The 72,089-nt window shown below is 42.8% G+C and overlaps 1 protein-coding gene across 1 annotated transcript; it reads right to left on the bottom strand.

Annotated features, from left to right (window-relative positions):
* Positions 1-26,938: 26,938 nt before the first annotated feature.
* ALDH8A1 (aldehyde dehydrogenase 8 family member A1) lies at positions 26,939-60,244 on the bottom strand. The gene is made up of 7 exons (XM_032274722.1): positions 59,838-60,244; positions 53,368-53,515; positions 51,673-51,828; positions 48,733-48,882; positions 42,425-42,681; positions 38,112-38,273; positions 26,939-27,617 (listed from the first exon to the last, which is right to left on the bottom strand). Exons 1-7 carry the CDS (start codon positions 59,973-59,975, stop codon positions 27,165-27,167), a joined length of 1,464 nt encoding a protein of 487 aa, XP_032130613.1. The 5' UTR covers positions 59,976-60,244; the 3' UTR covers positions 26,939-27,164.
* Between the last annotated feature and the right edge of the window lie 11,845 nt (positions 60,245-72,089).

Genomic DNA, 72,089 nt, shown 5'->3' with positions numbered 1-72,089 from the left:
GCTCAATGAATATTTATTTTTAAAATAAAGAAATAAAGTCCAGGTTATTAATGAATTAGATAGTATTATAACATGAATGTTCTATTCTCATTAGAAAGATTATCCTGGAAATATATTTTTTGTGCTACTAACATTTCAGCAGATTGGTTTTCTTCTTGTGTGTATCCATTATTGAAATCATACATGCAATGCATACTTAAGAGTCAACACGCTTATTTAGCTATACAATGAAATATGACTCGGCAAGATAAAGGAACAAACTACAGATGTGCACCGTGATGTGGATGAATCCCAAAAGCTTTATACTCAGTGAAAGATGCCAGGCAGAAGAGGCTACATGTGCTGTGATTCTATTTATATGAAGCACCCACAAAAGGCAAGCTATAAAGATAGAAAGCAGATTCGTGGTTGCTAGGGACAGGGGATAATGGAAATTAGCAGTAAATATGCACGAGGGATGGAATTGGCATGATGAAAATGTGCTAAAACAGATTTATGGTGATGGTTGCACAACTTGGTAAATTTACTAAAAAAAAAATCACTTGAACAGGGTGAATTACATGATGTACAAAATATGCTTTGATAACAGTTTTAAAATCAGTTTAGGTCTCTGGAAGTTTTTCGGCATTCTTAAGAAAGTCCAGCACCTATCTGCATAAAGTTCCGAGTAGAAGTTAGCATCCCTCACAGGAGGGAAGTTTTCAAATGAGAGAGCACAGAGGCATTTGAGGACCATATTACCCCCTAGATAAATTTTTTTTGAGCTAGGGTCTCATTATATTTCCCAGGCTGGCCTCAAACTCCTGGCCTCAAGTGATCCTGTCACTTGAGCCTTAGTCCCAGGTAGCTGGGACGACAGGTATGGACCACCATGCCCATTTCCCCCCAGATAAGTCTTTGATGGACCCTCCAATATACCGAGATTAAAGTTTCCAACACTAGCACTTGCAAAACTATAAAAGCATCTTCTCCGCAAGACCCATATGAGATGCTCCCTGGGTTTATGTGCCCTTCCCCACTACAGACCTTCACATCAGCACTGCAACTGAATCCAAGTGTCAGATGTCCTAGTTAATGTTGTGGCTCCCAAGGGAATGAGATACGTAATTCTGACTAATTTTGATTGAAGACAAATGCAATGTCTACACAAGCAAAAGTAAAAAGAAATCTTTTACTGTATCAAACATGACCACTTCTTAGCATAACTCTTACTTGATGTTTATAAGTATGTGTTAAAGGCTCTCTCCTTTTTCCATTTCCCACTCGGAGTTCCATTAGAACGACTCCCTTCTGATTACTCTTTGTACACACACTGCCTCACAGAGGAGGTAGAAAGGCTTCAGGAAGGGAAAACTGAGGAGAAAAAGCAAAAGCATCATGCCACCAAAAAACCAAACTCAGAGTATTCATACCTGTTGTTGCCTTTCTCTTTTTTCACATTATACCATCAGCACCTTTCCTTATATTAAAATTCATGGGGGTTTTTTTGTTCATTTGTTTGTTTGCTTTTTGAGACAGAGTCTCACTCTATTGCCAGGCTGGAGGCTCACTGCAACATGCGCCTCCCCGGTTCAAGAGATTCTCCTGCCTCAGCCTCCCGAGTAGCTGGGACTACAGGCGCACACCACCACGCACAGCTAATTTTGTATTTTTAGTAGAGACGGGGTTTCTCCATGTAGGTCAGGCTGGTCTCGAACTCCCAACCTTAGATCATCCGCCCACCTCAACCTCACAAAATGCTGGGATTATAGGCATGAGCCACCGCGCCAGGCCTCACACTTTGCTTTTTAATTGGCAATTAGTGTTATTGGGGTTGAAATTTCTGCACATCTGTATGCAGGTTGAAAAAGTACACTCTAAAATTTTTGTTCCAATTAATCTCTGACAGCAGTGCGTGAGTGTTTGATTCCTTAATAATGGAGTAATCTCCTCTTTTTAAAATTCCTGCCAAGCTGATAGGTAAAAAATTGCATTCATTATGTAAATTTACAATTCTTTGGATACTAATAAGGTTGGTAATTTTTTTATTTTTATTCACTTTTTTTTTTTGAGCTGGAGTTTCCCTCTTGTTGCTCAGGCTGGATTGCAATGGCACAATCTCAGCTCACCACAACCTCCACCTCCCAGTTTCAAGCAATTCTCCTGCCTCAGCCTCCCAAGTAGCTAGGATCACAGGCATGCGCCACCACGCCTGTCTAATTTTGTATTTTTAGTAGAGATAGGGTTTTTCCATGTAGGTCAGGCTGGTCTCGAACTCCCAACCTTAGATCATCTGCCCACCTCAACCTCACAAAATGCTGGGATTATAGGCATGAGCCACCGCGCCAGGCCTCACACTTTGCTTTTTTTAATTGGCAATTAGGTTGCATTCCCTGGAAGGAAAACATTGGCTCATCTTCAGCTATCCTTGAGCCCAGACTCAAGTTTATGTCTCAAGTACTAGCCTGCAAGACAGGCTCCAAAGTTGCATTTCAGGTCGGAATCCGTGCAGTTCTAGGTCACTTTCCACCACTTTCAAGTGCATGACCATTTCTTGAAGCATAAATTTCTTGACTATAGATGCCTTTGGGCACCTAATTTAATTTAAAAGCCTCAAAGAGTTCTTTGTGTCATCTTTGAGGAGAAAGACAAGCTTAGAGGTCTTGGAGGCAGCAATCAGATGAGCACATTGCCAGAGAATCTTTGCTGAAAAATAAATTACGTAGCAGTTAATGCTCTTCTGCAAAGTTAAAGAGGAGTCTTGAGAATGTGACAGTCCAGCTGGGCACTGCGGCTTACGCTTGTAACCCCAGCACCTTGGCAGGCAGATCACTTGAGGTCAGGAGTTCGGGACCAGCCTGGCCAACATGGTGAAAGCCTGCCTCTTCTAAAAATTATCTGGGTGTCATGGTGTGCACCTGTAATCACAACTGCTTGGTAGGCTGAGGCAGGAGAATCACTTGAACCCAGAGGCAGAGGTTGCAGTGAGCAGAGATCGTCCCATTGTACTCCAGCCTAGGCAACAGAGCAAGTCTCTATCTCAGGAAAAAAAGAGAGAGCGAGAGAGAGAGAATGTGACAACCCAGCTCACCTTTGAGAAGTCCTTGGGATTCGCACTGCCATTACTTAGTCTCACATGCCTGTTTGCTTTCCTTCCTTCTTTCTTTCTGGCTTTCCTTTCTTTTCTTTCTGATTTTAGCGCCTCCTATTTGACAACACCTATACAAGATATTGTAGAATTTCAACAACAAAAAAAAGTAGTGTAATAAACTCTGTCCCAAAGGTATGCATAGGACATTCAGAAACTAATTTAAAAATTACTCCTTTCCTTTTGAAAAATGACATATTGATGCTTTGGCTTTCTACAACCTATTAAAAGGGAGATTCCCAAAGGTGAATTATTGATGTTTAATTTTTTTTTTTTCTGAGATGGAGTTTCACTCTTGTTTCCCAGGCTGGAATGCAGTGGCATGATCTCAGCTCACTGCAAGCTCCATCTTCCAGGTTCAAATGATTCTCCTGCCTCAGCCTCCTGAGTAGCTGAGATTACAGGCATGTGCCACCACACCCGGCTAATTATGCATTTTTAGTAGAGTCGGGGTTTCTCCATGTTAGTCAGGCTGGTCTCAAACTCCCGACCTCAGGTAATCCACCTGCCTCGACCTCCCAAAGTGCTGGGATTATAGACGTGAGCCACCACGACCAGCCTATATTTTTTGATGTACAAAAATAGCAAAAGTTCATTTAAAAAATGTAAGTATATGAAACTGTAAAGCCCAGAGTGAAAGTGCCCCATATATGCACACTAACATGGAAAAGAAGTCACAGATGTTATAATCCCTAGAATGAAAGCACGCGTAGTACTTTGCATGTCTGCAAAGTACTACTTTCCCATGTTCACACATGTATGGAACATATATGTAACAAAATACTGCTTGAGTTTTCTCCTTTTGTCTTGAAATCTTGCCTAAATCTTCAAAGCTGAAGCCAGCCATTCAACAAAGCCACATATTCTAAACACAGTGCCAAAGAGTTGCCCAAATCGCCTTCAGACTTATAAAGAGTTGGCCAAGCTGGCCCTTCTACCCTTGCCCCTCCAACCCATCTGGCTTCTAGAAGCAGAAGGTCAGGCACATGAAGGAAGAAGGGAGTCATCCAGATAGTGAGGTGGATGCCCAGGAAAAAAATGCTTTGGCAGAACCAGGAATGTCCCCCTCCAATCCCCCAGCCCAATCCAACCAAAAAGGGCACCAAGAGTGTCAATCATAGAGAAGGAGGGTGTCAGCACCAAAGGGAGACTGGCATCTATCTGTGTGCAGCTGCATGATTACTCAGCTGTGGGACTCTGAATGGGCCTGCAATGTGTCCCTTCACTTGTGAACACATAGAAACTGGCATCTGCTTTTCGCCTGAAGATTCTGAAGGCACTAATTGTCCCCATCCCCCCTGAAGTCACTAAGGCTGACTGGAGCTGCACAGAAAAGAGAACAGCAGCAGGATAAGGCACCATACTCACCATTCAGCATGGCAATGGTGTGTGGTCTGAGCCCCTGGTAATTAGGGAAACACAAATGAAAATATTGAAACACCATTATCTGACAGGTTGGCAAAAATGTAAAGGATTGATAAAATCTTGTGTTGCAAAAAGTGTGTGGAAAAAGGAACTCATATATTATATATAAGACTATGTCTTGGTCTTTTTTCTGTTGCTATAACCGAATACCACAGACCAATGTGTAAAGAATAGAGGTTTATTTAACTCACAGTTCTAGAGGCTGAGAAGTTCAAAAGCATGGCACCAGCATCTGGTGTGCTGCTTCATAACATAGTGTAAAGTACCACAGGGTAAAAGAGGAAGCAAGAGGAAAGCAAGAAAGCCAAAGTCACTTTTTATAACTGTGATGGTAACTAATCCAGTCCCAAAAGAGCAAGAACTCACTCACTTTCTCCAGCCAGCATTAGTCCCTTCATGAGGGTGGGTCCCTCACGATCCAAGGGCCTCTTAAAAGTGCAACCACCTGTCAACACCTTTACATTGAGAACTAGCCTCAACATGAGTTTTGATGGGGACAAACCATATACAAGCCATAGCCAACTGCAAATTTAAACACCTTCTTTGGATGACAATTGTCAGTGTCTCTCAAAATGTTAAAGACATGTCTTTTCAGCCAACAATTCCACTTCTATTTAAAAATAATAATAATAATCTCCCAAGGTTCTTGAGAGATGAGCTGTACCTCATCGGCATGGAGGTAGGAAGAGCAGAACTGGTGGTAGGCTTTGAACAAATCCAGATAAGGAACAAGGAGAAGGACTGTGAGGATGAAGAAGAGGAGAATGATTAGAGATAGTTAAAAGGTTGAATTAACAGGACTTAGAGTCTCTCACGGATTGAATCGTGTCCCTCAAAATGATATACTGAATTCCTAATCCCCAGTATCTATTAATGTGACCTTATTTGGAAATGGGGTTGTTGCTGATGTAATCAAGTTAAGAAACTGTGGAATGTGAAATGGTGGATAAGAGGTCATATTCATACATGAGGGGGGCCCTAGTCCAATATGACTGGTGTCTTTATAAAAAGGGAAGAGATGCAGACATACAGGGAGAATGTCACATAATGATGGAGTTAGAGAAAGGAGCAATGCTTCTCCAAGCCAAGGAATGTCAAGGATTGCCAGGATTACCAGAAATAGAACAGGTCCTCCCCTGCAACCTTCAGAAAGAGCACGACCTTGCTGACAACTTGATTTTGGACTTCTAGACTCCAGAAATACCAGGGCACACATTTCTGTTGTTTCAGCCATCCCGTTTGTGACATAGTACTCCTCTTCTCCACCATTTCACGTTCCACAGTTTCAGTTATGTGTGGTCAATTGCAGTTTGAAAATATTAACTGGAAAACTCCAGAAGTAAACAATTCATAGTTTTCAATTGTGCACCGTTCTGAGTAGTGTGATGTGATCTCACACTGTCCCACTCCATCCCGCCAGGACATGAATCATCCTTTTGTCCAGCAGATTGATGCTGTAGACACTGCCCACCTGCAAATCACTTAGGAGCTGGCTTGGTTATCAGATCAGAGAAAAAGCCCACAGTATATATAGGGTTTGGTACTATCAGTGATGTCAGGCATCCATTTGGGGTCTCAGAACATATCCCCCGCAGATAAGGGGGGACAACTGTATTGTTACAGCAGCCCTGGGAAATGAATACAGAGGCCAACCTGTGAAAGTAGCCAGGAAGAGGAAAAATCAAAGATGACTTCAAAGGAGTCTGGCTGGGGCCACTGCATTCATGCTAGTACCGTGAACTGTGCTGATAGATGTAGAAAACATAGAAGGGGGAGCAGCTGGGTTGGGGCAGGACATGAGTAAGGGATACGCTGTCTGATGTGGTCAGTCACGGCCCAGGGTCCACCTGGGTGGACATGTCAAGTCAGCTAAGCTGAGCAGAGAGGTCAAAATAGCCTGGCCTATGGGTGAATAGGTCTAAAGAGATGTCAAATTCAGTTTGAAAAGTGTTAGCATTCAGATTGGAAAATCTTCACCTTCATTCTATCTAAGGTGAGAGAAACCCTACTCCATGGCAGAGAAATGCACCTCTCAGCAGAAACACACCCAGAACAAGCATGGTGAGTTCTGGGATCTAGGTCCCTTTCCCACTGAACAAGGATCTCCATCCTCACAGACTCTCTAGAGCTGGTGTGGGTCAGCTCTGGCCTCTGGGCTTCCCTGTGAGCTGGTCAGCACTGCTCCCCAGAGCGCTGTGGAAACACCCTGCAGGAAGAGCCACGAGACAGGGTCTGGTGGAGCCTATCACTAACTTGGGATGCGATCTGGCCTGGGCATTTAACGACTCAGAGCCTCTCACTGGGAACCACTCACTGGGAAGCAACAGTGGGGCGATACATAAAGGAGAGTGAGAACCAAAGTAACCTCATAATTAGTTCAAGCATTTCATTTTACAGAGGCGCAAAATCAGACATGCAGAAGTTAAGTGGTGTATTCAAGGTCACAGACAAATGGGTTTTGAAGCTGGAATTGAAAAGTGCTCCTTTCATTAAAGCATTTCTAAGGTCTCTTTCAGTCTTTAAATCCTGTGGTTATAAAAGCAATTTATAAATAGAATGGAGTGCTAGAAGTTTCTAAATACTACCAGACACCAAAAACTGCTGTTTAAAAAGAGGAACTAATTGGAATTCATCACAATTCAGAGGCCACACATTAATTCTGTGCACTGGGGCAAGACCTGTGTGACAGATCATTTGAATGCAGGAGGTCAGTCAGATAGGTTGCTTCTTTAGGTCTTCTAGAACATTCCAGAACACTGTCAAAACCCTTCTGTTACAAATATTTGCATGTTGGATTTTCAATAATGTTTCCTGCTGTACAGAAATGGGGCTGGTTGAAAACTCGCCCCTGCATGCCCCCACCCCAGCTCAAAAGGAAACAAATGTGGTTGCAGCAACTTTGCCCTAAAGTCGATATCCAGACAGAAATTGTGAAAAATAGCAACCTTCGCTTTCCCCCGTGATCAGTTCATTGAAAATGAGCTTTCCTCAGGCCACATGGAGGCAGGCTCCAGGGTCTGAGCTAGACTTTGAATGTGTCTGACAAATGAAGAGAGAGGACTAGAAAGGTGTTCCTTGGCCACCACCCATATCCAGATGTAATCACAGACCACGGTTGGCTGCTGCTGGAAGCTGGCCCCTCCCAGGCGGAGAAGCAAACAGCATTTCCCCTACACCCCACCCACACACCTGCTCCTAATTCCTCTTCCTCTTTTCTCTGGCTTGATCCATCCCGATTTCCGCTGAGATTCCTTCCTCTTTTTTTTGTCTTCATTCTTACTCTCCCCTCTCTGCTCCTCTTTCTATCTCTTTTATGTCTTCCTGTTGACCATGTCTCTTCTCCCTAATACCCAACCCCAGCTCTGGTCCATCTGTTCCTAGACAGACAGAAGTGAAGTCACTTTCAACCAATATAAATCAATAATTCTGATATAATAAAAAGGCTAGTCTTGCGGTAATGAGTGGGGCCAGTCCTCTCCTCCTAATAGGCTGCAGAGAATCCAAATGGCCATTGGCAGGCCACCACAGAATCACCAGCCCCAGAAGGACACACCGAGCTCCATAAAGGCAGTGCCATCTTGGTTCTCAGGTTCTCTGAACGGCTAAACATCAAAATCACCAGAATGGAAAATTGAGCATGTATAGGAAGCTCTCCTTCTATTCCCAACATAAAGAATGGGTAGAAGTGTGTGTGTGTGTGTGTGTGTGTGTGTGTGTGTGTGTGTACTAAATGTCACTAAACTGTACACTTAAAAATGGTTAAAATGATAAATGTCATGTATATTTTACCACAAAAAAAATAATGAGGACAGCCAGAGTTAAATAGCGTGAAGATAGGGCAAATGGGAGGTCACGGTCACTGGAAGGAGAGGCCACTTGAGAATATGTGTGTGGACAAGAGATAGAGATAGATAAAAGTTGTGAAATATAGTCAAATTCAAAAGAAAGAAACAAAATTTTGATAATAGAACCTTTAAGGACACAAGAGTGAGAAGGTGTTAAAGCCAGGTAGCCCTCAGTGAGTTAAGAGGAAATACGCAATTCAGAACTAGGGTTGAATCCCCAGGCACCTGCTCAGCAGGTGTTGGAACTGTGCTGTTTGCATAGTGAAAAGCCAATGCCATCACTGAAGGATGACCAGAAAACTCTACCCGAAGGTTATAAATGTACTAGCATTTCTTCCAGTAATCCTAGAGGCTGCTCAAACCATAGCTCTAACAATGGTCCCTCTCTGAAGACTTTAGGCAGAAGTCAGGACCAGAAGAATCTTTGCAATGAAATCTGTCCCAACCCTGTACCTTGGGTCTCATGCAAGCAAATAAGCAGTCAGCTTAGAAATAGACCTTTGGTTTCCAAAGCTGAAACTTTGGAATTTTGCCTGGAACCAATCATTATTTTATTTGCCCAAATCCTGTACCAGACATAGGTCAGATACATCCAACAGGCACCCCTTATTGGTTTTTTATGGATGTTCATTAACAGCTCCATTGTTGGCCAGACCATTTAGAGACACTCAGCTGGAAACACCAGCTGTTTCGCCAAAGTTATGGATACGGCTGAGCCTTCCACCGAGGGCTGTAAAGCCTTAATGCAGCAGCAGCACGGTAGGGCAATTCAGGCCAATTTAGATTTTGTAACATGTGGATCAATGACTGTTTCCTGCCCTGCTCTGATTTTTTGTTCGAACCCTTTCCATCCACCTGGGATAGTCACCTCCAGAATACTAACCGAAGGAAGGTGGTCTCCACTTATCATCCAGGCTACTGACATATGGATTTACAAAGGATTTTTCCATTCCTTCAGACGGTAATGCCTTCCATTTGTACACAGTGTTTAACATTTACCAGATACTTTCACAGTACAACCCAGTTCCTATGAAGTAGGTAATAGGGCCAGTGTTAACTATCCTTGAGAGAAAGAGATTCAGGGAGGTTTGGGGGCTTGGCCAAAGATACACAGAAGAGCTGGAGCTTGCAGGGTCCAGTCCACTCTACCAGGTGTCCAGGGGGCCTTTCCTTCCAATGACCACGAACTTCCATTCTCCCTGTCTTAACACTGATTAACTCTGGCTCTTTATTTTTATTGCAGTAAAATATATATAACATAAAATTTATAATTTTTAAGTGTACGTTCAGTGGCATTAAATATATTTGCATTGTTATACAACCATTAGCATCCGTCATCTCCAGAACCCTTTCCTCATCCCAAACTGAAACTCTGTTCCTTTTCAACAGTAACTTCCCCCCTCCTCTTTCCGTAGCTCTGGGAACCACAATTCTACTTTCTGTTCCTATGAATTTGACTCCTCTGGGAACCTCATATAAGTGGAATCATACCATTGGTTCTGTTTCTGGCTTTTTTCACTTGGCGTAATGTTTTCAAGGATCATCCATACTGTAGCGTGTGTCAGAATTTCAATCCTTTTTAAGGCTGAATAATATTCTATTGCATCTCTATCTGTATACAGCCTTTTGTGCATCCCCTCATTTGTCGAGGGTGCCCTACGCTCTTACCTTCTTTTTTAAGAAATAGTACTTCACTTTAAAAAAAAAAAAAAAAAAAAAAAAAAAAAAAAAAGAAATTATCTTCCCCATGGGGTAAAGTCTGGTGGAAGTATTAACATTATCTGGGCAGGAAACAACCCAAACACCTGTTTTCTTTTAGAACTTGAAACCCAAGCAACCTGACAAATAGAACAAAAATGAAATAGGCTTTTAAACAAATATATACACAACTTACCCATGCAAGGCTGAGTCGTAGTTTTGGCCGCACAGCGACGCTCCCATTCTAATTCATTTCCAAGCCTGGTTTTCCACCCTTCCCTTCAATTATGCAATTCACACCATGGTCAATGTTAGATTCTGCTGCTGGAAACCAAAGAATTCTCACATTCATCAAAACTAAATAAGGGGTACCCACCTCTACAACCTCCATTCTAAGTATGGGCATGACTTATTTCCCCCTTAAAGAATGCGTCCTGGCTGGGCACCATGGCTCACACCTGTAATCCCAGCACTTTGGGAGGCCAAGGTGGGAGGATCACCTGAGGTAAGGAGATTGAAACCAACCTAGCCAACACAGTGAAACCCCGTCTCTACTAAAAATACAAAAATTAGCTGGGCACTGTGGCAGTGCCTGTAATCCCAGCTACTTGGGAGGCTGAAGCAGGAGAATCACTTGAACCCGAGAGGCAGAAGTTGCAGTGAGCCGAGATCACACCACTGCACTCCAGCCTGGGTCACAGAGCAAGACTCCGTCTCAAAACAAACAAACAAAAAAGAATGCATCCAGTGTTTATTTTTGTATCAACCTACATAGGTTTGTGGAGACAGGATGCAGAATGTAGGGGGGAGGGGGAGGGGAAAACAGAATAGGACTGTGGTGTCATCTACTTGTCCTATAGATGAATTTCCTTTAAAAACCTACTTAGATTTACTTTTGCTCATTTTTATGTCAAATCTGGGCAAAAGATATAAGGACATAGCTATCAACACAGCTATCAGTATTTCTAGGCTTTATAACTCCTTCCGGTCTGGTCTCCTTAGATATCTTGTGGGTCTTTGAAATATGTTTCTAAGATGGTCTGTTTTCATAAGTGTTCAACAAGACCAAATACCGACAGTAATCCTCCTGCTTTCTCCTACAAAAAAAGAATTCTATTTCTCTGAAAATATTCATTCAGTCAGTCAACAAATATTAACTGAACACTTAAAATATACCAAGCATTGGGCTAAGCCTGTGGACACTGCAACAAACGGAACAGACATCCCCTTTATCCTCAGGAAATGTGCCTTTCAGTGGGAGAGGCCAACAGTAATTAAACAACAAGGCAAAAATATGTAAAATTCCAACTCAGCTAACTGAGAACTTTGAAGCAGGTTGCCACCTGGTCGGGGATGCAGAAAACGCTTCCCCACAAAAGGGTGACTGAAATGAGTTTTTAACGCTTGGTATGGCTGGGTGCGGTGGCTCACACCTATAATCCCAGCGCTTTGGGAGGCGATGGCCGGTGAATTGCTTGATCCCAGAAGTTCAAGACCAGCCTGGGCAACATGGCAAGACCCCATCTCTAAATAGTAATAATAGTAAAAGCTCAGTAGACTAAGTAGGAGTTATGGAGGCCTAGAGCAGGGAGAAAGGGCTTTTGCAGAAAAACAGACAGCCTAGGCAAAAGTTCCATGCTTGAAGATGCGCTGGCATCTCGTTCTTATAAAATGTCTGTGGAAAAACCTCATGGCTTATTTGACCTGAGTTTTCACAGGGATTTCCTTTCTGAAATTGCTTTAATATACCATACCTAATGTTGAACTCACAACAGCCCTGTTGGACCAAGAATTACCAGTTTTAGGCAAGGTCCCAACATCTGTAGCTCATTTTTGCCCTGCCTCCTCCTTCTTCTCTGCACACATGTCATTCAACTTGATCCTTATGTCTAGGTTCAGACCAGCTGAGCCTCCCTAGGCTGAGAAAGGACGGATTCAAGGACTCCAGGTTCAAGTCAATGTGGTGGCTAGTTATCCCTGACACAGTGCCTCAGTTCTGATAATAGTTTACTAAAATAAGACTTTCTGAGTTCCCTGAAGACGTAGTGAAAACTCCCTGTCTGGATAACCCTGCCAGTGTTCCCATCACTGTCTAGCACTGGGATTCTGCCTGGCTTTTTCCTATCTCCCTGCTGGGAATCGGAGCCCCACCAATGAATTCCAGCAGGGCCCTGCTGTCTACAACAAATTTCCTGATGCCACACTCTGTTTGCCAGAATTTGGGAGCCTCTCCTGCTTCCCACTGCAGTGCCCTGGCCCCCCGTGAGGACAGGAGGTGCCCTTCTGCTTCCCCCTGCTTACATCAAGCACCCCTTCATGGTCATTGCCATAGTCATGCTCTCAATTCCTATCAGAGCTCTGCTGGGTGTCCTGCCCTTCAGCACTTGCCTCAGTCCTTTGGGAACATCAAATGCAGGGTCCTGCCTCTTGTTAGTTTCCTACAACTAGCCAGGCCATAGCCCAGTCATACCACCAGGCCCCAGCCTGAAACACAGCAGTGAAACACAGCAGAGCCACCTCTCCTAAACCCCTGGTCTAAGGCTCGTTCACACTCCATCCAAGGAAATACAACTAGCTCTGCAAACTGGGATTGGTGAGCTCAGATTCAGATGTCAAAAATAATTCATGATTAGAGAAGGATTTTATTTTCATTGTACTGAAAATAATGGAGTATCATTGTACTCAGTATGATATTTCCTTGGCTGATCAAAATAGCATTCTGCAATGAAGCCGTCTTCAGCCTGATGAAACTCATACTATCTATAGAGTGACAGAGATCATGAGTCATAGACCGAGGGGCCAAGGGCCATGATGATTAGATCAGGATATACAGGGATCTGACCAGATCTCACCTACTTCCCCTCCCTGAAGTGAGCCAGGATTTCTGCGGGGACAGCTGCAGAGAGCCACCAGTTTTCTCTGCTCAACTCTCAGCAGCGGCATGCTCCCAGACCAGGGCTTTCCCACTCCAGGGCACTCAAGGCAGTAGAAAAGTGAAAAACAACAATTCCCAGTATTGAGCAGCCCCATGTAAGGAAACACTTAGCTAAAAAGGAGCCTATATTTGCCCAGCCATCTTAGCAATCATTGTACCAAGGAGGGCATTTCAGCATGAGTTAGCTCACATGCCAGGTCAATGGTAACAACCACCCAGGCTGGACCTTTCATTTTTCTGTTTCTGATCTTCAGCACAATTTGAAAAGAAGATAAGATGGGTGTCTCCTAACATTCCCTGCCACTCAACCAGAACAAAACCACTCAGCCATTTCCTTGAAAACTGCACAGGTTGCAGAAAGGCCAAGCTAGGAAAATGTACCAGGGAACGTTAGTCATCAAGCCACCTCACATGATGTCTCGGGATCTGTAACCTAATACAGATCACCGTAATCTTAACACTTCATCTTGCTTAGCACTACTCAGTGACACAAATGCATGTACAGATTGCGGAGGAGCCCATGATCCAAGCTCCGGGTACAGGCTGTTCTGATGGTATCGAAGAAGTACTTAAGAGTGGGAGAGAGGGAGGAGGGTGAAAAATGTTGATGATGCAGATATTTTTTAAAATCCAGAAATCTGTACACAAATAAAGTTACTATGTGAAACATTCCAAAAAATAAAAAATAAAGATAAGGAGAAGGAGGAGAAAAAAAATGGAAAAGGAGGAGAGAAAGTAATGTAAAATGAAGGAAGGTAAGGAGGCTTCTCAAATCCCCACACCCAGATTGAGTGTCCACACAAGCACACACCACAACAGACAGTTATTCCTGAAGGCCTTCCACCTACTTACATAGAGAGGGTTTAATGTTCTTTAAATGACCAGTCCCTGCCTCTTCCACTTTGGTAAGCAAATTTACCACCCCTAGATGCCTAAACTCCTCCTCTTACCACTTCCCTAAGATTTATTATGTTTTGTTAAGATGGTATAAAGCCACACAAGTTTAACCATTTCTTTGGATCTTTTCTATGAAGACTTTTGTGCATGTAAATATTAAATAAAATTGGTATGCCTTTTTTTTTTTTTGAGACAGAGTCTCGTTCTGTTGCCCAGGCTGGAGTGCAATGGCACCATCTCAGCTTATTGCAACCTCCACCTCCCAGGCTCAAGCAATTCTCATGCCTCAGCCTCCCAAGTAGCTGGGATTACAGGCGTGCACTACCACACCTAGCTAACTTTTGTAGTTTTAGTACAGATGGAGTTTCACTATGTTGGTCAGGCTGGTCTCAAACCCCTGGCCTCAAGTGATTCACCCACCTCAGCCTCCCAAAGTACTGGGATTATGGGTGTGAGCCACTGCGCCTGGCCTGTATATCTTTTTTTTCTGTGAATCTATCTTTTGTCAGTCTAATTTGCAGGTCCCAGACACAAAACCTAAGGGGGTAGAGGAAAGTTTTTTCCCCTCCCTTCCAAGGTATATGTCTATTCTATCCATTAAAGGAAACAGAAAGAAAAGGCTATTCAGAAGCCATGATAAGAAGAACAAACTGAAATGTGATATGACTTGGATAAACAGAAAAGGTAAAAGTAAAAGGAATCTAGTTTTTCACCTTTTTAGGTGGATATTTTTGGCAACATAAAATCATCTTTCCATCTTTATGGACCTTACATAGTGTTTAATTCTCAATTAATAATTATATTATCTTCTTTTCGAGACAGGGTCTTAATTTGTCACCCAGTCCGGAGTGCAGTGGCCCCATCACAGCTCACTGAGGCTTCCACGTCCTGGAATCTAGCAATCCTCCCACCTCAGCCCCCCAAGGAGCTGGGACTATACGTGCGTGCCACCCCACTTGGCTAATTTTGTTTCTTTTTTGTACAGATGAGGTCTCGCCATGTTGCCCAGAATGGTCTTGAACTGACCTCAAGCAATCCTCTCACTTCGGCGTCCCAAAGTGCTAGGAGTTCAATCATAAGCCACTGCAGCCAGTCTGTATATTATCTTAATATTACGAACATTTCTTATCAGTTTTTAGCCTTTTTTATTTAAAGTCAAGCTGTAGACAAAGTACAGAAAGCTAACTTAAAATTATAGAACAGTGTGCAGAAGTGACTAGCCTAGATAGTGAAATTAATCAGCAGGTGAATTGAGAGGGGAAAAGGCAGAAGCTGGGGATGGTGGCAACCATCTACTTTCCTCATCTTACAGAATAGGGAGAAGGTAGATGATGTCAAAACTCAGTAAATCAGCATATTAAAATTTATACATATTCGTTAAAGTTGTGCATTGAACCATTAATATCTTTAAACATATATATATATTTTGAGATGGAGTCCCACTTTGTGGTCCAGGCTGGAATGCTGTGGCACTCACTGCAACCTCCACCTCCTATGCAAGCAATTATTCTGTCTCAGCCTCCCAAGTAGCTGGGACTAAAGGCATGCACCACTATACTCAGCTAATTTTTGTATTTTTAGTAGAGGCCATGTTTCACCATGTTGGCCAGGCTGGTCTCAAACTCCTGACCTCAGGTGATCCACCAGTCTCGGCCTCCCGAAGTGCTGGGATTATAGGTGTGGGCCACCAGTCCTGGGCGAATATCTTAAAATATCAATGTAACTAATAAAAATTGGAAGGGGAGTTACAGATGGGATGAGGTGGTCTATGTGTGCTGAATTTCACACCTTTCATTGTAGCAAACTGAAATACTATATGTTATTTGAAGTTGATGTGGCCAGAAATGTGGGCCTACATATGGGTTAGTTCTGTTGTAGAGAAGACCTAAAACCAGAACTATTTCTAAATGGCTACTTTTGGGAAGAACAATGGAAAGGGGGTTGTTTATCTTAACACTGAGATTATCTGGTGTCGTGGGACACCTAGGGACATTGGAGAGAACACCTTCCCCAGAGATAACTTGGAAAGCCTGCTCCAGGTGAGGTCAAAGGAGGAAAATGTCCTCTCATGCCCCATGTGCTGCCAGGCTGGCTCAGCAGAAAGACCCGGAGAGGCAGACCCATGGGAACCAGCTTCCCACTGCGCTACTCTTTCCCATCTGCCTGGTACAGGGAGTGCCAGTGGCTCGTCTAGGATGATCCACCTGCCTTCAGGTCATCCATATTAGATATTCCCTTAAGCCACTGAGCTCAGACTTTTGAAAGACAATTTTGGCTGGGCATGATGGCTCACGCCTGTAATCTCAGCACTTTGAGAGGCTGAGGTGGGTGGATCACCTGAGGTCAGAAGTTTGACACCTGCCTGGCCAATGTGATGAAACCCTGTATCTACTAAAAATACAAAAATTAGACAGGAATGGTGGCGCATGTCTGTAATCCCAGCTACTCGAGAGGCTGAGGCAGGAGAATTGCTTGAACCTGGGAGGTGGAGGTTTCAGTGAAGCAAAATTGCACATTTGCACTCCAGCCTGAATGACAAGAGTGAAACTCCATCAAAAAGAGGGGAAAAATGAAGGAAGGAAGGAAGGAAGGAAGGAAGGAAGGAAGGAAGGAAGGAAGGAAGGAAGGAAGAAAGGAAATGTCAAAGCCCTTGGTCCCTCTTTGCTTTGGATCGCTTATCTCCTGGGAATTTCCAGTGTCCTTTGCTTGGGGGTGCCTGCAGCTGACTATGACTCCATTAATATAGGGTGGATTCACCCCTGAGCTTTCCCAGGGCCAAGCTTCTCACTTCAGGCTCTGTTCATAAAGGTTTCAGGTTGTAGTTTGGGGAAGATATTTTGTTCACAGCAAGCCTTCTGAAATGCATGTAACAGTCCTGAACAGTCACTGTCAGTCTCTGCTGCCAAGCTTGTCAGTGTTGACTCACCCAAAGGCCGATGCAAATCATCGTCATCACGACTCTGAGGCTGCTGCCAAACAAATCATAGGCCGCTCTTTGGGGGAAAATCGTATTTCTGCTTCCAGTTGGCCATTCATCAGGTGCTGGAAATCTGCCTAATCTTGTCCGTTGTTCTAGGATATGCCATCTCCTCGAATCCGATGATGACTTTCCCATCCCACACCTCATCACAGTCCTCCTCCACATTCTTCAGTCCAGTCTTACCCTGGGAGTGATTAGAACATTCCAACCTCATCTCATAATGGCAATTCATTCCAGTGTGACTCGACAATTTCCAGCAAAGCCTTGAAAAATACTCCTGGAATATTAAGGATTCATGGACTCACTGAATCATAACAAGGTTGCTTGCCAGGGATCTTGAAATCACCTTGTATAGTTCTCTCCCCACAGCCAGATGGACAACTGAGGCATAGAGAAGCTTACTGGCTGACCCAGGATCTTACACCAAACAACTCCTAAATGGAACCAGAATACAGAATATACAGAACATATAGAAATATACAAGCATCAGAGAAGAAGAGGTATTCGGAGGACAATGACAGCTAATTGTAAATTCTGATTAAGTATTTTGGAGTTCCTGCCCACATATAATAAGCAGCTGGCCTCTATGTGTTCTTAATTACAGCTGTTGGAATTGAGTTATATGTGAAAAAAGTACTTTATTTTAATATTTCAAGCTCAGACATAGTGAATGGCAGGAGAGGGTGGAAACCCCTTTCCTGGGGGACTGAAGGGAGAATGGAGCTCTCTGGGGTAATTGGGCTGCTGTGCGGGGAGCAGTCTCTGATTCTGTGCAACTTATGTGACAGCCCCAGAGCCTTGGGCCCTGTGACTATAGGTGCCAATCGCCTGCAGGAGCAGGTTCCTGCACAGAGCATAAAATGCTCTCCTGAAGCGTCTTTTGAAAGTGCCCACATAGCAGGTCCCAAGGACTGCCGCTGGGAAGCAAGCAGCAGGCACTCATGAATTTCTAATAGAGGAAATCTGATTTTCATGCCACATCCTTGAGAAATGAAAGCATGTGAGAATCATCAAGATAGGTAAAAATTTGAATATCAGCATATTTATCTCATCAGGGGGATTTTTGAACAATTTCTCTGATGCTTCAAGTTCAGCAAAATACATACTTCTGAATTCCTCTTTGCATTGATTTTAGGTGTCTTAGGGGAAATGCACTCTCCCACTAATAATTCACCAGGAAGCAGTTCTGAGGGTCTCTATAGCAACTTCAGGGTTCTGCAGCTTGGGCCTTGGGCTCAGTTAGTGGTCTGCATTCAGGCTGAGTTCGTTCATTGGGATGGAAGTGTTACAGTCCCCCATGGAAGTGATACCAAAGTGCTTACCGAGCACTTGCTTCAAGCTGAGATGACTGAACTCTCCTCCCCTCTCCTGGCCCTTCCTCTGATATCCTAAATAAAGGGAGAGAGTTCACATCTCCTGGACAGAATTCGCAGAACACATACTGCACCCTTTCCTCAGGATGTATTTAGTGCATCCTAATCTCAAGAAAGACTGACTCCCTGAACTCTAAGGTTAGAAATAATTAGACAAGAAAATCCCTTCTCTGGATTTCTTGTAACTGTCAGAAATGATGAGTAGTGGAAAAATGGCTTCAGGTCAGACTTCTCACTCTCCCTGAACCTTTGCACTGTATTGTGTATAAAAAGAATGTAATGTCCCTGTGGCATGATAGGGTGAATGTTGCTATTTCTGCCTTTCGACTGTTCATTATCATTTGCTATCATAAGCCAAGGGCCTGATAGATAGCTGCAGAAACCTAAATAAATGCAATAATTACTCCGGACTGTTCAACCCACTCACCCTCTCATTCACCTCTCCTGTGCTACAGAAAATAGCTCCTTTTGTCTTGGCAAACACAATTTGGAAAAATGATTTAAGCCTTGGCAGCAATAGATAGCTATTTATATTCTATTTTGATTGCCTTAGGGGTTAGCCATAGAGAAAGCACCGTTTCATTTCCGTGTTCTGAAGAATCTTAAGGCATCCCAGTCACATTTTTTCTTTATTTTTATGATTTATATAGTTTTAAATATACAAAAGCATTATCTCTGTGCTTCACATGCAGTGCTCTGAAAATGCATTCCAACACTCTTGCGTTCTCCATAGAGTGCAAACTCCTTGAAGGTAGAGATTATTTTTCATACTAGTTTATGTCTGGACTTATTTTATCCTTATAGATTCGAGATCAATGCCTTGGACAGCATGGACACTCCACAAAAATCTGCTGCACTGAATGTAATAAAAATAAAAATCACTACAGGAATTGTCCTGTATCCTGGAGAAATGACACGCTTCTTTACAATGAGGCAAAAGCCAAACTATAATTGTTATTTTAGTTTTTATTGATTTCTGAGTAGCATCCGCACATCCCATAAGTGAGAATATGGCAGCCAAGTGCCCTGGCTCATCAGACAGTGTAAAATCTGCTAACAGATTCCTATTTCTTGACAAGGATTGAGGCTCAAGCAGTGGGGAATGGAGCTAGAGCCCTCTGACCACCACCAACGCAGGTATGGCCTGGCCCAACCCATTGTTCAAGTGAATTGTATTTAGAGTTCATTACATGTAACTCCTTGAATAGCCCTCTCCAGGGGTCTACTATCCATCACATGATTGAGAGACTGTGGTTATAACTCATAGGATGAATCACAGCATTTCTACAATATTCTCCAAAGTATGCACTTGGGCTTTGAAAGAGAAAAAAATACCTTGTAGTTGAAAACGTAGAAGGGAGAGTAGGTACTTATAAATCAGTCTAAGAAGAAAAAAGTCAACTTGGGAGTATGGAGTAATATTTTGTAGGAATTTTACAGCAGGAATTTACGGACTCAAGTGTTTTGGATTAAACTTATTAAAGCAATGAATTCTTCTCTTATAAAATGAAGCCTTCTAGTAGGATGATCTGATTATTTAATGGGAAGATAACATCCTGGACAGAAAAGTTCCTGGGGCCAGTACTTAATCATGTCATTCACAACCTCTAATTTCAGCTCCTAAAAACTCTGAAGCCATCTTATTCTCCTTTTTAAAAAAATTACTCCTGTGCTAGTTCTAGAATCATGGCAAATGTAAAGTTTTGAACTTGATCCATGCCTGACAAACAAAAAGTAGACGAACATGTTTTTTCATCATATTTCTGTGGGACAGGAAAATATTTCCTCTACCCTTTTCAATTGGGCCTTGCAAATTAAACTGGCAAAAGTCAGATTGACAGGGGGAAAAGGCATATAAATTTCATTTTAAATTTTATGTGCATGGGGGCTCCACAGAAAAGAAGTAAAATCCCAAATAAGTGGCTAGACTTGGGACCTTAAGTACCATTTTAACAAAGGGTGATAAATTGTTGAGAAATGGCTAACAAAGAAGAGGGGGTTTGCATTTTTAGGGGCAGTAAACTGAAGGAAGGTAAATATCTGGGGGGAAAAAATGAAGATCAATGTTATTTAATAAGGTTTGTTTATGCCTACCTCTCAGCACCATCTCCAACTCCAGAAATAAAGGCTATTCTTTTTGTCCCGGTACAAGAGAGAACACTATCATAACAGAGTGTTATGCCCTCCTTATAGGCAAATAGGGGGAAAATAACTTCTCCTGTGCCAGCTTTTTCTTAATTACCTTCAGCTCAAAACAATCAATGTGCCAAAGTAGCATATTTTGGGGTGGCATATTCTGGTCTTCTTTAGCTTTTTTTACATATCTAAGATCTTCCAGACTATCAAACCATATTTTTAAATCCATGTTCTTTTTAAAGATGTTCTTCAATCACCATGTCTGTCTTTTCTGTCCTAACTTGAGCCAATAGCTTACTAGGCCTCTTTTTTAATATCTAACAACTTAAAATTTATTTTCATTTCATTCTTCAGGCAGTTCTTCTGTTTTGTTGAATTCCTATTTCCTTTTGCTGTGCTACATCCACAAGTAATACGAGAAAGAATAAATAGGGAGAAATTTTCAGGTCATTAAATATATTATTGTGCCTTCATTCGTGAATAAGAGTTTGGCTGCCTATAAATTTAGGTTCAAAATAATTTTCCTTGAGAACTTTGAAGGTCTGCTCCTCTTTTAGCATCAATGTTACTAATGAAAAGAGGATGACAATCTTAGGTGCTTTTTGGGGGTTAGTATCCTGTTGATTCTCTCTGTAAGCTTTATACTAAGAATTTTTTTTTTATTTTAATACTTTGAGACAGGGTCTCACTACATTGGCCAGGCTGGTCTCAAACTTCTTGCCTCAGGACATCCTCAGCCTCCCAAAGTGCTGGGATTACAGGTGTGAGCCACTGCAGCCAGCCTACACTAGGAATTTAAAATTTTCAGCGAAGTATTTCTTGACACATGGTGAATATTTTCCATCTAAAAAGAGCTTCTCTAGTTCAGAGAAAATTTCTTTTTCTATTTATTTGATTATTTCCCCCCTTTTTGTCTTCTTTTTTTTTTCCAATACTTTTTGGGGAACAGGTGGTGTTTGGTTACATGGATAAGTTCTTTAGCGGCGATTTCTGAGATTTTGGTGCACCCATCACCTGAGCAGTATACACTGCACCCAATGTCTTTCATGCCTCACCCCCATCCCACCCTGCTCCCGGGGAATCCAGAGTCCATTTTATCATTCTTATGCCTTTGTGTCCTTATAGCATAGCTTAGCTCCCACTTATAAGTGAGAACATACGATATTTGGTTTTCCATTCCTGAGTTACTTCCCTTAGAATAATGGTCTCTAACCCCATCCAGGTTGTTGTGAATGCTGTTATTTCATCCCTTTTTATGACTGAGTAGTATTCCACAGTGTATGTATATATATTCATACACATACATCCCTACCACATTTTCTTTATCCATTTGTTGGTTGATGGGCTTTTAGGCTGGTTCCATATTTTTGCCTTTGTTTTTACATTTTGAATTACATATTAATAGCTCTCTAGATTTAATCCTGCATCTCACCAACTCTCTTAGATTTTTCCTTTTCTGTCATTCTCTACATCCTGAGCTATTTTCTCAACTCTTTCTTCCAGACTACTAATTTGTTTTCAGCTATATTATGATTCAATTCTATAAATATTTAAAATTTATTTGGAGAATCAATGGTTAATTTCTCATGGCCTCTTTTGTGTTGTTTGCTTGCTCCTTTTTCATAGTAGCTTGTTCTTATTTATAAATGTGCTATCCCCTCACATCTTTCTGAGGGGATTCATTCGACTTTTTAGTTTCTGCACTCCTTCTTGTATCTGTTTCTACCTCAATCAGTTGCTGTTTCGCACATCTCAATATTTTTCTTTTACCAAAAATTTGATAATCCTTGGTTGCTTGGTAATTTTTTTTTTCTTTGAGATAGAGTTTCACTCTCCCAACCAGGCTGGAGTGCAGTGTCATGATCTTCACTCACTGTAACCTCTGCCTCCCAGGCTTAAGCAATTCTCCTGCCTCAGCCTCCCAAGTAGCTGGGATTACAAGTGTGTGCCACCACACTTAGCTAATTTTTGTATTTTCAGTAGAGATGGGGTTTCACCATTTGCACAGGCTGGTCTCAAACTCCTGACTGCAGGTGATCCACCCACCTCAGCCTCCCAAAGTGCTGGGATTACAGGCATAAGCCACTGTGCCTGGCCAGTAATTTTTTTTTTCTTTTTTTTGAGATGGAGTTTCGCTCTGTCTTCAGGCTGGAATGTAGTGGTGCATTCTCGGTTCACTGCAACCTCCTACTCCCTGGTTCAAGCAATTCTGCCTCAGTGCCCCCGGGTAGCTGGGACTACAAGCACACGCCACCACCCCTGGCTAGTTTTGTATTTTTAGTAGAGGCAGGGTTTCACTATGTTGGCCACGATGGTCTCGATCTCCTGACCTCATGATCTGCTTTGGATTACAGGCCTGAGCTACCACGCCCAGCCCTGGCCAGTAATTTTTTTAATAACAACGATATTGTTGTTGGCTGGGTGTGGTAATACTGGGATGAATGCCTGTAATCCCAACACTTTGGGAGGCCAAGGTAGGTGGATCATTTAAGGTCAGGAGTTCAAGATCAGCCTGGCCAACATGATGAAACCCCATCTCTAATAAAAATACAATAATTATCCAGGTGTGGTGGTGGGTGCCTGTAATCCTAGCTTCTCGGGAGGCTGAGGCTAAATAATGGCTTGAACCCAGGAGGTGGAGGCTGCAGTGAGTCAAATTATGCCACTGAACTCCAGCCTGGGTGACAGAACAAAACTCTGACTCAAAACAAACAAACACACAAACAACAACAACAAAAAAAAAAATGACAAAAATACCAAAACTATATTGTTGATTAGCGTGGGTAATTGACAAAGTTATTTTTTGCAGTTTGGAAAAACAGTTTACCCATAAGGCCCATTGCTGAATGGGGGACTAAATCCCCATTTACTGAAGAAAAGAAGCTTCTTTCTAAGACATGTGGAGAGTTCAGCTTGCACCCTCATTAACTACCTACCAGTGAGGAGGACTTTGCCGTGGTTGGTGAAATTCTGCAGCGCGTCTCACTCCAAGGTGGGACTGCCTCTCCCTTCCTCTCCCCAGCGTTGCACAGAAGGTCCTGAGCTATCTCAGGTTTTGTGCCTAGAGCCTCATTAGAGGCATTCCTGGGAAGTTCATCTACTCTAGTGTCTCCAGTAGGGAGCAAGTGTAGCCAGCTGCCCCTGAAACCTAGAGGAAGCACCTGTCTTCTCTTTTCTTTTCTTTTCCTTTTTTTTTTTTTTTTTTTGAGATGGAGTTTTACTCTTATTCTGCAGGCTGGTGTGCAATTGTGTGATATCGGCTTACTGCAACTTCTGCCTCCTGAGTTCAAGCGATTCTCCTGTCTCAGCCTCCCCAGTAGCTAGGGCCACAGGTATGTGCCACCACGCCCAGCTCATTTTGTATTTTTAGTAGAGATGTGGTTCCTCCATGTTGGTCAGGCTGGTCTCGAACTCCCAACCTCAAATGATTCACCCGCCTCGGCCTCCCAAAGTGCTGAGATTACAGGTATGAGGCACCTGTCTTCTAATCCGTGTCTTCTAATTCCTCGACACTCCAAGTGCAATCTCAGGTCTCACCACAGAACTACTGAATCCAAATCTGCATTTTAACAGAGTCCTTGGTGATTCAGGAGCACATCCACATCTAAGAAGCACTGCTCCTCCACTGCTGTTCATCCTTGTGCCTCAAGCTTGGGACCTCTGCACTCTGCCAGAAGGGGTCTCTCCTACCTTCTCTCAGCCTGTTCCTGGCTATCCCTTCAATATGATCCACTTTCCTTTTTTGGTATATGAATAATTCTGACTTATGAAATAATATAGGAAACACTTATGGGCACATCAATTAGCTTAAAAATAAAGCCCCTGTGGACACCCTCACCCCAATTCTATCATCAGTTCTGAGCACAGTACAGCAGGGGTGTGGAAGCCCCAAGCCAGGATTCACCAGTGCCTTGGGGCTCTGCCGCAGTGTAGGCACAGAACGGAGCGGCACCTCAGCTGCTGTGGGGACCTGAGACTGCATGGATGGCCCGGGAGGAGGACAGTCTTGGATCCGTACTCACTCACTTGAAGAGGCTGGAACAAAACTAGGAAAGTTCTAGCTAAGGTGCTAAGACTCTGACAACGGTTATAACAACTGAGAGATAGAAGAGCGCTGGCTGCAGGAAAATGCATTAATGAGGCTGCCTTGTGAGCCCAGTAGGAGTTTTAGAGATCGGAAAGACCCAGAAGTAGGGAAATGGCATCCAGGATGTCTGTCAGCTGGAAGCAGGCCCCTCCGCAGGCAGGACCCAGGGTCAAGACAGGAACCTACAAGAGCAGAGCTGCTCCGAGCCCTAGGGAAGACAGTCTCCTGGGCAAAAACAAGCGGGTGGGAGGTCGCTGTCCAGGCACAGGGAGCAAGGAGTCAGTCACTAGAATTTAGAATCAAGATATGGCTTGGGTCTCAGGAATAAGGATAAGCTTCGGCCAGACCATTTACAAGAGTAAAGATGCAAATTCCTAGAGACTTAAGTTTCTGAAATTCCTCCTGCTGATGTTCCTCTGCACTAAAGTGATTAAGGTTAAGGGGACTCGGCTGAGGAAGAGAAGAGGCGAGGAAAGGAGAAAGGAAGGTAGAATTTAGAGCCAGATATAATCCAACACCATCACTTTATCTGAAAGGGGCTGGCATTTATTTCTCAGCATCTGCAAGCAAGCCAATGTTTCTGAAATCCTAACCAAAATTAGAAAGCTCGGTCTTCCCCTATCATCACCCCCAACCACACAAACACAAACCATGGAACAAATACCCCAGAGCATCAGGAAGATTTTCTTCCCCTCTCAGAACTTGCTTTGAGCACCTGCTGTATGCCAGGCACTGTGCTATGAATTGAGACTCTTCAAAGTGCAGCACCAGCAGCCTTGGCCTACAGCACTCCTGTCCAGTTATGGAGACAGACATGCAAACAGATCACTCCCATCAGCGTAGGACGGCCCCTGCTGGAGGGGCTCCCGAATTGCATGGCCACTGAGGAAGGGCCCTGAAGTGGAGTTGGGTAGGAGAGAGGACCGGGGAGGCAAAACAGGAAGGAGACTTGAAGGGGAGACTCAACACAATGTGTCCCAGGAACCACAGGTAATTCACTGCTTCTTGAGCACCAGCCAAGGCAAGTGGAAGGCAGTGAGAGATCCTCGGTTTTGGAGCCTGAAAGTCCTGAGTTCAAACCCTACCTCTACCCATACCATGTGTGTGACCTTGGGTATGTTGCTCAACATCTGTAAACCTCAGTTTTCTCCTGTGATCATCTGGAGATCCAAAAAAAAGGCAGCATTTGAAATCTTTATTACTCAGTAAAACGTCCATACTCTCAAGAGGATGGAGATAAGGAGGAACTCATTCAAAAATAAGATACGGGCCATACTGGTTACTAAAATTGCTAACGTTTATTGCTTCTTTTGGGGTTAGTAAGTTGTAAGCCTCATTAGATGCCAAGCAATGGAATTGATTAGACTCGACCGTAGGATTAGATTAAACTATGTCCTCTTCTTGTTTCAAGTCTCCTCCAAAAGTGGTAGTTATTTTGTTTTTCTTCATCCTTGTACAGATATAGTTAGTAGAGCTTACCACATAGGCTTCCCCTAACAAACTCCAGACATTCACTTCCCCCTTACATAATGAAGTACAATCAATGATCAATTAGTTATGCTAGTGGCTAATAGACAAGCAGAACATCTCCATAATCTCTCCAAAGATAGCTAATTATGGCCCTTTGTTTCTTTTCGCTTTGGCTTTGTAGCATTTTTTTAAGACAAGCTCTCACTCTGTCCCCCAGGCTGGAGCACAGTGGCATGACCATGGCTAACTGCAGCCTCAACCTCCTGGGCTCAAGTGATCCTCCCACCTCAGCCTCCCAAGTAGCTGGGGCTATAGGCAGAGGGCACCATACCCAGCTAATTTTTAAATTTTTGGTAAACACAGGATTTCACCATGTTGCCTAGGCTTGTCTCAAACTCCTGGACTCAAGTGATCCACCCGCCTTGGCCTCCCAAAGTGCTGGGATTATAGGCATGAGGCCCTGCACCTGACTATAGATTTGTTTTTTGTTTTTGTTTGTTTGTTTTGTTTTTTTGTTTTGTTTTGTTTTGTTTTTTTTGAGACGGAGTTTTGCTCTTGTTACCCAGGCTGGAGTGCAATGGCACGATCTCAGCTCACCGCAACCTCTGCCTCCTGGGTTCAAGCAATTCTCCTGCCTCAGCCTCCCGAGTAGCTGGGATTACAGGCACGCACCACCATACCCAGCTAATTTTTTGTATTTCTAGTAGAGACGGGGTTTCACCATGTTGACCAGGATGGTCTCAATCTCCTGATCTCGCGATCCACCCGCCTCGGCCTCCCAAAGTGCTGGGATTACAGGCGTGAGCCACCGCGCCCAGCCCTAGATTTGTTTTTAATTTACCATATACTTGCAAATGAAATAATCTGATTATCTGGAGATTCCCAAGAGTTCAATGAAGATGATGAAAGAAACGCTATGAAAACATAACCTGGGAGGAGCCTGGCAGCTGTTTGGTATCTTTGTGCTGTCTTCCTATTTAGAAGTCTTTTCTTCTGAGTCCACATTGAAAATAGACAGTATCTCTTCACTAGGGGGTAAAATTACCAACTAAGAACAGAAGATAAGCTGGAGATAACCTTCTGCCACGTCAAGGCATAGCTGGAATTAGTGCCATGATTTTCATTCACCACACTGAGCAACTGATCTCTGCAGCCAGGCATTGGCCACAGAAGCTCCGCCGTTAGCGAAGATCAGTGCTTAATGGTGATGGTTTTGATCTCAGTGAAAAAGTCATAAGAGTCCTTGGCTCCCTCTCTACCTATTCCAGAACTCTTCATCCCTCCAAAAGGAAGGTTCAGCTCCCTGATGAGCCAGCAGTTGGTCCAGACCAAGCCGGCCTGCAGCTTCTTAGCCACCCGGTGGACGCGCCCCACGTTGCCGGACCACACCGTAGCCGCCAGCCCATACTTGACGCTGTTAGCTCTTTCAATCACCTCCTCTTCACTATCAAAAGGGACGACACACATCACTGGACCAAATATCTCTTCCGTCATGCAGCAGGATTCATCCTTAATGTCTGTTATTACCGTGGGAAGCATAAAGTAGCCTGCCTGGTTCCTGGCGGGGAGGCTCAACTTATCCACCCCCTCACCGCACCGGATTTGGGCACCTTCGGCAAGTGCTTTCTTGACATAACTTCTGACCTGCGTGGGTAAAAATCATAATTAGCACTGTCTTACCATGTGGCTTCACACAAATCAGCAGAAAATTCAATGTTTTCTAATCATCTCAGAAAGCGGGATAAGGTCATGTCTAAGGAATCTAGCGTTGATTATCTTATCACTCAGCTGCTGAGCCAGAGGACGGGGCGCTCTAACCATCATTTGGGCCTTTCCCCTTCATACACAAGGGAGGGAAGTAATTATTTAATGTCTAAGTGCCAGGAACTCAGATAAGTGCTTTTCATACAATCTCACTTGATTGTCTCAAAACTTGATTAGCTATTGTTAATCTACTATTATCTTCTATTTGCTGATAGTATAATTAGGTGTAAAAAAACATAAATCGATCATAGAGCTAATAAACAGTGAAGTTAGAATTCACACTCAGGTATGTTCTGTAGCAAAATACACAAAAGGATATTTTCTCCCTTTTTGAGAAAAGGGAGAGCTATGTCCATTGCAGAAAATGGGAAGAGAAGGATGTGTAAGAGTTTTTAGTTCAAGGCCAGGATGTCCTTTAATAGCTGAGCTTCCAGAGCAAATCGTTTCTAATTTCTAGTCTCATTACCGAATATGCTCTGAAAATATATCTAGGTAATATATTTTCAAATTATAGTTAGATATATAATGTGTACATATATATATATATAAATAAAATATATCTAACTATAATATGAAATAAATTATGTAGCAAGTTAACTCAGTGACTCAGACATAATGACAGATGTTTATTGACAATGGTTGTAGAAATAACTCATTATAATAATTATATATATAAGCATTGTTGAAGTCATAATTACATGTTTTTCTACCCCATGGAGTATTATAAGCAAAAGAGAAGTATAAAAGTAGTCCTAAACATTAAAAATATAAAACAGCAGTAAAGAAGCAAACCAAACACAGGGTAAATTTTGCAATAATGTTTTGGATTTTTACTTATCTATGGAGCATTCTGCCCCAGGATTAGCTTAGAACTCCACTGTAAAACTCCATGTATAGTTCCATTGTAGAACTGTATTCAGTGTGGAACCATATGTACATGTTCCATGTAAAATTGAGGTAATATTATTCTATAATTAAATTTGCTCCCAGTTTGTAGAATTAATAACCCATGAAGTTAAAGACTTTTTTTTAGAGACAGTATCTCACGCTGTCACCCAGACTGCAATGCAGTGGCACAACCATGGCTTGCTGCAGGCTTGATGACTCGTGGCCTGAAGAAATCGTTCCACCTCAGCCTCTCGATTAGCTGGCGCTACAGACCCAAGTCATCACGCCTGAGTCACTTTTTATTTATTTATTTATTTCCTATAGTGGCGGGGTCATGCTATGTTGCCCAAGCTGGTCTTCAACTCCTGGTCTCAAGTGATCCTCCCAAAATGCTGGGATTACAGGAATGAATCACCACACCCAGCTCAAGCTTTTTTTTAAAAAAAATTGAACATTTGGTACAGATTTATACTCCCTTCCATTAAGCTCCACCTCCAACATCCATAGTGATCTGAAAGCTTTCCCAGAACATATGCTGTTCTAGTGTGGGTAGAAACTAAAGCAGGTTTGTACCTCTCTTGACCCATACTCTCTTTCTTTTGTTGAAAATAACTCATCCACACTAATTAGAAGGTTCCAAAGGTTAGCGTCCTGTATGAACAGGGGAATGGAGGTGCAGCTGTCTGGAGGCCCTGCTGGGATACAGCAGCCCGGACTTGGCCAATGATTCCGCACAGCACGAGGAGTACCTGGCTTTAGGTCTGAATGAGATCACATGATTCAGCTCTCAGAAGCTCTTGGAATAATAAAAGATAAAGAGAAGTGTCAGTCTTCAAATTGCGAACTTATCAAAACATTTCATATATAAGGTGACTCACACTAAATTGAATTCATTACCTAGAGAAAGTCTGACTAGATGATAGAATGATATCTATCCTAGCAGCTCAGGAACAGAGAAACAGAGATTTCAATAAAAAACCATGACTAGTAATATGCTATCAACGTAAGAAATTATTATAAAACTTTTTCTTGAGTAGAGAGAAAAGTATTCAGTTGCTTTACACATAAAATTAGAGCACAGAGGTTACAAGAGTAACCCCGAGAGCCAAGCTGTATCCAAATCCCAGTTCACCCATTTACTAGCTGAGGGCTTTTAGACTTTCTATGCCTCAGTTTCCTCATTGGAAACATAGAATTAACACAGTCACTAATTCATAGGGCTCTTGAGAGGATTAAATAATATATACAAAAGGTTTAGCATGACGCCTGGTACATAGCAAGCCCTTTTGAATGTCAGTCTCTGTTGTGATGACGTTGGTAAAGACGATGAAGTGACTGACCCGACACTTATTAGCTGAGAGACCTTAGGGGTGCCCCTTATTCTGTAGGTCAGGTTTTTCTGATGAAAGAGGACAGGAAACTGAAACAGTGGGCCTTAGGTCTCAAGCCTGGCCCTAGTAGGGAATACACCCGTCAGCTTCCTCTGTGCTTCCTCCAGCCTCATTGTAAACCTCCAGAATTCTCTCTCTATAGTTGCTTGCATCTTTGGGCAGGCAGGCACACAGGCAGATTCTCCCTTGTGTCAAGTAGGGAAGGATTCAGGAGATAGGAAGAAAAACAAAAAGCAACGCTGTGACCAGGCAAATGGAGACTTATCTTCATCCCACAAGGATAGAATCCCCTGCAGGTTACTGCGTATCCCGGTGGAGTCACTAGGGCCCTGAGAAGTCATACCCCCAATTAGGAGCAGGCCGTAGCTCCAAAAGCCCCTGAGCCCTGGTCCATTACAAAACAACTTTTACATATTCTAATTGGATTCTTTCACCACCGGCATCACCACCCATAGTGGCAATCACGCAGAGGTAGCATGGAAACGAAAACTCCAGACTCCACATGGCCAATTTGATTTGGAGAAAACCAAGACACACGGCAGGGGCAGAGGGTGCTGGAATGCAGATGGCAGCCCAGTCTTCCTGGGCACACAGCCCCAAATCCTTCTGGGGAAAGGGGAGGAAAGATGACCATCAGCAGAGGACATCCACTGCCTCCTCCAGCCCAGATGGTTTGGCACACAGAACTGGAGTCACAGTCTGAAGAGGCCATACTTAACATTTCTCTAGTTGTTTCTGTTAGCTCTCTCCCAGAAGGTGGAGACAGCAGAGCTTTCTCATTAGAACTGAGCTGAAAGCCCCATGAGGAATCCAGCTGGTGGGAGGCTCACTCAGTGCAAAGCCATATCTCATTTCATCTGGGCACATACACAGAGTGGCCCAGCGATGCTCTAAGCCACAGCAAGATGGGGTCAGCAGGCTGCTTCCCAGCAGAAACTAGGTCCTCCTGAGGCTTTATACAGAAGAGGTGTTGCAGGCAGAGCTGAGAAGAGTTCTACTCTACGTGCGTGGGATCAGACAGAGAAAACGACAAAGTAAGGCAACCTACATAGATATCAGTAGGTTTAAACATGCTGCGATTATGGAAATACCACCTTTATTGTTCTTCCCTTGAAGAAATGGGCTGATGATAAGTACTATTTTCAAGTTTTTAGCAGTGAATAACTTTTTTTTTTTTTTTGAGACAAAGTCTCGTTCTGTCACCGGGGCTGGAGTGCAGTTGGCATGATCTCGGTTCACTGCAACCTCTGCCTCCTGGGTTCAAGCGATTCTCCTGCCTCAGCCTTCCAAGTAGCTGGGACTACAGGTGTCCAACACCATGCCTGGCTAATTTGTGTATTTTTATTAAAGACAGGGTTTCACTATGTTGGCCAGGCTGGTCTTGAACTCCTGACCTCAAGTGATCTGCCCTGCTCGGTCTCCCAAAGTGCTGGGATTACAGGCATGAGCCACTGTGCCTGGCCTCGCAGTGAATAACTTTTTAACCATGTACTAAATCTTTCCCCTTTGAAGCGGGGGAATGTTGAAGCTTTCTGAGATGAGTGCAAACGATTTAGCTAAACTTAGTTTTAATACGGATAGTTGTTGAAAATTATTTTCTATAAGGATCAAACAGAAAATCAAAAGTAGTTGATTGAAAAGTCTTCAGTTGAGTTAATAGTAATGTGCTGGTTTCGTAGCATGAACAGATGTACCTTAGGACTGTAAGATGCCAACGCAGGAAAAATTGGCTGAGTGGATATAAAAACTCTCTGCCTTATCTTTGAAACTTTCTATAAATCTTAAACTATTACAAAGTAGAAGCTTATTTATTTTATTTTTCAGACAGTGTCTCACTGTTGCCCAGGCTGGAGTGCAGTAGCGTTATCTCAGCTCACTGCAACCTTGACCTCCTGGGGTTCAGGTCATCCTCCTGCCTCAGCCTCCTGAGTAGCTGGGACTACAGGCACACACTACCACACCTGGCTAAATTTTTTGAATATTTTGTAGAGACAGGGTTTTGCCATGTTGTCCAGGCTGCTCTGATCCTCCTGCCTCAGCCTCTCAAAGTGCTAGGATTACAGGCATGTGCCACCACGCCCCGAAAATGTTTATTTGAAAAAAAAAAAAATTTTTTTTTTTGGCTGAGACAGAAAACATTCAATGGTAAAAATATCTAGGGTCTTTCCAAAGTTTTGTTTAAAAGCTAAATATGAGTTTATGGCTTTATATTTTAATGTGGTCAGAAAAAAATGATAACTGCTAAGATTCATCATTTCCAAAGTGATCCATAGCACTTAAGTATATACTAAATTGACATAATATTAAGATAACACAACTAACATGTGAAACAGATGCTTGATTTTCAGGCATAATTTGATTTAGCAGAAGATGGCATTTCTGGAATTAGATATGTCCAGAAGAAGCTGGCACCATGTCCAGGGCTTTGCCAATATTTCAAGTTTTAAAAAATATTGAATATAATAAGTGGTTTAGATCAATTAGAAATCTTGGTTTTTGTCCACAGCTTCTGCAGCTATGGTGCCAGAAATAATGAGGAATGGTGGTCTTCCTATTTCTCCTTCCTTTAGGCGAAGATGAGGTTGGTAACAAAACGGTGTGTAAGATGGGGTGATGTAAGCACTATGCTAAGGTAAATTTATTTAGGGAGGTGCAAAGGATGAAAGTCAGTTGTAAAAATATGAGGAGTTCGGACAGGAGAATCTTTTTCCTGGGAGTCATTGTGATCAAGCCCAGCAAAGTGCTCTAGGTCCCCTGATTCCCTGCGTGCACAGCTTGGACCTGGCCAGGACAAGGGGAGCCCGAGGGAAACCAGACTCTCCCTGCTGGTCTTAGTCTGGATTCAGATAAGAACTTGCTTGAAAAATCCAATCAGGGAGCTGGGCTGAGGCAGAGGGAGGGCAGCCAGAGAGGGACACGACTTCAGAAACCTAGAGTAGGGTGTCCCTCCCACCTGCATGCTGGAGCTACTGCGACATGCCCTTGCAAACTGAGTCCTCAGTGACCACCTGCCATGGACAGAGTCCTCACATATATTGGCCTGATAACAAAAACTACCACAAGAAACTCTACCAAAACCACAACCTTGCACAAAGGCCACAGCAACCTTGCCCAAAAAATACTTCTACAAGGATGTTTACACAGCACTGTCCATTCAACCTTGGATTGGAGCCCCCGTTTCATAATAAATCACCCTTGCCAGGCACAGTGGCTCATGCCTGTAATCCCAGGACTTTGGGAGACTGAGACAGGTGGATCACAAGGTCAAGAGACTGAGACCATCCTGGCCAACATGGTGAAACCCCATCTCTACTGAAAATACAAAAATTAGCTGGACGTGGTGATATATGCCTGTAATCCCAGCTACTCAAGAGGCTGAGGCAGGAGAATTGCTTAAACCCAGGAGGCGGAGGTTGCAGTGAGCTGAGATCATGCCACTGCACTCCAGCCTGGTGACAGAACAAGACTCCACCTCAAAATAATAATAATAATAACAATAATAAATAACCCTTATTATTGATCCTTACAGCCAATGATGATTATTTCAAAATAACATTCTACCACCTTCCTCATTTTACCTTTAAAAGCTTTTGTCTTTCTTCACCTCCCTGGTTATCCCAGAATCCATCACAACACACATATCCCAGTTTGTAATCTTCTGCCATTCATTCCCAAATAAAGTCACTTTTATTTCTTTAGAGAGCCCTTCTCTATGTTGTTATTTTAGATTGAAAGATTCTAATCACAAACCTCCTGAAGGAAAGGTCATGTAGGTCCTCTCTGTGGACTCAGTCACAGAGACAATGTTCAGGGTATATATTTTACTCGAGGGAAAAACATGGATATTTTATGCTGAAATATTCTGACACCTAAACTTGCTAAATTCTGTGTTTACTTTACAGGTGATGAAAACTGCTGGGAATCACCAAAACACAAAACTAAAGTTTGAGAACTTGGGAGGCTTCCAAATGCGATGCGAATTGTGTCTTTAACTAAAATGTGTTATAATAGAAATATTTCGGTACCTTTTTAATAAGTTGATTTCTGAGAAACACAGGAACCATGGAGAAATATAGACCCGCAGAAATTTTTTCACTTGTATATTTGAGGTAATGCTGTAGAAATCTGAAATTATTTTTGATAATAATCTAGATATATTTTTTGAGATTCCTAATTGGCATTTAAAAAGTTAGATTTGTATACTACTGAGGTATTGAAGATCCATATTTGACCAAAGGTTTTTAGAAAACTAGAATTAGATACCAAAACTACTTGTGACCTAAGCTGAAATCACCAATATTTGTACCAATGATGAAGAGTTAAAGAGGAATTTTAAGCCAAACCTCCAAGGCATGCATGTGTCCATAAGGCCTTTATCATTGTTATGATTTAGTGATCAGTGATACTAGAGGCTCCATGCTTGCATATTTTCAAGCGTTTTCTTGGAGAAAGGCTAGGTTTTAGTTTTTGTGTTTATTTTGTTTTCCTTTCAGAGTCTTGATGCTGAGTCATGCTGGCCAGAGATGGACAGGACCTGCACATTTTGGACCCAATTCCAGATACTTTAAGCCCAGGATCAAAAAGAATTCAAGGAAAATGGATACCTTCAATTAGAGAGATATATCGTATCTGGAACACATCATGTGGTGTTAATTCAGCCATTCACCCAACGAGTATGCACGTACTATGTCCCAGGAGCTTCCTAGAGTCTAAAGATACAGCAGTGAATAACACTGACCATGAAGCTGACATTCTAGTCCAGGGAAGATAGTCAGTAAAGAGATAAGACATATATGTTGCATGTCAGACGACAGTAAGGACCATAGAGAAAAAGCTCCAAAGAAGTCAAAGTTTTAAAAGGTACCACTGTATATAGGGCAGGCAAGCAAGCCCTCAATCAGGTGACATCTGCTCTAAGAAGGGGAAGGAGAGAGCCATGTATACATCTGAAGGAAGAGCATTCCAGGCAGCGTTAGCAACAAGAGCAAGGGCCAAGCAGCAGAAGAGTGCCTGGTATTTTCCAGGAACAGGAAGGCCAGTATGCAGTAATGGAATGAGGAAAGGGAAGGTCACAGAGGTAATGGGACAGATCGTAGCCAGTTTCTTAGGTTAGTCCAAAGACTTAGGCATTGGCTGTGAATAACATGGGGTTTGACCAAACAGAGTGACACATGATCACCAGTAATGAAATAACTATGATATTAGAGCAAGGGTTAAAAGGTAATTTAGCTACATTGGAAATGTCAGCATGGACTCAGGACCCCCCCCCTTTTTTTTTTTTTTTTTTTTTGAGACAGTGTCTCACTGTGTCACCTAAACTGGAGTGCAGTGGCGCAATCTGCAACCTCCGCCTCCCAGGTTCAAGCGATTCTCCTGCCTCAGCCTCCCAAGTAGCTGGGATTACAGGCACAGGCCACTATCACCCAGCTAATTTTTGTATTTTTAGTAGAAACAGGGTTTCACCATGTTGGCCACACTGGTCTTGAACTCCTGACCTCAAATGATCCACTCGCCTCAGCCTTCCAAACTGCTGGGATTATAGGCATACGCCACTGCACCTGGCCAGGAACCTTCTTTAAAAAAAGCAGTGTGGCCAGGCATTGTGGCTCACACCTGTAATCCCAGCACTTTGGGAGGCCAACGTGGGTGGATCATCTGAGGTCAGGATATCAAGATCAGCCTGGCCAACATGACAAAATTCCATCTCTACTAAAAATACAAAAATTAGCTGAGCATGATGGGATGCATGTGTAGTCCCAACTGCTTGGGAGGCTGAGGCAGGAGAATCACTTGAACCCAGGAGGTGAAGGTTGTAGTGAAGCAAGATTGTGCCACTGTACTCCAGCCTAGGCAACAGAGCAAGCCTCCATCTCAAAAAAAAGGAGGGCAAGGGCAGTTTGTGCGAAGCACCACAAGGTTTTAAACCACCTCTTCTTGGATGTCATTGGGCCACTTGTCATGTAATAGGAAATCCCCTAATGGAACACCCTTCAGCTCAGTTGCTGGCCTTGATTACCATTCTCCACTGAAAGGAACCAAGGCTCAGTAGAGAAAGGTCTTGTTGTCCACGTGGAGCAGAGAAATTCAGACCACTTGAGGCTGCCTGTTGCCAGAGGACAGAGATGCCTACAGGTGGGCCTCCAGTGGGCTCAGAAGGACAGGAGAGCAGGTTAAAGAGAGGGCTCCTGGAGTGGTTTTAAAGGTGAGGGTATGTCATCTATCTAGTGTTACATTTTATAAACACATAGAATCTGCAATTTATACCAATAAATTATGAGAACTCATTAGCATCTTGTATAAATCAACACAATATTAAATATTTAACACTAGGCATCAAAAATATGGTATGAAAGTCCACAGAAATTACAACATATTGAAGACAAATATTTACCGTATCACAGAGAAAAGCCATAGCTACCAATATCAGTCAAAGTGTGGCATCAATTTCTCTCTCCTTTCTCCCTCTTACATACACACACATACACGCGCGCACACACACACACACACATACACACACACAGAGAGAGAGAGAAAGAAAGAGAGACAGAGACAGAGAGAGGGAGAGAGAGAGAGACAGAGACAGAGAGACAAAGAAGATCATTCAACTGATACAGAAAAGTCAATACTTTTGTTTCACTAATATGTATTCTCTCACTGCGTAACTAAAATAGTTATTATGGCAGCGACTAAAATAGAAAAAAAATAATGTGTCTGTTGAGTTGAAACAGAAAGAACTTTGAAATTCTGAGTGAGTGAATTACACAGAGAACCTCACACTGCGCTATTGCCCGAGCCTGCGGAAAGATACTTCCAGGAGGTTAACTTTCGTTCTGCCCCTTTCTGTTACCCAGGAAGTAGTCCAGGGCATCCTAACATTGTTTTTCACCAGTCATTTGCAGGTGTGGGCAGGCAGGCAGGGAGCCCTAGTGTCTAAAAGAGCCAGGAGGAGACAGAACAAGGGAGTCTCTTGCACCTGGAAGGTCTTCACTCCATGAAGGACCGTCCACGCTGCCTATGTACCTGCAATCTTGTAGGTTAATTTAGCTGGAGAAAAACACACCATGCTGGTCAGCCTCACTTTAAATAAATGACCACAGGCCTCAAGTGAGCCCTTTGAGCTGCTCTGCTAATAACTTTGTCACTTCCCAGTCCTTTCTCTCTCCTGACCTACTGCGAGATTATTTCATCCCCTCTCTTCCCTCCGGAAAACTCCACTACCTTTTCCCCTCCTCACCCTGATGTCTATTTCACTGAGAAAACAGAAGAAATAAAGACAGGCCTTCAAGCTACTTCATCTTCCCATCTGCAGGCAACTGTGTTGCAGTGTCCTGAAAGTCAAAGTTAAATATAGTCAATGTGGGAGTGCGCTTTGCAGTGTCAGGGAGTTCTATGAACTTACACAAACGCTCTGTCTCTTATTGGCTGGCAGATGGGGTCAAGTTTCCCTCAATGGCCCTCAGCTGAAAGCAGAGTCCTTCTAACTCCAAAATGTATGACTTATTTTGGGAGTCACATCTGGTAATAAATTAAAATAACCCTAAATTGTAGTCAAAGGCCAGATCTGCTTTAAAAAAAAAAAAAAAATGATCCTGAAGATCTGAGTTTCATCAATCACTCAGAGATTACCAGTGGCTTCCTCCAGATGGGTCACCCCTGGTCCCCCACTGACTAAAGATTACACAATTTGGATTGTTTGTGTTGCCACTTCTGGAATCCCATCTGTTACAAACCAGAGGCGGGCCTTTTCCAAAGAGAACGTTTGCCTATGGAAATCACTGGCACTCTTCCATGTCACCCTTATTAGATGATCTTTATGTTTTGAAATTTGGCTTCTCCTCTTTACTGGTGGTATCTCCATGCTGACTTCTCAAGTTCATTAATTTCATGTGGATGCTACTTTCACCGGGACTGCATTTCAATATTCATATCCACAATATCTAGACTCTGTGTCCACAGACAATTTCTCCCAGGTTATTTTTTCAAAAATGGGGGAGTAAGTAACAGTATTTCAGAATCTGATGTGTGCTATGCTCATACTGAGCTTGTCTTTAAATAAGAACTTATTCTGTTACTTACACAGCAGAAATTTACTTACTTTCTCCAAATGTGCTTTACTTATCAGAGCACCCATGCTGGCCAATGGATCAGAGGGAATGCCGACTTTCCACTCTCTGGTAGCTTCCACAAATCTCTTTAAAAATTCACTATAGATGCTCTTCTGGACAAAGATCCTGCTGGTACAGAGGCAGATTTCACCCTGCCAAGAATGAGAACAGTGAAAAGGCTGGGAACATTCTCCTTCATGGATAGAGCACCCCGCACTTTTGAGCACCTGCCATGTATCAGGCACTGGTAGGCAATGGGGTACGGTGTAAATAAGACAAAGTCTCCACCATTTGGAACACAGAGCCTTGTGGGAAAGACAATCAAAAACACAAGTAAATAAACTCGATACATAATAAAACTTCAGGTTGTGATGAAAGCCATAAAAGAAAATTAAGCAGAGGATGGGACGAGAAACTGATAGCAGGGGTGGGGGCAGCTATTTTACAAAAGGGAGTCATGGAGGGCACTTGCAAAGAGGGGATATTTGCATGGAATCTTGACGGATGTAAAGGCAGGAGACAGGAAAAGATCTGGAGGTGGGGAACTCTCCAGAGTAAGTACAGAGGACCTGCAGGAGGAATGAGCTGCTGTGCATGAGGAAAAAGCAAGAAGGTGGGCGGGGCTGAGGCTGGAGGAGGAGGCAGGGACAGGAGGTGCATGGTAGGAGGGGAGGTCAGGAGGCTAGCAAGGCTCTATGGTGCAGTCTCGTAGGTTCATAAGGAGATTACGTTTTATTCTCAATATCATAAAAAAATAAGGGAGGGTTTTAAGCAGCAGAACAATATGATCAATTTACATTTTAAAATGCTCATTCTGGCAGCCGTGGGAAAATAGGATGGAAGGAAACAAGTGTGGGAACACAGCAGAGGATTTAAGAGAATATTGCAGAAGTGCAGATGTGTGTAGGTAGTTTGGACCAAGAGGCATCCATGGAAATGCAGAGGAGTGACAAGGACCCACTGAGTTCAACAGACTCTTCCAGGGGCACGGGACCTCCAAAATGTGATGGAGCTGGCACAGATGCACTGGAGAAGTGATGGGATTCAGGATATACCTTAAAGACAGAACCAATAAGACCTGTTGATGCAAAGAGAGGGCAAGAACAAGAGTAGGCCACGGAGGGGATGGTGGTGCTGTTCCCTGGAAAGGCAGACACGAGGTGGGAAGGAAGGGGAGGGAGGGAAACGAGAGCTGGGCTTGGACACACTGGGCTTCAGACTCCGCACAGACATCAAATAGAGACGCTCAGTGTGCAATGGAAGGGTTATAACAGACTTCTCAGTGAAAAATAACCCTACCGTCTGGATATAGCACGTAACAGTTTACAAACCACATTCTAGACTTTCAAAGCATTACTTATGCATGACAAGTACATAAATGCATAAGTCTTTTCACCATGTTTGTGTTTGGTCTTCACAACAATCCTAGGAAATAGAAGGATCCTGATTGTCTTGGTATTTGTACAAAGGTTCATTGTCCAGATTAAAGCATTACTGTTTTGGAAATAATACATTCTTCTGCAACCAGGATCACTGTTAGGGTCATCTCCATACCGAGCGTGGGCAATGTCAAAACACTTGATAGTTTCATTTGCACAAGTGCCCTGTGACATCAGGGAAGGAGAGCATAACGAAGAAGTTAGAGGGGTTTACCCAGTTCCCTGTCGCTCAGTGCCCAGAAAGCATTGGTAAGCATACCAAGGTGCCCAGAAGGAAGACTTTGGGGAGAGTAAGAAAAGGACAGTATCATTCGTGGAGCGCCTAGCAAGCCGGACCCTGTGCAGGGTGCTTTCCTCATTACAATTCTGTGGTCTGTTAGCTTTCCCAGTTTACAGTTAGGAAAGGAGTTTTGAATTAATACATGTCCAAGGTCACACAGAGATGCTTCAAAAGAGCCAACTACATTCAAGTAAGGAAGAAATATGCACTACATGGAATTCATCACTCAGCTAAATCAAGCACCTTTATTTATTTTGCCTAAAATCCATTTGTAACCTTGGATGAGCCAATTCATTAGGTGTATGTCTCTTTCCGCATCGACATTTTAAAACACCTCCAAGAGGAAGGCTCTCTGGGCAGACTCAAATCTTCACAAAATTCTGGTAGGAGGGAAGCTTACACTTCTTATCTTCATGCTCAGAGTTTGTTTTTCTGTTTTGTTTTGTTTTGTTTCTTTTTTTGAGACAGGGCTTCACTTTTGTTGCCCAGGCTGGAACGCAATGGCACAATCTCGGCTCACCGCAACCTCCGCCTCCCAGGTTCAAGCAATTCTCCTGCCTCAGCCCCCTGAGTAGCTGAGATTACAGGCATGCACTATCACACCCAGCTACTTTTTGTATTTTTAGTTGAAACAGGGTTTCTCCATGTTAGTCAGGCTGATCTTGAACTCCTGACCTCAGGTGATCTGCCTGCCTTTTCCTCCCAAAGTGCTGGGATTACAGGTGTGAGCCACTGCACCCGGCCCAGAATTCCTTTTGATTTTTGTTTTTGTTTTTTGTTTGTTTGTTTGTTTGAGACAGAGTCTTGCTCTTATTGCCCAGGCGGGAGTGCAGTGGTGCAATCTCGGCTCACTGCAACCTCTGCCTCCCGAGTTTAAGAGATTCTCCTATCTTGGCTCCCAAGTAGCTGAGGTTACAGACACCCGCCACTACACCTGGCTAATTTTTTGTATTTTTAGTAAAGACAGGGCTTTACCATGCTGGCCAGGCTGGTCTCAAACTCCTGACCTCAGGTGATCCACTCACCTTGGCCTCCCAAAGTGCTGGGATTACAGGTGTGAGCCACTGCGCCCAGCTCCTCAGAATTTGTTTAATACAGAGTTCATCTTTCTCTAATATTAGTTTCTCAGACCACAAAATTTGTCCCTCTGTTAATATCTCTAAGCCATCAAAACACTTGGCTTCACTGTTCACTTGATACTTGCTTAACGATTAAATTAGTTATATTGTAAAAGTACATTGTCTATTGATCCAGAAACTATATATTTCTAGCTACTTCCTTTAGGAGTTACAGTGAGAGAGATAATTACACTTACGATTATCATGATGATAATTGAAAGTAACATTTTTCACTCTGTACTCATAAAAACCCTATTAGAAGACATCATTATTGTTCACATGATTTTATTAGTGAAGCAATGCAGGTTCAAAAGTTTATGCAATATTCAATGTTACCTCAGTTAAGTCAATAGAGATATCTCTCTCACTACTCTTTCCATCTATGAAGTTCTAAGACTTTGGCCTATGTCTTTATTCTCTGTTAAAATAAAAATATCCTTTGAAGAAAATCATCCAGTGTTTATGTACACGTGCTATATCCTTGGTGGTATTCTAAGCATTGGCACTGAAAATACCACACGAAAGCGGGCACAGTTCCCATCTTCTTGCAGCCTACTGTTGATCTGGTCTAGTGTCCCCCCTTTTTTTTTTAGATGGAGTCAACTCCAGTTGCCAGGCTGGAGTGCAGTGGCACAGTCTCAGGTCAGAGCAACCTCTGCCTTCTGGGTTCAAGCGGTTCTCCTGTCTCAGTCTCCTGAGTAACTGGGACTACAGGCACCCGCCACCACACCCAGCTAATTTTTGCATTTTTAGTAGACACGGGGTTTCACCAAACTGGCCAGGATGATCTTGATCTCCTGACCTCATGATCCACCCACCTCAGCCTCCCAAAGTGCTGGGATTACAGGCGTGAGCCACCGCGCCTGGCCTGGTCTAGTATTCTTAACTCTTTGGAATTCCACAGCCTTAAAGAATCTGACAAAAACCACAGAGGCCAGAGAAATACCTGTTACGTAATTTCAGGAGTGACAACAATGCCCTGAAGCTGATCCATGAATCCACACTGAGAAATCTTCTCTAGTCAGTTTCAGGTATTTAGAACTCAGTGTGTGAGTGCATTTGAAATACTTTTGAAATGAGAGTAAGGTTTTTTTATTGGGAATCGGACATTTGGACCACAAGCAAAGACAAGGTTTAAGAAGAAAATAAATGACAAGCCAGGGCAACTGTGTAAATAAGAAATGGAGATGCTTGGAGCAGCAAAATCAATCATTCCACCCATGGCTGGCACCTGATAAAAGTTGTGCAACTCAAGAAAAGGAGTTTGCTGAACTGAAGACTCTACAGGGCCATGAATTAATGCTAAAATTGAGCAGAGAGTTAATGGAATCACACAGTGTACTGATTCTGCTTTCACAGAAACGGCACTGGATTGACCTGCTCGCTCCCAGACGTTGCACTGTGATGAAACAGATCCAGCTTGACAGGACCACGGAAGGAAGGCAGAAGAACCCCTGGGGACATACCTGGTTGGCAAAGCTGGACCTGACAGTTGCCGGTACACACTCATCCAGGTTGGCGTCCTCAAAGACAATGGCAGGGTTCTTGCCCCCCAGCTCCAGCGAGAGCTTCTTGCAATAGGGAGCGCTCAGTTGGGTGATCCGCTCGGCGGTGGGCTGGCTCCCGGTGAAGGAGATCAAGGGCACCTCTGGATGGGACACCAGGGCCTCACCCACCCTAGGCCCGGCTCCGAACACAATATTGACCACACCCGGTGGAACACCTGGATAGGAAACAGTATCAGTTATAGTAATTCTCCTCAGTATGTTGAAGAGTTCAAGTGCCATGGAAATTCTCCTTCAAAGTCCAATTGTTTGAATGGGGGTGGGTGGGGATGGAGGAAGCAATTGGGTTTTACAACACTTGGAACTTTTATGGCTACCTGTGGTTTAATAGTAAAGCAAAAACCACAGAGTCACCTCTGCCCACAGTACACACCAGGTGGGATTCCTCTGGATGCTTTGCCCTAGAGAAATGCAGGATAGAACACATTTTAGACAATTCATTCCATAATACTGACTAGACTTTAGGGGTTGAGGATGCAGAGATAGTCTCAGAGTTGAGGATTCCGAGATAGTCTCAGGCAGGTCAAGCCCACTAGGGGAGCAGCACCCTGCTCCATCTTGGTGTCCAGGAGTCACAATGCAGTGTGAAAACATTAAGTAGAGAAGTGTATACATGCTGCAGAGGTGCAAAGGAGAGACTATCTTGGCCCAGGGGAGCAGGGCAAGGCTCCCCAGGGTGGGTGGGTTTCAGGTTGGAAGTCCTGTGCACCATCCATATAAAGAGTGTCATAACATTGTAGGGCCAACTTACAAGTACCACCAACAACCAAAAATGGGTGCCGCAATCTTTTCTATCACAAGACTCTGCTACCCTGTATCTTTGTGCATTTATGCATGTTTTTTCTTTTTATTTATTTATTTTGAGATAGATTCTGGCCCTGTTGCCCAGGCTGAAGTACAGAGATGCCATCTCAGCTCACTACAACCTCCGCCTCCTGGGTTCAAGTGATTCTACTGCCTCAGCCTCTCAAGTAGCTGGGATTACAGGCGCATGCCACCACGCCCGGCAAATTTTTGTATTTTGTGGACAACGGGTTTCGCTGTGTTGGCCGGGCTGGTCTTGAACTCCTGACTTCAAGTGATCTGCCTGCCTTGGCCTCCCAAAGTACTGGGATTACTGGCATGATCCACCACGCCCAGCCTATGTATGAGTTTTCTGGACTTACTTGTTCCCTGCCTGCACACAACTAGAAGGTACACTAACGGCTGGGCGTGATAGCTCACGCCTGTAATCCCAGTACTTTGGGAGGCCGAGGCAGGCAGATCACCTGAAGTCAGGAGTTTGAGACCAGCCTGACCAACATGGAGAAACTCTGTCTCTACTAAAAATACAAAAAAATCAGCCAGACATTGTGGCGCATGCCTGTAATCCCAGCTACTTGGGAGGTTGAGGCAGGAGAATCACTTGAACCTGGGAGGTGGAGGCTGCAGTGAGCTGGGATCGTGCCATTGCACCCCAGCCTGGGCAACAAGAGCAAAACTCCGTCTCAAAAAAAAAAAAAAGAAGGTACACTAGCTAAGGGGCAGAAACAGGATCTGCTCTTTGCTCTCCATTGTATACGCTGTGCCACAGCCTAGTTTGGCACTGAGAAATAAAAATAAATCCTAAGCTCCCTCAACTGACTGAAAGGACCCTCTCTTGGCCACAGGGATCCCAGAGAAACCTTAAAAACGGAGTCCCCAATCATGATGGAATGGGAGGTCAAACATGCCACAATATGACCCTTCCTTATTAACCTTTAACCAGAATTCTTTTCTGAGTGTAAGCAGAAACCAGCTCTAAAACACAAGAAATGAACAACTCATTCCTCTATCGCTTCTAGCTAACCATCTGAAACTGCGACCAAATTTTCCTCCCTCTTTGCAGTTTCGAGGTGACAGCTCACCAGTCTCACAACGCATCCCTTCCTGAAAACTAACCACCATCTCAGGACTGGTTTTGGCTGACTTGCCGAGATTACATAGCGAGCATTTTCATGTCCTCTGCTTCACCTTTTGATATCAGATGGCCAAAAACTCCACCCTCGGATCATGCTACGGCTGCCATTTTTTGAGCATGTGATCCAGTGAAGACACATGATGCTTACCTGTGCATGCCCCTGTTTCTCCTTTCATAAATATTCATGACTCCTCCCATATCTCACTGAATATGAGTATTCAGCCACCCTGATCTGCATACATTTCTGTTCCCTTTACCCCCACTCCAGGTACTTGTTCTCCGCTTTGGGCAGAGGCTACTCTTCCCAGCCTGCAGGATGGCCAGCCTGGACTCCCCATTGCTATCAGTGATTCACACCCTTCAGACCTCACAACCACCTCAGGAGGTAGGTAGTTTTATTATGCTTAATTCACCAGTAAGAAATCTGAGGCAAAGTGAGATTAAATAACAATGAGTAAGTAGCAAAGCCGACAGGTTAATGATTATTAAGTAAATGAATGAGTGAATGAATGCTTAGTGTACATTATTCAAATTAGAAATGGTTCATAAACGGGGGAAGCTTTAAAAAGAGAATCATCGTTATAATGTTCAAAAAGAAAGTCATCTGTATAATCACACTGTGTCCAGGCAGTTCTTAGGGTTTGCCTGGAGGTAGCAGAATTTATTCCCTCTATGTCCTCAGGCCTGACCTATGGTAGGTGCAGAAATCTTCCAGCATCTCAGCTTGTGACCTGCTCCCTTGCTTCTGGTTTCCTTCCCTTTGCTCCAGGTTAGAGAATCTCTCCTCATTAGAAACATACTCCTTTAGATACAGCCCATCTCTTCCAGAATCCATGTTTAAATTATAAATCATATGTATACTAATTTCACATTGATGATCCATTATCATCCAGAACATTCTCCCATAGAGCCACAGCCTTGGCCCAATCACCCTGAAGCTACAGTGAAGGCCCCATCCCAGTGAGTCCTCAGGAGACAGGTCGGAAGATGCCATAAGTTGTGATGGTGCCTGGCAGAGCCCCACTTCTTCTTTTTTTTCAAGATGGAGTCTCGCTCTGTCACCCAGCTGGAGTGCAATGGCTCGATCTCAGCTTACTGCAACCTCTGCCTCCCAGGTTCAAGCAATTCTCCTGCCTCAGCCTCCTGCGTAACTGGGATTACAGGCACCTGCCATGGCGCCTGGCTAATTTTTGTATTTTTGTAGAGACAGGGTTTCACCATGTCAGCTAAGTTGGTCTTGAACTCCTGACCTCAGGTGATCCACCTACCTTGGCCTCCCAAAGTGCTGGGATTACAGGCGGGAGCCACCGCACCTGGCCAGAGTCCCACTTCTAAGGGTTGCATCTCTGTACCCAATGTGCACATTTGTTGAAATCTAGCTTAGGTCAGTCCCAGATTGTAGGTCACTGTCAGAGGAGTGGCCACACCCTGTGAGACCACCCCAGCTCTGGGCTGGGGCAATGAAAGTGTGGAAGGAGAAGCCCTCCCAGTAGATGATGAGATGAAAACAAGGACAAGTTTCCCAGTTTTCTGGATGGGGCCCTGCAACTCCACCGATGACAGGGCGTGCATGTGGGTGGATGCGGTGTGGTGCAGGAGGCGGGGACTATGAGGCTTTTTATCAACCCTGAAGGCAAAAAATAGATGGAATCACTGCTAATGTTCACAGTAGCATTTTAACCGAGGGTGAGAGAGAACACAGAAGCACTGCACATTTATCCCACAGTAAAACGAGCTCACTGCCGCAGCGGATTGCCTTGCCCACGACACATTAACATTTGCATTACGTTTCCCTGGGCTTGGATGCTAATGTCGGCTGGCCTTTATTTCTCGGTACTATTTTGACATTTTATCCAGAAATTAATGGAATTTTTCTCAAATTATCTGCCCTATAACCCTGTAGAGATTCTGGTGATAAGAGAAGGAAAGCAGTTTAAAGCATAAATAGCAATTTAGCAAAACTCAGGGGAGGTGGCTCACAGACAAGTTAGAAGCAGATGAGAACAGACAAGAAGGAAGGCCCTCAAATGCCGGGGGTTGCAGGGTGGCAGCAAGAAGAATTTTAGGCTTACATAGAGCACACCCCCACCCCAACCACACACACATCCCTCATCTCCCCAGCACCCCCACACACCTATTGGGAAAGGCCGGGAAAATGCAGTCAGTGGGTACTGCAGGAATGAGGGCAAATATTTGGCACCCCCCAAGAAGAAAATGACTATTCCAGGAACCCCATAGAAGTATTCACTGTGTCCATTTTTTTTTTTTTTTTTGAGATGGAGTCTCACTGTCTCCCAGGCTGGAGCACAGTGGCACAATCTCAGCTCACTGCAAACTCTGTCTCCTGGGTTCAAGTGATTCTCCTGCCTAGCCTCCTGAGTAGCTGGGACTACAAGAGCGCACCACGACACCCAGCTAATTTTTGTATTTTTAGTAGAGACCCGGTTTCACCATGTTTGCCAGGCTGGTCTCAAACTCCTGACGTCAGGTGATCCACCCAGCTCAGCCTCCCAAAGTGTAGGGATTACAGGCATGAGCCACCATACCCAGCCTACTGTGTCCTTTTAAAAATGATTTTATTTCAAAGGAAGGTTATCTGTCAGGTCTGTTTAAATGCCCAAGACTGAAGGAGCTAGCTCTTTAAACGTCCAGAATGAATTAGTTATTTTTGCTTTTCCCTCTCCTGCTAAAATCTTCTCTTACATTGCTCTAAAGCAGATGACATAGATGTGGTTCGCATTCCTCCCAATCCCAGTGGAGAAACTGAGGGCTCAAGAGAGGAGCAAAGTGAACATGACAATCTCTGTATTTGTCAGGGGAGGAAGGTTAAGCAAAGTCAGCCCATGGAGGAAAGGAGAGACAGGCTAGCTTTGTTTAATGGGCTTCTTAGTTCACAAGAAATAAGATCAATGCTGTGCAAAGAAATGGAAACAGAAACCTCTCATGCACACCAGGTTCAGGGCAGACTGGTTGGGAAGGATAACTCATCGTGGATCCAGACGCGCTTGGTCTCAGGAGAGAGCAGTTAAGGGAACATGGGTCTGTGGCACCACCCCTGCCTCCAAGTCCCAGAAGAGGATAAGCCCCTAAGCCTAGTCCACTCTAGGGAACCTGCAGTCACCAGGCAGGGAAGAAATACGTCGCGACTTTGCAGACACCAAGGACTTCATTTTACAAAGAATGTGGGGTCTTTTGTAGTGGAGGAACATGGGAAGGGTTGGATCATTTAAATCACATACCCCACCCCCCACCCCTTGACCCCAGCTCCACCTCGAAGCCTCAGATCGCCACAGATGAAAACTCAGAGTCTCAGGCTGGGAGGTCTCATTCCTCTGCAGGACCCTGGGATCCTAAGGCCCAATGCCATTCCCTAAACAGCCTCCGTTTTAAGCCATCATCTTCCTCGTGGAGTAAAGAACTGGCTAGGGTTTACTGGAAGCTAATGTGTATGTCTGGGCTTCAAAGAAAGGTGTTCCAAAGTGGGAGCGAGGAATGGACTCTTACCCACGAGGCATTCTGTGGATACAGGAGAGCCCAGAAGTGCCTCTCTGTGGGCTGCATGGCAGCAAGGACTCAGCTAGAAAGACAGTGAGCTGTCTTCACCACTCCGCCGTCACTCCTGCCCTGGATGTGCGGTGACATAGCCAAAATGGGGACTTCTCAAAAGGGGCTGCTGGGGTCTCCTGCCTGCTACCTTCAAACAGTGCCAGCCTGTTCCTGTGGGCAGCTACATCCCAAGAACAAAACCCTGAATGCAGCCAATAAAGTATTAGCAGAAAAAGAACAAGGAGCAAACACGTGAGCCTTGATGTGCGAGGAAAAGGCCGTGTTGTATCAGCTTTCCAGTAGCGGTCCCTAAGGCAGGGAAAACTGAAGGATGTATGTTTCCATCTCTTGAAATCGGGCTACTTCTACAAGGTATTCTATAGCTAAGCAAACTATAGGTGTACCTAGCAATATTCTTACTGTCATCAAGTTTAACTTGAGATTCCAACTTAAATTTAAATTGACTCTCTGGAGCAGGCTGGTGTCTTTGATTTGATCAAGCTGTTTAAGTCTGTGTCATTATTGTGCTGCCCGTCACCCACCCTGGGGAATGGAACTGGCCTGAAGACAGGAAGCAGGGTGAGGGAACCCTGTGCGTGCAGGGGATTTCTCAGAAAAGGATCAGAAAGACAAAGCCCAAGACGTCACTGGAATCGACTGTGCTGCATAAACTATAACTTTGCTTCAACTCTGTGCTTGCCCCCCAACCCCAACACCTAGTTACCTGCTTTATTCAGGAGTTTGCACAACATCCACGCAGTCACTGACGTCAGCTCACTGGGCTTGGCGATCACGGTGTTCCCTGCAGCCATGGCTGGAGCTATCTTCCAGGTCAGCAAGTAGAGGGGCAAATTCCAGGGGCTGATCAGACCAGCTAAGGGATGAAAGAAGCACTGCCAATGACGGCATACCCCTCTGAGGCGGACTGGCCAAGCGGGGTTATTAATGCAAGACTCCATGCTGCAGGAAACTTAGCTTATTCTTCTGACTTCTTCCCAAGCTTTGCTTATTTGTAGTCACCTTCAGGGAAATAATTCTGAAATATATTTAAAGCAACTGTATCTTTTAAAACAGAGTAAAGTCAATATGATTTACTCATTTCTTGATGGCTCATGACTATGAACAACAGCAACATAAACTCCAGAGCTAAAGAGTGGACCTATCACATACCCAAAGGAATACAAATCATTCTATTATAAAGACACATGCACACACATGTTCATTGCAGCACTTCGCTGTTCACAATAGCAAGACATGGAATCAACCCAAATGCTCATCAATAATAGACTGGATAAAGAAAATGTGGTACCTACCCACCATGGAATACTATGCAGTCATAAAAAGGAATGAGATCATGTCCTTTGCAGGGAGATGGATGAAGGTAGAAGCCATCATCCTCAGCAAACTAACACAGGAACAGAAAACCAAACACTGCATGTTCTCACTTATCTGTGGGAGCTGAACAGTGAGAACACACGGGAACAGGGAAAGGAGCAACACACACTGGGGCCTGTGGGGTTGGGGGTTGGGGTCAGCGGGAAGAGCATTAGGGTAAAGAGCTAATGCATGCTGGGCTTGACACCTAGGTGATGGATTGGTGGATGCAGCAAACCACCACGGCCCACGTTTACCTATGTAACAAACCTGCACATCCTGCACATGTACCCCTTAAAAAAATAAAAATAAAACATAAAAAAGAGTGGTCACCTGTCACTAAACAGTTCCAGAATGTGATGCATTTTGAGATTTATAGACTGAGCTTTACTTTTTCAAAAACGTCTCCTTCCTCATTATTTTATCTGTCCGGCTGCTATTTCTTCTAACAAGTTTCTTTACCTTTATTTCAAATCTGTTGTGGGTTGAGACATAAGATCTCAAGCTTTATGTAATTATTCATAAAATAGGGGCCAGTCGGCTCTGCATGTTCCTTGTGAGGACTCTCCTATCAGTAAAGCCCACAACCTTTGGCACATGGATTGTGATATCATCCATTTGACTATTTGGATCTTTAAAGAAAAATTCTCTCTAGATTGTCACTTGTATCCTGACCATATAGGTTTGCTGGATAAGTAATATAACCAGCATCTAGACTGTGTCTCCATGCAATGTTCTGAAACTATCCAGGTTTCCAACCACAAAACACACAAATATAAAAATCTACCTTCTGAAAGGAAATGCATTCACCTTATTTTATACTCTTGCCCCAAGCCTGTGCTATGAAAGCAAATGCATCTTTTGTATTATTAAATTTCCCATTGAAAAATCCACTCTTTAGGGAATAACAGTATTTTTGCAGCAAAACTTATTAGTATACTTCTTAGGAGGAAGTAGAGCTTTCCACAATGCCTTGACAACATAATTTCTGAAGGGTTCAAAGAACCAAAACAAAAAGATTTCACAATTTTTTTCCTTTTAAGTTGTATTCATAAAATAGAACAAATTAAAGAGGGTTTTTTTTTCTCCGATGAAACAGTGGCATCTAGTGGACAGTTTTAGTCATTGCAGACACTTATAGTTCCTCCAAAGGTCAAGAAGTAAAGGCATGCATGAAGTGAAATAATTCTCAGTTCGGGCTTATTTATCACATACCTGGCACCATCCTATATGCCCTACACTTATTAATTTATTTAATATACATATATGTAGATGAAAGTAAATTATTATTCTAGATTTTCATATAAGATACTGAAGCACATAGAAGTTAAGTGACTTTCCCACACAATTCTAAATGATAATTTTTCTTTTTCTTCTTTTTTTTTTTTTTTTGAGACGGAGTTTCTCTCTTGTTGTCCAGGCTGGAGTGCAGTGGTGCCATCTCAATTACTGCAAGCTCCGCCTACCAGATTCAAGAGGTTCTCCTGCCTCAGCCTCCCTAGTAGCTGGGATTACAGGATCGTACCACCACACTGGCTGATTTTTGTATTTTTAGTAGAGAGAGGGTTTCTCCATGTTGGCCAGGATGGTTTTGAATTCCTGACCTCCGATGAGCTGCCCACCTCGGCCTCTCAAAGTGCTGAGATTACAGGTGTGAGCCACTGAGCCCAGACTGATTTTTCCTTTTTAAATCATAGGTAGCAAAAAATCAAACAAACAAAATCCTGGTATGTGCATTTACATATTTACTCTTAGCATCATTCTTTTCCCTATGTTTTTCCAAGGCAATATTCCAGGAATAAATAGGGAACATGAGGCCCCGTGTGGTGGCTCACGCCTGTAATCCCAGAACTTGGGGAGGCCGAGGCAGGAGGATCACTTGAAGTCAGGAGTTCGAGACCAGCCTGGACAACATAATGAAACCCTGTCTCTGCTAAAAATACAAAAATTAGCTGGGCATGGTGGCATGCGCCTGTGGTCCCAGCTACTCAGGAGGATGACTGGAGAATCACTTGAACCCAGGAAGCTGAGGCTGCAGTGAGCCGAGATCACACCACTGCACTCCAGCCTGGGTGACAGAATGAGACTCCATCTTAAAAAAAAATAAAGTAGGGAATTTAACACAAAGAAAGCAGACTAGAAATAGATTTTGGAGGCCAATAGATTTTAGGTAAAAGAAAAATATCAGCTCTTCTTTTTCCTTGGCCTGTTCGTTGAGGGCAATGCTATAGCATGCTGTGAGCATCTGCAAGCAGAACCAGGAGGCGGGCGCTCACTGAAGGCCACCTACCGACTCCCACAGGGGTCCGCACCGTGTAGTGCATGCAGCCCAGGTGGTCCATCTGCGTGCACTCTGACGTGTGGTGCAGGATGGAGGAAGCGAAGAACCTGAAGTTCTGCACAGACCGGGGAATATCCATGGTTCTTGCCAGTGCTAAGGTTTTCCCTGTAAGAAGCAAGCAACAGAAAGCACTGTTGGCTAATGGAGACACTCTGTCAGCTTTCACCGCACACACGTCCCATCCCCACTCACACTGAAATGGCCTGGATTCCTTCTAGCCTGGGGCAGGCATTCCTTGACCTCACAAAGAGTTGATCATGATTTGATAAAACCATAGAATATTTAGCTCTAAGATTGGAAACTGAGGTGGGAGGTTAAGCTGAGTCAATAATCTTTGTTTTGTAGGACTAAACACGTGATTCTCATCATGAATTTGCCAGATGCTACCACTTCACCCACACAAACTCTAGCAATTCAAAATCACGAAGCTTTATACCTGTGACAAAGGCATTGAAATATGGGGGTTAGGACAGTCGTATTTGCACATCACAAAACAAAGCCCTTTTATACACCTGTGATGTGTATTTCATGACCTTCCAACACAGGGTAGAGTCATCAGAAGGACGGCTGGGAATGCCCTGGCACGGGATGCTATGTGTCACCTGCTCGCCCATCACATGCCCTGCTCATCCTAACTCCTGGATAGAACAGAGAGAGAAACATAAGCTGACCTGGACGGTTACTGAGTTCTCTTTAGTGATGCAGGGAGACTGGCCAGGAACACTAGCAGAGAACTATTTTTGTTCTAAGGGCTTGGATTCAGGGGCTTCCTAATTTTTTGGTTGGTTTATAGCACACATGTAATTTTTAAAACTCTTTTGGGCAGCTGAGGTAGGTAGATCACAAGGTCAGGAGATGGAGACCATCCTGGCTAACACAGTGAAACCCCGTCTCTATTAAAAACACAAAAATTAGCTGGTTGTGGTGGCACGCACCTGTAGTCCCAGCTCCTCTGGAAGCTGAGGCAGGCGATCGCTTGAACCCAGGAGGCAGAGGTTGCAGTGAGCCGAGATCCCACCACTGCACTCCAGCCTGGTGGCAGAGTGAGACTTTGTCTCAAAAAAAAACAAAAACAAAAACAAAAAAACAAAAAACCTCTTGGCTTATCCTAACAGATATTCTTATAAAAATTTACAGGTATTTACTCCGTTACCCTGACCTCTGGGAAAAAGTGGGAAAAAAAATGAGAAAATATGTCAGGAATGGAATGGTGACTGACATATCAGAAAACATCCTAAACAATCTGACTGCGTCACTGCTTTTCGGATTATCTTTACTTTGAAATTCTCTGCTTAGGATGAGTAGGAGGCTACATGATCAGCCCTAGTTCTTCATCTCTTCCTATATCCATGCCCTTTGCTGTATATATTTGCATTTCCTTTCATCCAATGGTCGGAGTATATTTCTTTGCCCCTCCGCTTTTGGATCCAGCCATGTGACTTTCTCTGGCCACCTGAATGAGGCAGAGGCGGGCCAGATGCAAGTCCTGGCCTTCCTGGGCCTGGAGCAGGGGAGGGTTTGCTCTCCAATCCTACTATTGCCAGAGGAGCAGGTGCATGGGCTGGCCCGGTGGCCCCAGGAGGGGTAACATGAATAATCAGAGATGCCCTGAGTCCCGTGTTAAAATTAAGAGGTAACTCTCACCTTGGTCTTTGGATTCGGCCTGAGCAAACTCCTCCAGGGACTGCTCCAGCAAATCCGCCACCTGGTTCAGGACCCGGGAGCGCTCCTGGGGGCTCCGCGATGACCAGCCGGGAAAGGCTTCTCTGGCGGCCTTGACCGCAGCTTCGATCTTTGAGGAGCAAATGGGAGAGAGGGTCACCTTAAAGCTGTTACTCCTGAGGGAATGGATGGAACCAGAATCCTCAAGTCCCCACACACCTATTTTTTTTTTTTTTAGACGGAGTCTCACTTTGTAGCCAAGCCTGGAGCATGGTGGCACGATCTTGGCTCATGGAAACCTCTGCCTCTGGCATTCAAATGACTCTCCCACCTCAGCCTCCTGAGTAGCTGGGATTACAGGCATGTGCCACCATGCCCGGCTAATTTTGTATTTTTAGTAGAAACGGGGTTTCACCATGTTGGCCAGGCTGGTCTCCAACTCCTGAATTCAAGTGATCCTCTTGCCTTGGCTTCCCAAAGTGCTGGGATTATAGGCGTGAGCCACCATGTCCCACTCACACCTAATTTTGAATATTCAATATGTCCCAGTGCTGAACCACCCACAAAGTAGATGACACAGGTGTTTACATGACCAGCAAAGGAAAGGTATCACAGAAACAAACAAACACACTCCATTTCAACCAATGCATGCAGAATGTGGCAATCAGATTGTTAGAAAGAAGCTATTTGAATTTTAACAGATGTATATTTTCAATCAATCATTTCAGAAACTAGAATTTTTAAAATATTGTGGGCCAGGAGTGGTGGCTCATGCCGGTAATTTTAGCATTTTGGGAGGCTGGATTGGGAAAATTACTTGAGCCTAGGAGTTCAAGACCAGCCTGGTCAACATAATGACACCCTGTCTCTACACAAACTGTTTGCATGCCTGTAGTCCCAACTACTCAGGAGGCTGAGGTGGGAGGATCACTTGACCCCAGGAGGTAGAGGCTGTAGTGAGCTGTAATTGTGCCACTGCACTCCAGCCTAGGTGACACAGTTGGACTCTGTTTCAAAAAAATGTATATGTTATACACATATAATATATATAGTTTATATGTAATATATATGCAATATATACTATATATAATATATAGTATGTGTAATATATAGTATATACAATATATATAGTGTAGAAGAAGAAAATTAATCTAGGTATGTGGAATCTCTAAAGCTCCTAACTCAGCTGTGACATATCTTATAAGGTCTAAAATTTTGGGTGAAATCACATCCTCAGACTGTCATTTTCATTTGAAATAACTAATTATATTCATAACTTATGACTAATTTTTATATAATGGAACATGCTAATGAGTATTGCTATGCCCCTTTTACATATGAAAAAACGGAGCCACAAAAAAGTAACTTGCCAGAGGTCACACAGCTAGTAAGTGGCAGAATCAGGACTCAGAGCCAGATTTTGGTGGTTCCCAGAACCACGGGTTTCTCTGCCTGCTGCCTCATTCTGCCCAGGGGAAAGACCTTATTGAAGAAGAGGAGATTTGTGGCTGAACAGATGGCTTGGGTACCTGGTTTTAGAGTTACATACAAAAGGAAACAATATATGTATGGGAAGGCATAGGCAGGGTCAACTCATGGCCAAAATGTGATGTAGGCAAAATAATTTTCAAGTCCTTATCTGCTTGTCTCTTCTCTCCAGCAATGTCTAAGTAATATCTTCTCCAGAGATAACAAATCCCTAACCCGCATCTCACTCCTCTCCTTTCTCACATGCATGAAAAATTATTATAATCACAACTGGCTTCCACCACTGTACCCTGGCTCGGACTCAGAATCCTTTTCCAGAGGCTTCTGGTGGCCACGAGCATCTTTCTTGGAGCACTTGACCTGAAGCAATCTAGCCGCCTGAGCCTGTGCTAGCCCTCATGCAAAACCTGACCCACACCCCTCCTTCATTTTCCTTGTGCAAAGTCACTGATATGGTTAGGCTTTGTGTCCCCACCCAAATCTCATTTTGAATTATAATACCTACGCATCAAGGAAGGAAAGTGATTGGTTGGTGGGGGCAGTTTCCCCCATGCTATTTTCATGATAGTGGGTGAATTCTCATGAGATCTGACGGTTTTATAAATGGTAGTTTTTCCTGGGCCTCACATGCTGTCTTACCTGCCACCAAACATGACTGCTTCCCCTTCTGCCATGATTGTAAGTTTCCTGAGGCCTCCCAGGCCATGCAGAACTGTGAAACAATTAAATCTCTTTCCTGTATAAATTACTCAGTCTCGGGTAGTATCTTTATAGCAGTATGAGAATGAACTAATACGGTCACTTTCAGCTGAGCTGAAGTAAAGTATCAAATGATTCTCATCTTAATTAGAAATTTCTAGAAATATGGTGGCTTCACCTCAAAAACTAAATCTCTAATGTGGACCTGCAGACAGGTCAGGGGACGAGATGGCTTTGGTGACCTCCACCACCAGCTACAGCCATGAGGAAGCCCCACTGCCAGCCAGCAAGAAAACGATGAATTCCTCCAGTCAGTGTAAAAATCTGATCTTTTTGCTATTCAGAAAATTCAAGTTCACTAACATTTTCTAAGTTGCCTTATGGCATATCTTACGTTTATGTAATATAGAATACATATTAAGTACTATATACAATAATATGAGTATAAGCTAATACATAGAAAGAATTTACTATATGCCAAGCACTAAGGGCTTAACACATATGAGTCTGTTTAATCCTCAGAATGACACTGTAAAGTAGGCATCATTATTATCCCCATTTTATAGATGTGGAGACTGAGGCATGCAGAAGTTCAGCTCTAAGTCAAGGCTGTAGATACAAAGTGGTGGAGCTAGTCTTTGAACCAGCCAGTCTGACTGTAGTATGTGCTCATGACCACAACGCTATAATGCAAATATGCTATGCACACAGGTGTGCATGTGTGTGCACACATGTGTACATGACCATGGATCTAAGCATCAGAGATGAGAGTGTTAGCACTGTCCTCTGTAAAATAAGATTTCTTATTTAACATAGATTGTCCAAAGAAGCAAGTTGTAACAACCTAGAAATCTCATAATAGAGATTTCTATTACAACTTGCTTCTTTGTTTTTCATATTAGAGATTTCTAGGTTGTTACAACTTGCTTCTTTGGAATATCCATGTTAAAGGGCTTAGTGGATGCATACTACCAGACTTAAAATATACTACAAAGCTATAGTAACCAAAATAGCATGGCACTGGTATAAAAACAGACACATAGACCAATGAAACAGAATAGAGAACCCAGAAATGAATCCACACTTTTACACTCAACTCTTTTTTTACAAAGCTGCCAAAAATATGCATTGGTGATAAGATAGTCTCTTCAATAAATGGTGCTGGGAAAACTGGATAACCATACACAGAAGAATGAAACTAGACCCCTATCTCTCACCAAATCAAATCAAAATAGATTGAAAATTTAGATAGATGTAAGACCCAAAACTATGAAACTACTATAAGAAAACACAGGATAAATGATTTAGGACATTGATTTGGGCAAAGATTTTTTTGGGGTAAGACTTCAAAAGCACAGGCAACAAAAGCAAAAAAAAAAAAAAAAAAAAAAACAAAAAAAAAAAAAAAAAAACCATGAAATAACATCAAGCTAAAAAGTTTCTACACGACAGAGGAAACAATCAACAGAGTTAAGACAACCTACAGAATGGGAGAAGATATTTGCAAACTATTCATATGACAAGGGATTAATAACCTCAATAGCCCCCCAAAAAAATCCAACTTAAAAATGGGCAAATGGTCTGAGTAGTTATTTCACAAAAGAAGATGTACAAATGGCCAACCTGTATCTTAGAAATGCTCAACGTCACTAGTAGTTAGGGAAATCCAATGAGATATCATCTCATCCCAGTTAAAATGACCATTATCAAAAAACAAGAAATAAAGAAGGCTGGTGAAGATGCAAAGAAAAGGCAAGATGCATATGCTGTTGGTGGGAAAGTAAATTAGTGCAGCCACTATAGAAAACAATATGAAGTTTCCTCAAAACAAATAAAACTTCAACAACCATAGCAATCCTCCTACTGGGAATTTATCCAAAGAAAAGGAAATCGGTATACCTGTACCCCATGTTTATTGCAGCGCTATTTACAATAGTCAAGATATGGACTCAACCTAATGTCTATCAATAGATAAATGGATAAAGAAAATATGGTATAGGCCGGGCGCAGTGGCTCACGCCTGTAATCCCAGCACTTTGGGAGGCCAAGGCGGGCAGATCACGAGGTCAAGAGATTGAGGCCATCCTGGCCAACATGGTGAAACCCCGTCTCTACTAAAAATACAAAAAAATTAGCCAGGCATGGTGGCATGCACCTGTAGTCCCAGCTACTCGGGAGGCTGAGGCGGAAGAATCGCTTGAACCCAGGAGGCGGAGGTTGCAGTGAGCCGAGATTGCGCCACTGCACTCCAGCCTGGTGACAGAGCAACACTCCGTCTCGAAAAAAAAAAAAAGAAAAGAAAATACAGTATATACACACAATGGAATATTATTCAGCCATAAAAAGGAACAAAATCCTGTCATTTGCAGCAACAAGATTTGAGCTGGAGGATATTATGTCAAGTGAAATAAGCCAGGCACAAAAATACAAATATCGCATATTCCCACTCATTTGTGGAAACTAAAAAAAGTTGATCTCATGAAGGTAGAGAGTAGAATTATGGTTATCAAAGGCTGGGAAGGGTAGAGGAGAGAATCAAGGCTAGCTAATGAATACAAAAAAATGATTAAAAGGAGTAAGTTCTATTAGAGTGACAATGGTTAACAATAATTTATTGTATATTTCACAATAGAAGAAAAAATTTTGAATGTTCCCAACACAGAGAAATGATCAATGTTTAATGTGATGGAGATCCTAATTACACTGATTTGATAATGACACACTATATGCATGTATCAAAATGTCACATATGCTTATGAAGATATACAATTATTATGTATCAATTTTTTAATTTTTTTAAAAGGGTGTAACGACTGCAAAGCACATAGCAAAAGTTTGATAAATGGGAGCCACTGTTAGCAGTGCCAGCAATATTTTTCTGAGTGATGTTTTGGGAAACTGGACATGTCGTTTGTATGGTAATCATATTTTTCACGCCAGCAACGCAACTTCCAAATATCCTATCTGATCCCATAAGCAGATAGGATCAGATAGGATATTTGGAAGTTGGATTGCTGAGAAATTGAACATATCTATTACTCTACTAGCTGGTGCATCCATTCCTCATTCTATTATCTAAAAAGGGATGAGCCAGTAGCTGCAGGAAATAGTTCAGCTGAATTTGGCATGTTTGTCATTTTTAACTTCACTTTGGCAAACAAGGAAGAGTGGAAAACACAAAGCCAGATTTCCCACAGCTGTGTTAGGTCATTTTGAAGCAAACAAAATTGCAGATCATAATTTAACCAATGAATTAGCCAACATTTGCAAACATTAATCCCTAAGTCTAAAGGTTTATTTTTAATGCAAGACAGATTTGAAGTATTAACAAGAGAAAAAAATAGCAGTGTTCTTCAAAAAAAACTTTGCATGTAATACATATTTTTATATGAAGGCTATAATTATATTTTAAATAATCTAGTTCTTTGTGCCTTAAAGAGAACAAATTATAACCCATAAGACATTAGATGACTATACATACATCAGCTACACTTACCACTCCCAATATATTTACATTCTCAATGCAATAATTGATAGCTAATCAAATATTTTACAAAATTTCCCAAGTCAAATTAATTTTACATCACTAAAAATTGTAATACATATACCATTAAACATTTTGAATAAGAAAAAAGATGCTGTTAAATTTAACTCCAAAAATATATGGGAATTTGATTTTGAGTTTCATCATTCAAATGATTGATTTTATTTTACTAGGTATTTTGAAGATATGACAAATTATGAGAAGACAATTTAAAACAAAGCCCACAGTTTTTTGCCTGTCTGTTTTAGTAAAGCTACACATTTTTTTCTTTTTTTTTTTTTTTCTATGTTGCTTTGTGCATTGTTCTGTTTTGGTCAATGCACCAAGAAGCTACACGTTTTTTTTAATTCCATGGATATAGTGGTAAATTTAAGCAGTGCTTGGTGGAGAGAAGGGAATATTTAACAAAGTGATCATTACAAATAATACTTTGTACCAGACACTGATTAGGAAATGTTTGAGAATTACAAAAACAAAAACTGCACACACGGCTGTGTTAGGCTGGCTAGAAAAATGACTTACTTCTGAATATAGTAAGAGATTTGTTCTACGTATCATACAGTCCAGTCACAAGGTAAACCTTCTTAGAACCAGAATCTTCCTTCTATCAGTTTAACAATCCTACATCTTCCCCCAACTCCCTCTGCCTTTAGAAAATTGTTACCCATAATTGGCCAACATATTAAACATATTTCAGTCTTGTTTAAGTGCATATACTCACCTCGTCTTTTCCACTATTCGGAACTCTACAATACACTTCCCCTGTTGATGGGTCGTAAGAGTCTATATATGAGCTACAAGGTAAAAATTTTCCATCTATGAAGTTTTCCAGCATCAAAAGTGCCTTTGTTGCAGCCATGGCAAGGAAAAGTTCTGCCTTTCCTCTTTACGACTGAGCACTCAGGTTGTCCCACCACTGTCTGGACTCCTGAGCGAGTGTCCCAGATCCCCGCCCCCATATTTCCCTTTGCCAATCAGTGAACGTGGGAGGACAGCTGACGCTCTCAGAGGGCATTCCAGTCTCAAACTCAGAACTAAGAGGGCGGCTGAATGTTTCACAGACTCCTAGTACATTCTGTGACATGTATAATTGTGTGTAAAACTAAACAGCTACTTATGTGTTCATAGTCCTTTAAAATTGTCAAAAGGCATCAGTGCCTGTGATTTTATTGGGTTCACACCATCAACTGTTCATTGCTCAAACACTGATTGGATGCCAGGCCCTGAAACAAGTCCTCTACATGAATTTACTCATTTATTGCACACAACGATCCTATATGAAGCAACCATTACTTCCTCTCTTTTATAGAGGAAACTGAGCCTTGAAGAGGTTTGACCATTTTTCCACAGTCACCTAGTTAACAAGGGATGAACTGTAGCCCTTTAATCTCCAAGTCATACACTTTTTCCTCAGCGCATGACTGCTCACCCTGCAGAGGTGAGTGAAGACAGACACCCTCTTTCCATTGCTCCTCTGTTTTTCTTTACCCTGGCTGCCTTCTCTTGGAAGAGCTGTCTCTCCATCCCCGAACCAGGGGTACAGTGGGACTCACATCTTCCTAGGTGTGCCTTGCAAATAACAACAAGCCAAAAATGTGTATGACACACACAGCAAGGGGTTCGGATCCATGACGCAGCTGAGAGCTTCTACAAATTGGTAAGAGGAATGAGCACCCCAACAGAAAAGATAAGAAAACATACAAAAGAAGTAATCCACAGGTAAAGGAACACAACTGGCTAATGAATATCTTAACCATGTTCAGCCTTGTTAATCAAGGAATGTGAGCTCCTAGGCTCAAGTGATTCTCCTGCTTCAGCCTTCCAAATCACTGGGACTACAGACGCCTGCTACCACGCCTGGCTAATTTTTGTATTTTTTGTAGAGACAAGGTCTCACTATGTTGGCCAGGCTGTCTTGAACTCCTGGGCTCCAATGATCCTCTTGCGTCAGCCTCCCAAAGTGCTGGTATTACAGGCTTGAGCCACTGCCCCCAGCCATAACCACATTCTTGGCAAGAGCTCAATCTCCTCACCCAGGAAAAAGAAGGAGAACAGTATAAACATGTTTAAAGAGGTACATTTTCTCTCAGCTTAAAAATGTTAACGTTCCTTTTCTAGGCTACCTTTTTGCTCTGAAGTGAACTTTTTGTTTTTGTTTTTGTTTTGAGACGGAGTCTCACTCTGTCGCCAGGCTGGAGTGCAGTGGTGCGATCCCGGCTCACTGCAACCTCCGCCTCCTGGGTTCAAGTGATTCTCCTGCCTCAGCCTCCTGAGTAGCTGAGATTGCAGGCCTGCGCCACCACACCAGGCTAATTTTTGTATTTTTAGTAGAGACGGGGTTTCACCATGTTGGCCAGGATGGTCTCAATCTCTTGACCTCGTGATGCGCCTGCCTCAAAATAAATTTTATTTATTCCTTGCAGCATATACAAAAATTCTTTTTTTGAATCTATTCTTTTTCTTTTTTATTTTTGGATACAAGTTTCCCTGTTACTCAGGCTGCAGTACAGTGACATGATCATAGCTTACTGCAGCCTTGCACTCCTGGGCTCAAATAATCCTCCTGCTTCAGGCACCTGAGTAGTTAGGATGACAGGCATGCCATGCCATGCCTGACTAATTTATTATTATTATTGCTGTTTTGTAGAAACAGGGTCTTGCCTACATTGCCCAGGCTGGTCTCAAACTTTTTTCCTTTTATTTGTGTTAATGATTTTTGGTCATATTACTATGCTTTTGTTAAAATCTCTTCTGATTTTTTAAACACTGGTCATGTATACAGAAATACAGTTATCACCACATAACAACATCTCAGTGAATGACAGACCCCATATACAACAAAGGTCCATAAAATTATAATGAAGCTAAAAAGTTCCTATTGCCGAGTGACATCACAGCCATCGTAATGTCACAGTGCAAGGCATTACCACGTTTGTGGTGAATGCTGATGTGAACAAACCCACTGCACTGCCAGTTGTATGAAAGTCTAGCACACACAATTATGAACAGTACCTAATACCTGATAATGATAATAAATGACTACGTTAGTGGTTTATGTATTTACTGTCTGTACTTTTTTTTTTTTGAGACGGAGTTTCGTTCTGTCACCCAGGCTGGAGTAAAGTGACGCCTTCTCAGCTCACTGCAACCTCCGCCTCCTGGTTTCAAGCGATTCTCCTGCCTCAGCCTCCCGAGTAGCTAGGACTACAGGTGTGTACCACCATGCCAGGCTAATTTTTTGTATTTTTGGTAGAGACAGGGTTTCACTGTGTAGCCGGGATGGTCTCAATCTCCTAACCTCGTGATCTGTCCTCCTCAGCCTCCCAAAGTACTGGAATTACAGGCATGAGACACTGCACCCAACCTGTTATCTGTACTTTTATCATTATTTTAGTGTAAACTCTTTCTACTTACCAAAAAAAAAAAAAGTTAACTGTAAAAAAGCCTCAGACAGGTGCTTCAGGAGATTTTTCTGGAAGAAATTATTGCTACCTGAGAAGAGGGCAGCTCCACACGTTACTGCCCTGAAGATCTTCCAGTGGGGCAAAATGTGGAGGAGGAAGACAGTGACACTGATGAGTCTGACCCTGGGCAGGCCAAGGACCATGTGAGTGTTTGTGTCTTCTTTTAAAAAAAAAAATGAGAAGTAAAAAAATTAAAAATAAAATATTTTAAAAAAGAAAAAAAGCTTATAGAAAAAAGGATATAAAGAAAATACATCTGCACAATTTTACAATGTATGTGTTTTAAGCTGTTATTATAAGAGTCAAAAAGTATTTTACAAATGGAAAAGTTCATAAGGTAGGAAAGTTACAGTGAGCTAAGGTTAATTTATTATCAAAGAAAAGTATTTGTTCATAACTTTAGTGCAGCCTATGTGTACAGTCCAGTGTTCAGTACTGTCCTAGGCTGCACATTCACTCACCACTCACTCACTGACTCACCCAAAGCAAATTTCGTGGATAAGTGCCCTATACAGGTGTATCTTTTTTTTTTTTTTTTTTTGAGATGGAGTCTTACTTTGGCACCAGGCTGGAGTACAATGGCTTGATCTTGGCTCACTACAACCTATGCCTTCCTGATTCAAGCGATTCTCCTGCCTCAGCCTCCCAAGTAGCTGGGACTACAGGTGCGTGCCACCATGCCCAGCTAATTTTTGTATTTTTAGTAGAGATGAGGTTTCACCATGGTGGTCAGGATGATCTTGATATCTTGACCTCGTGATCCGCCTGCCTCAGTCTCCCAAAGTGCTGGCAATACAGGCATGAGCCACTGAGCCCAGCACATTTTTTAATCTATACCTTATTTTATGTATTTTCTATCGAGATACACAAATACTTACCATTGTGTTACCACTGCCTACAGTATTCAGAACACAGTAATGTGTTGTCAGGTTTTTAGCCTAGAAGCAGTAGGCTATCTCATCCAGCCTAGGTGTGGAGTGGGCTGCACCACCCTGGTGTGTGTAAATACTCAATTTTTTGCACAACGATAAAAATCACTTAATGTCACATTTCTCAGAATGTATTCCCATCATGAAGCAAGGCATAACTATAAATACATATATGAGTAAATAAATACAATCACATATGCAGTCAGGGTCCATTCAGAAAACAGAAAGCATGGTAGGTTTTTCGAAGTTTAATACCAGGAAATGTTTACCTAGACAAAGCTGAAACAGCATAGAAGGGCTGCTGAGATAACCCAGAGATTAGCAACCACAAAAAGCAGCTGCCATTCTTTAAACTGGAGGACAAAACGGAAGAGGTGGGCTATGAGAAACCAGAAACTTGCAGGGGAGCCCCCCACCCTCTGCCCCAGCTGGTGCTGGGGCTTTTGAAGGGCGTGGTGTGGCTGATACTGGGAGGCCCAGGGCAGCTGGAGGCTGGAGCCGGGTTGCCTGTCGCTGGAGAGTCGCTGACAGCGACTGGAGACAGAAGGTAGTCTCAGGCTCTTTCTGGTGCTGCCCACAGTCAGAAGGCCAAGTGGAGACAGAATGTGAGAAATACACAGGGCCCAGCCCTGGCAGCACAGAGCAAAGTACTAAGGAGTGAGCTTGGTGCTGAGAGCCGGCGAGTCCACCCAGTGTGTGCATAGAGACTCCTGTAGCCCATCTCCCTGCGTCTCCAACAATTCAGCCTAATGTTGATGGACTCATCAGAATGTTTGTCTTTTTGTATAGCATCCAAAAGATTCTAATGAGAGGACTATGGAAGGGAGATCTTTCTGAAGAAAGAACTTTTCCCAGGATGGCATGAGAGAGGAGTGACAGCAGAAGAGGATAAAAACCAGACACAGTGCTTCTAAAGAGTGCCTGGTTCAACATGGACAAAGCAGAGAAAAAGAAAAAAAAAAACAAAAAAACAGTTCCTGGTGCTGATCAGAACTCCCCACACTAGAGCAGGCCCAGCGGCAGAGCAGGCGTGTCTGTCAGTTACAGTGGCGTCCTTGTGCCATTGGCTGCTCAAGCTGGGCCTTTGCTGGTTTTCCATAATGCACTGGGCCTTCCCTCCCTTCCCGCTCTGTCCTGTCTGCCCTTTTCTGTCCACAGTGCAACCATTTGATCCCTACCTGCAGGTCAACCACAGAGCTGACTCTGGAACCAGAGCTCAGCTGGGCTGGGAGGGACTTTAACCCTGGAGGACATGGGCCTCACTCAGAGTCTGGCCATGTCTTTGACCCCAGTCCTGATACGTGAGCTCTGACATGCCCTCAAGGCCTTTTCTCTAAGCTTGGCACCAATTTTTCTTCTGTTGGTTTCACTTGAAGAGACATGAAATACTCTATCTGGGTCTAGTGGCTGAGAACCTACTTCCAGGCAGTTCTACCTGCTCCACCGGACATGTGGGTATCACCTGCTCCTGAATTCTTCTGGCCGGCTCCATCTGCTCACCAGTGTGTCCTGCTGAATGCCGATCTGCTCTTACCACATCCCTGTAACAGCAACCTGACCCGTGGGTGAAGCGCACTCCCATTCGCGGTAACAGAATCTAACACCCACCACATCCCAAGGGGTGGATTCACTGCCAGGTCCTGCACTGTGAGGACAGGGATCTCAAAACCTTGAGTGCAACTGAAAAAAAAATTATAAATGGGAGGTATTAAGTATACTAATATAACTAATATTCTTTTTTTTTTTTTTTGAAGAAGGAATCTTACTCTGTTGCCCAGGCTGGAGTGCAGTGGCACAATCTCAGCTCACTGCAACCTCCACTTCCAGGGTTCAAGCGATTCTCCTGCCTCAGCCTCCCAAGTAGCTGGGATTGCAGGCATCCGCCACCATACCCAGGTAATTATTTTTAAGTATACTAAAATTCTAAGAAAACTAGTTGCTCTAGAATATTACAAAAGAGAATAGGGTGCTTTTATCTAATAGAACGAAAGTTATTCTCTTTAAAAAGGGAGAGGCAATCAGGATTTAGGGGGCCCCAGGTGTATTGGAGTTCTAAACTCCCTACAGTGGTAAACAAAAATCACAGCACAGTAAAATGAGGCAGGTGGGAGGGGTACACTAGACTCTAGACTCGGGAGAAACACAGGGCGGGGAATGGCAAGTGCCATGAGAGTGAAATGAAGCGATCAGGCAATGAGGCTTTGGAGGCTAGGGGAGGATGGATACAGAAGCATGGCTAGGCAGTTAAAAGACAGCAATTCCAGGCCAAGTAAGTACCTGTTTTGGGGCACCATTTTCCTTCTGTCTCCACAAGAACCTTGCTCACTGGATCATCATCTAACTCTTCATTCTTCTCTCTCCTGGTGCCAGCTTTTACATGAGCTCCTCTCTCCAATATAATATCATATCAACAAAATAATATAATAGACAAAAATTTAAAAGAATCTTCTCTGGCTCTCTTGCCTTCAGTCCTCTCTCTATAATCCTTCTCTCCTACTGAAAACATGACATAGAATTAACGAAAACGTAAGTGCTGTTGTTATAGGAGTAACTACCCTCACTTATATGTGGCAGGATGTTGTTCTCTTGCCCATTTTCCACCACCGTCCCCCAACCCCAATCTTCTTAGCCTCACTCCTAGGAGGAAGCATTGTGCACAATCACACATCAAAACTATCCTATGAAAAGTTATCAGTATGAAACACAAGAGGTTTCTTTGGTTGTATGTGCTCCACTCTGAGGAATTTGGGGACATGCCCTTGACCTCCAAGGCTGGTGCTCAGAATGGGGCCACTGTCTAGGGATGATAGTTGCAGGATCCCCCAAGAGATACAGCTGAAGGCTAGAAAAACTGGGTGAGGAGAGGAACAAGATATAAGAGAGAAATTCAAGATGTATGTGGGATTGTTTCAAGTGTGAACAGATAAGACGTAACACATATATTTATATTAAACTCAGCCATTTTGGGGAAAATGCTAGCTGCCCCCTGTGGAGGCCACCCCTGATGTTCTTTAATATACAGTTCTCCTCCTGAGTATGCCTCAGCCCCTTTGCAATTAGGTGGGGCTGTTTGGATCATTCTGGCAAAGGTCTTTGAGTTAAGAGCCAAGCCTGCTGAGGAATTGTCCACTGTCCCTCCCGCTTCCATGTAGACCAGGAAGGCTGTGTGTTCCAGGTGGCAGGTACAGGCTGCAGAACTCTGTCAGCCTGGACTGCTGAGTCACTGTATGGAGTACAGTTTTATTATGTGGTGATAATTAGCATGAAATAAACGTGTTTTCCTATGCCACTGTATTTGGAGTCAATTTCTAAACAAATCACAGCATGAACAAGCCTACCCTGGTTAGCAGACATATAATTTTAGTTGGCTAAAATTTCAAAATTTCTCATTGATGCTCTCTGTCTTGCAGATACCAGTCCCTGGGCACTAATCCCATATCTAGACAGGAATAGAGCCCTCTGTGAGGAGAAGCGGCTCTTTTCCTCAAAGAAAAGGGCATGGCCAAATGCCTGGGGCCTGACAGCAGCTACCTACCATGTTAATGATACAACCCTAGCCTACCTCCCTAACCAAGAAGGTAAAAGTCCAGAGCCCAGCTCAGAGGCAAGACTTAAAACTGTGGTCAGCGGAGCCTTCGGGGGTGAAGGCATGCAACTCCTCCAGTATGGAAAGAGTGCTAAGATGACAAAACTTAAGCCCAGTTCAGGGGTATGGAATTGATATTACAAAGGCCACCAGCTGTAGAAGCAGCTACCATCTGACTCCACAGTCAGATGATACTTAAAACTGGACACTTGGAAAGGATCTGATTTAAGGATCTTAATTAGGATCAATTAAGATGCAGTTGTTCTGGGTCAAATGGCCAAGGATAATCAGAGAAAATGGTACCTTACGCCAAATACACAGCATGGAAAAAATTGCTCAGCAAAGTAGACTATAGAAATGATTCTGACCCACAACACCGTAAAATGGATGTGACTGGCATTGTTTTCATTTTCAAAACCTACTGGGGTTTGGGACCTCTCACTCTTAACTCGTATGCAGCAGCAGATCCTGCAGGCTTCCTAACTCTGCAGTCAGATCCAGTTTGACCAAGGGAAAGATTTTAAAAATTGATTTTCACAGGAAGGGTTTTACTTTGCCAGGGACCACCTCTTATCATCCAAGAGATTTAACAAGATTTTTTCAGGCATATCTAGAAAAGAAGAGGCACAAGGCCTTTCACATGGGCTTCTTGGTCCATGTATACAATTGACCAGGAATGAGGCCACAGATCTCACTGCTTATTTGTTCACCCTGGTAGGAAGCCCTGGTTGCTCAGACTTTCATTCTGGGATCAAGAACAAAGGACAGATGCAAAGACTTGCCCAGTATATAGCTAAACACGGATAAGCATTAGGCAGAATAGGTACCCAGAAATCTACATTGACACTCTGTAAGGTGCCAGGAACAACAAAGTGGAGATAAAGTTCTCTATGGCAAGTGGGATTCAGGGGCAACACAAACAGGAGTCTCCCAGAAAAAGACTATATTTTGAAGTGGATTCTTTAATGCCGGGCGTGGTGGCTCATGTCTATAATCCCAGAACTTTGGGAGGCTAGGGTAGAAGGATCACTTGAGCCTAGGAGTTTGAGACCAACCCGGTCAACAAAGTAAGACCCCATCTCTACAAAAAATAGAAAAAATTAGCCAGGTATGGTGGGGCATGCCTGTAGTCCCAGCTACTTGGGAGGCTGAGGTGGATCACGTGAGCTCCGGGCAGTTAAGGTTGCTGTGAACCGTGATCGTGCAGTGGCACAATTACTGCTCACTGCACTCCAGCCTGAGTGACACAGTGAGACCCTGTGCTGGATGCTGAGCCAGAAAAGTGGAAGTAATGTTCTCAGCAGTTTTCCACCCACTGAAGAATTAGGGTGGTAGAAGTGGGACTGAGTGTGAAATTTCCCCAACTCCTACACAGCAGGGCTCCAAGACCAGTCAGAGAATAGCCTTGCCCTCCCTACAGCAGGAACAAAGTAGGGTTAGAGACATTTTTGTTTCAATTGGTGAAATGTTAATAGAGGCTGGTTGAGTAGCTGTAATCTATACATATTAATTTATTGATTTTGAAGATTATTATCGTGGTTTTGCAAGACAGACTGATAGATAAGATAGTCTCACTCTGTCACCCAGGCTGGAATGAGTGGCACAAGCAGGCTCCCCACAGCCTCGACCTCCTGGGCTCAGGCAATCCTCCCACCTCAGACTCCCAAGTAGCTGAAATTACAGGCATGCACTATCATGACTGGCTATTTATTATTATTATTTTTTGTAGTGATGGGATCTCCCTATGTTGCCCAGGCTGGTCTTGAACTCCTGGGCTCAAGCATTCCCCTGGTCTTGGCCTCCCAATGTTTTGGAATTACAGGTGTGAGCCACTGCACCCTACCTGTGGAGAATCCTTTTAGGAAACATATTCAATTTGGTAGTGATGGGACACCAAGTGGCAACATGGTTTAGGAAAAAAATTGTTTCTATTGGACTTGGAACTTTTATTTGAAATATTTTCCCAAAAATCCATAAAAGAAAAAAAATGGAAGTGGATTCTTAGCTCATATTAATCATACATTAAAAAATTTACACAAAATTTTACATAAAAATTTATGTAATTTTTTACATAAAATTATATTTTTAAACATAAAAGTTTATGTAAAAATTATATAATTTTTTTAAAAAAAGGAAAATGTTGAACCTAAAATCCCAGGAGTGGGGAAAGGCTGTGATAGATTAGGATAGCTTCAATGGCACTTATTGCCAAAGTTCTAATTATTAGTACAGGGAACAGTTCATGTGTTTCTCTTGTTTTTAATCTATGTATTAATTACAAATGTTCTTTTGCTCGTATTAAACACTATGTAACAAAAATTTAAAGAACTATGTAAACTTTATTATTTAGAACAGTTTTATATTTACGGATATACTGCAGCCAGTTTTCCCTAATATGAACATCTTATACTAGAATAGTACATTTGCCACAATTAAGGAACCAGTAGTGATACATTCTTATTAACTAAAATCCATAATTTATTGGTATTTTTTTAGTTTTTACCTAATATCTTTGGTACAGGATCCCACTCATGATGCCACATTACATTTGCTTGTCTCCTTAGGTACTCATGGCCATGAGTTTCCCAGATTTTTCTTATGTTTGATGACCTTCACAGTTTTAATGAGTATTGGCCAATATTTTGCAGTATGCTCCTTTATTAAAATCTGCCTGTTTTTCTGATTAGAGTGGCATTATGAGTTTTTAGGAAGAAGACCAAAGAGGTAAAGTGCCATCTTCACCACATCATTATACACAGATATATATTGGTATGCAGTGATCAACATGACATAACTGTTGGATGTTAATGTTGATCACCTGGCTGAAGTAGTACTTGTCAGGTTTTTCTGCTATAAAATTCTTCTTTTCATTGCTTTTCCATACTGTACTCTTTGGAAAGAAGTCACTACACTCAGCCCCACACATGAGGAGTAGAGTGTTATGTTCTGACTCTGTGAAGGTGAAATCTCTATATAAATTATTTGAAATGCCTTTACAAGGGAGATTTGTCTCATTTTAAACCCTTTCTTATGTATTCAACCTCCCTTTATTTATTTAATCACGTATTCATATCAGTATGGACTCATGGGTATTATTTCCTAAGGACAGTCATTTTGTTTCTTTTCCAGGTTTTTTAGTTAAATGTTTATTCAGTTTTCCCATAAGCCTACAACAAAAAATATTTAAGGATATACTCTGATTTCTTTCCACTAAATACAAATATACACACATATACACATGCATATATATATATATATATATATTTGTTGCATACACATATAAATATATGTATATGTATTATACACATTTAAAAAATTTTTTACTTTGCTGATTTATTTCTACTACTTTGTATTCCACAAATGATGTGAGATGACTTACAGAAATAAAAATACACACATTATAATAGGTTGCAGGGGGGAGAAAATGTTGGGAAGAACGAAAACTAAGTGTTTGTTTGCAAACAAGATAAAGCCAGGGATATGGGTAGTTCAAAAATGCCTAGGATCCTGTACAGTTTGGGGCCTCAAATTTGGCTGTCAGCTTCCTGGCAGCCAAAACAAAAAGAAAACCATCATCAGTATAAAGCTATCTGAAGGTTAATATTTTCATTTTTGAAAATAATCTTAAATTGTCTTCTTTCATTAGGTTATTTAGAAGTGTGTCTTTTATATGTAACATGAGTAAGGTATTTCTAAAAATTCATTTTAATATATAGAACTTTTGAATATTATGCTTTTGATAAACTGGGGTTTTCTTCATCACTGAGAATACACTCAATTTTTCTAAATGAACATTTTAGAAGGTGTTTAAGGAAATAAGCCTAGTCACAGATAAAATTCCTCAGATGAAAATGTCAGTATGCTGTCAGGCAGAAGGCTCCATGGGGCATCAACAGTATTTTGCTGAAATTACCATGGTTTGATATCTGGCTTATAGCCTTTGGGATCTGATTATGTCAATCCACTGAGAATAGGCTCACTTAACTATATTCAAGAGGTTGATACCAAACACCCAAATTCCAATTTATTTATATACTATGAGAAGTATATCAGAAAACCCACAGATTCTTGTGTCTTCGTTCCTGGCACATTCCCTTCCTCTAATGAAACTACTTGAATTGCCAAATAATCAAACTTCAGCACATTTATTCTTACCTTAAGCAGAACTTATGCAGCTCAGATAAAGTTAAAGAACTAACAAGGAACCAGGAGAGACATTAGACAAATCAAAATTCAACAGCATTTGAATCTATCTCAGAGTTATATATTTATCTCCTAATTGGGCCTGGCCTGGCCAAGGGAGCCAGGGAGACTTTCCTTTCTGGACAGAGTGCAATGATTTGAATATTTATGTCCTTCCAAAATTCATGTTGAAATTTAATTTCCAATATAACAGTATTAAGAGTTGAAGCCTCTTAATTATGAGATTGGGCCATGAGGGTTCCATCCTCATGGATAAGATTAGTGTCCTAATAAAAGCACTTGAGGGAGCAAGTTTGTCCCTTCAGCTCTTCTGCCACATGTGGACACAGTGTTTGTCCCTTCTGCCGTGTGAGGACACAGCAATAGATGCCATGTTTAAAGCAGAGAGCCCTCACCAGATACCACATCTGTTGATGTCTTGATCTTGCTCCTAGCCTCTAGAATGGTAAGACATAAATGGCTGTTATTATAAATTATCCAGTTCAGGGTATTTTGTTAGAGCAGCTAGAACAGACTGAGAGACAGGGCTTTAAATGCCTTTTCTCAAGAATCCAAGGATAACCAAACCCTCTTATGAATGGCACAGACTTGTTTTCAGATATCTTGCGATTTTTGTCTTCCATTTTGTTGTTAATTCCTCCTGCTCCTTTGTAGATTTAACTTTTTTTTCTGATCAATTTTAGAATCTTTGTCTTTGGTATTCTGCAATTTCACTATAATGTACTTAGAAATGGATTTCTTTTTGTTTACCTTCCTTGAAATATATTGTACTGATTCTATTTGTGAATCCA

Source organism: Sapajus apella, unplaced genomic scaffold (genome assembly GCF_009761245.1).
Source record: "Sapajus apella isolate SASKATOON/1434 unplaced genomic scaffold, GSC_monkey_1.0 scaffold6, whole genome shotgun sequence".
Lineage (NCBI taxonomy): Eukaryota > Metazoa > Chordata > Mammalia > Primates > Cebidae > Sapajus > Sapajus apella.
The sequence above is the reverse complement of the archived record's forward strand: the minus strand, read 5'-3'. Positions and strand labels throughout refer to the sequence as shown.

Bases quoted from the DNA above. Each gene is read 5' to 3' on its own strand.
- ALDH8A1 (XM_032274722.1), bottom strand. From the start codon at position 59,975: ATGGCTGCAACAAAGGCACTTTTGATGCTGGAAAACTTCATAGATGGA. The intron at 42,682-48,732 runs GTAACTAGGTGT...TTTCCTATCCAG, and splicing joins CAAACTCCTGAATAAAGCAG to GTGTTCCACCGGGTGTGGTC. The intron at 27,618-38,111 runs GTAAGTAAATTT...TTACCCACGCAG, and splicing joins GTAAAGCACATTTGGAGAAA to GTCAGAAGTTATGTCAAGAA.